Source organism: Dromiciops gliroides, chromosome 2, assembly GCF_019393635.1.
Source record: "Dromiciops gliroides isolate mDroGli1 chromosome 2, mDroGli1.pri, whole genome shotgun sequence".
Lineage (NCBI taxonomy): Eukaryota > Metazoa > Chordata > Mammalia > Microbiotheria > Microbiotheriidae > Dromiciops > Dromiciops gliroides.
Window position 1 is genome coordinate 555496108 of NC_057862.1, and position 72089 is coordinate 555568196.

At 37.4% G+C, this 72089-nt stretch overlaps 1 long non-coding RNA gene across 1 annotated transcript; it reads right to left on the bottom strand.

Annotated features, from left to right (window-relative positions):
* Positions 1-2840: 2840 nt before the first annotated feature.
* LOC122744316 lies at positions 2841-16119 on the bottom strand. Its single transcript, XR_006355066.1, has 3 exons — positions 16054-16119; positions 4013-4116; positions 2841-2926 (listed from the first exon to the last, which is right to left on the bottom strand). It is a non-coding gene; the product is annotated as an uncharacterized LOC122744316 (long non-coding RNA).
* Positions 16120-72089: the final 55970 nt, after the last annotated feature.

Below are 72089 nucleotides of genomic sequence, written 5' to 3' on the forward strand. Positions count from 1 at the left end.
TCTGATGCAATAAAATGGAACATCCAAGATGTGGATGGAGGATGCCTATTATTCAGTGCAGAACACAAGTTCTTTCCTAGAAAAAATATTAAATACAAAAATATTGAACTGTGACGGTAACATTTATAGATTTCCTACCTTCTTGTTACTTTGGTGGTAACATACAAGGTTAAGAATGAACTAAAGACTTCATGAAGTCACCTTCCCAGCACAAAATGCCATCTGACTTCCTTATTTCAGCTAAGTCTTTAATGTATGTGGTTTTAAGTGCAAACATTGGAGGTCACTTTTCGGGAAATTTAATTTCAGGCATACTTCCTACTGAAGAAATGAAATCTCTAATTTTTCTCTTTGGCATAGTAGAAAGAATACTAGTGTTTGAATCAAGAGAAACTTGGGTTTCAATCCCATCTCTGAAATTTGCTAGGTATGTAACTATAGGTAGATTAACTATAGGTATATGAACTATAAGTTTATTAACCTCAATTAATCTCAATTTCTCATTTGTAAAATGGGAATCATAACACCAATAGTATCTGCAATATAGAGTTATAAAGATCAAATGAGATAAGCCATGCTTTGTAAACCTTAAAATGCTATATAAATGTCAGCTGAGATTACACCTCACATCATTCATTCATTTAAAAAAAAGGGAAGGGGCAGCTAGGTGGTGCAGTGGATAGAGCACCGGCCCTGGAGTCAGGAGTACCTGAATTCAAATCCGGCCTCAGACACTTAACACTTACTGGCTGTGTGACCCTAGGCAAGTCACTTAACCCCAATTGCCTCACTAAAAAGAAAAAAAAAAAAGGGAAGAAGAGAGACTGAAAATACATGTATCGATTATATAAACATATGCAGATATACATTTTGTTGGTCAGTTATTTTCAATCATGTCTAACTCTTCATGATCACACTTGGAGGTTTTCTTGGCAAAATCACTGGAGGCTTCAGCTCATTTTACAGATGAAGAAGTGTGGCAAAGAGGGTTAAGTGATTTTGCCCAGGGCACACAGCTAGTAAAGTGTCTGAGGCCAAATTTGAAATCAGGAAGATGAGTCTTCCTGATTTCAAGCCCAGTGCTCTATCCATTGCACCACACCACCTAGCTGCCTGCATATGTATGTGTATATAGGCATAGATATACACAACCATATTTATATATGTATATAGGTATATGAGTGGATATACACATTTATGTATATATATATGTGCATATATTTATGTATGTGCATATATATATATATATATATATGTCTACTATAATAGATCCCATTCCTATACTGTGTGCTCACAGAGAAGAAGATTCAAATATAAAGCTCTATATGTCTAGGCTTGATAATGGATTGGTAACTTCTCTATGTTGGATGCTCCGGTTCAAGTGTACTCTGTTGTAGGGCCCTCAGGGACCTACTTCCATAACAAGAAATAACATAATTAGATCTCTATTCCTTTTAATGAAAGGGTTACTACAAAATAATGTTAAGAAAGTTGCTAAATGGGGTAAGCACTAGGGTATGGAATGATGAAACCAACGGAATGGGATGGAATTGGGTGACTTGGCTATCACTGTTATAAAAGGAAATTATCTCTGATGGCATTGTAGGAAACATTTTTCCTACTGCTCTCTTCCTAGCGTCTTTTCCCTGACCTCTGTGCTAATTAACTTGATGGAAGACTGCTGTTATAAACTCATTCTCAATTCCTGCTTAGACAATAAATTGGGGCTAGGCGATGGGCATTACCTTGACATCAACTAGCCATCTATTTGCCTTCTCAGATTACAATGTGAACCACACCCTCTCAGTCCAGGAAGGTTCTTTTCCTTAAAGGCTTTGAACTGCCCCTTGTCACAAAAACATGAACCTAGCATCCTAGGATAGACAGATCCAATAGTCATAATGAGGTTTTGAAGGCTGAATAATCAGATTTGTGGAAAAAGAAAAATATGACTCAAAGGTATAGTGTCATTGTTATCTTTCAAGATCATTATGTTAAATAAAGAAGCATTTATTAAACACTATGTACCAGGCACTGTGCTATGTACCTTTGCTACAAAGAAAAGCAAAAACCTGGTTCTTTCCCCAGAAGGAACTCATTCTAAGAAAAGAACTCACCTTTTAATGGCCTTAACTTTCATTCAGATACTTTTTTGGGAAGCTAGCGTTTTCTTGAATTATGCTATAATGGTCCATATTTGGTCATAATATAAGAAAGCAATTTAACCATTTCTTTACTTCTGGTATTTGTTTTGATTTCCTGACACATTTTTAAAGACATTTTTTATCTTTAATGGAGCTAAAATTATTTCAAATGCTAAGAATTCTTGTGTGCAGGACATTTCTGTTACTAAGAAGTATTGAATGAGAGAAAAAGAAATCCTGGGCATGTCCAATGTAAAGGCAGTTTTATTATAATGGCATTGTAGAGGTGGTGGGCTGCGTTGGCTCTTTTATTATTCTGTTGTTTCAGTCATGTCTGACTCTTGGTGACCCCAGTTGGAGTTTTCTTGGCAAAGATACTGGAGTGGTTTGCCATTATCTTCTCCAGTTCATTTTACATATGAGGAAACTGAGGTAAATAAAGTTAAGTGATTTGATCAGGGTCACATAGCTAATAAGTACTTGAGGGTCATATTTGAATTCAGGAAGATGGGTCTTCCTGACTCTAGGTCTGACACTCTATGCACTGCACTCTCTAGTTAGGGGGCCTCTAGACCCATGAAAAAGAACAGTCCCAGAAAACTGTGTTCACCTCTCATGGGAAAAAGGAGTGGCTAGTATATAATAGTTATGACTCTCCATACATTCACAAAACAAAAACAAAAACAAAAAACAAACCTGAGTTCCAATCTTAGGTGATCCTTTACTTGATGAATGTCTTTGGGGCATGGTACGTCATATATCAGTGCCTCAATTTCTTCCTCCTGAAAAAGACTTATAAATACTACTTAAAAGGGCCGTTGCAAAAAATAAATAAATTAATTAAAAAATGCATTCCTTTCAATGTGTCATAGAAATAAATGATGACAGTGATGACAAGGATATGTTTGGGGCTCGTTATTTCTTGCCGTAGTAACATAGCCAAACATGTGATTTGAACAAATCAAAAGAACAGTCTTGAGTTGGCTCTTGTGATCAACTGAAACCCTCACATTCTTTTGCCTGCTCTTTGAATGACATTCAAACCTGTTTCTCCTGCCCCACCTCTTAATCCTGAATTTCATTTTGAATCCCAACATAAACAATGTTGCTATGGCTTTTTATGATTATCTTAAGAATTCCTCTCAAGTGAGACTCAAGGACCTTCTCAAGAAGGTGCTGTGATCTTGATTTCTTTCCCTGTAGCTCAGCTTAGCTCACATCACATGCCTTCATTCTTTCCTCTCTGAATCTCAAACTCTTCCTTCTTTCAGCAGCAGCAGCAGCACCAGCAGCTTGGTCAAAACACAGCATGTATGCTTACAAGAATTCAGAGGTTTGATCGTATTACTCTGGTCCTTGGAGACCTTCACTCATTCCCTAGTAAACCGGGAGATTACAAAGTTCTTATCACCTAGAAAGCTTTCTTTGTTTACAGGAATTATTGACCCCCTTAAAGAACAGAACCTATTTTGCTATTTAGAGGGAGTTTCTGGCCTCCAGCAGGGCATATGAAGCCGTCCCACAGGTGGAAGATCTTTTCCTTTGGTTCTACTCATGGGTAGAGTTGATTATCTGTGAAGAAAGAGGTGCCATTGTCTGGTGCTTAAGATTCTGTTTACTATACTTATTTGGGACATCATAGGTAAAATACAGCTATCAATATTTGGTCAAGTAGTGAATTAAAGTTATAAATAGTTTGAGTGGTTGTGGTAAAGAAGCAGTGGTTGTTAGGGACAACTTTTTGTTTGGGTTGGTCCACAAGCTAGGTGAGTGCAGATGGGGGAAGGGAGGAGGTTCACTGTCTCAGGCTGATTTCCTGGAAGCAGGCTCCTACATGCCAACAGAAGTTGTCAGCTATTAACACTTACCACTACAATAGTATGTACAATTCCATTTTCAGATGGCTCCCCCAAGAGTGCCTCCATCTCTGCTCTCAGACTGCCCTCTTGGATTCTGGTCTCCTCATGCCATGCTTGGGAAATGAAAGAAGAAAGCTATTTCTGAAGAGAAATACTCCCCTTGCTTTCCTAATCATCAATTTTTAGTCATTTTTCAGTCATGTTTGACTCTTCGTGACTCCATTTGGGAGTTTTCTTGGCAGAAATACTGGCGTGGTCTCCAGCTCATTTTACAGATGAGGAAACTGAAACAAACAAGGTTAAGTAACTTGCCCAGAGTCATAAGGCTAATAATTACATGAGGCCGTATTTGAACTTAAAAAGATGTCTTTCTGACTCTGAGCCTGGTACTCTGTCCATTGGGCTATCTAGCTGCCCCAATCATCGATAATAACATAGAATCATAGAAAATTGGATAAAGGAGCTTAGAGATTTTAATTATGGATTCTACCTAAAAATGGTTACACACGCACCTCCAGCATGTTAATACTTATAAATTATATATGTTTATAATGTTTTTACTGCTATACTAATTGTTATATATATATATGTATATATATATATAGTTTTAATGCACAACCCAGAAATCTTAAAAAGAATGAGATAAAGGTGAAATAAAATTTGTTCCTAGAGTTCATAGGGAGCTACTATAGTTTACCATGTAGGAGAGTATGATGGTCAGGCATGCTCTTTAGCAAATCACTGTAGCTATATGGAGGATGGATTAGAGAGAAGAGAAACTATTGAGTGGTAGTGGCTGTGAATAGAAAGAAGAGGAGATATGAGAGAAATGTGATAGAAACAAGATCTAATAACTTATTGGATGTGTATGGTATGGGACAGTGAGATGAGGATCATACAGACTCTCATGTACTTGGGTAAGTGGAAGGACAGCGGTGCTCTTGACAACAGAGAAGTTTAGAAGATAGGTGGTTTGGGAATAAATGAGACCTGTCATTTGTTATAACACATTCATTCCCCTTTACCTTGTCCCACTGGAAACAAACGTAGGTGGACTCTTATTCACCTGTCATTACCTCAGATTGCAATGCAACACATGCTCTGAAGGGTGCTTGCCACAGCCTTGAAGTGATCTTTAGGTCAAGAATGTCTATGCTGGGGATGAGAGGGCATGCAGTTATTTCCAATGGCACATGCATAGCTGCTGTTGTGGGTACCTGGATATTGCCTATGTTAGAACTGTCTCAGGAGAGGGTGGAGTTGTGGGGAGGTTGGGAGCTTGCAAAGCAGAGGGAAGAGAATGTTGAGAGATAAAGGTGGGTTGGTTGTCACAGAAAAGGCAGCATGTGATGTATTTTTCCACTCTTTGATTAGTTGATGACACACCATTTGAGGCTCAGGCCCCATCCAGCATGGCTCTGGGCCTCACTTTGGGGAACCACTGATCCATTCTATTCATCTCATTTCATAGATGAAAAAAATTGAAACTAGAAGTACCTGCCAATGGTCAACAGGGGCGGAGCCAAGCCTGGAACCCAGGTCCTCAGACTTGTGTCCTTTCCACAGTCCCGTTACACACCATCAATATCAGCATTTGACCTTACTTGTAATTTTATTCTCTAGCATTTTTTCTTCATTCAGAGTTGTTATTTAGTCAAGTCGAGAGCCAAGAACTGGTTATTCAATCTGTCTGTTTTCCAGACAGGTCTATTATACTTGTTCTATCTGCCAATCCCTGTTTGGGGGCCATTTTTTTTCAGTTTGTTAGTACAAGTGCAAAGGTGAAGAAAGAGTGGATGAAAAGTAACTGTCTGCTTTGTACTTAATAATAACTGACATTTATCTAGTACTTTATATGCTTACCTGATTTTAACCTTACAACAATCTTGTGAGGCTCAGAAACTGCAAGTATCATTACCCTCATTTTAAAAGCTAAGGACACTGAGGCTCAGAGAGTGGGTATTAGAAATGGAATTAACCCTAGGTCTTCCTGACTATATTTGGAAAGAGTCATCAGTGAAAAAATTTGAAATTTATAATTTGTGTGACATTTTAGGATTAATAATAGCTAACCCATATATAACACCTATCATGTGCCAGACACCAAGCTTTACAATTATTATCTCATTTGATTCCCATAATTATGGGATGTAGGCTATTATTCCCATTTTATAGATAAGGAAACAAAAGCAAAGGTTAGGTGACTTGCCCCAGCAAAGTGTCTCGGGCTGAATTTGAACTCAGGTCTTCCTAACTCCAGGGCCAGAGACAGGACCAAAAAGCTCACTATTCCAACCACAGGTATTTTCTTTCAGTTTCCCATTATCCCTTCATTGTGACATAGCTGTACATTTTTCATTACGTATACTTGTTTTATATTGAATCAGGGTAGGGACTTAAAAGGCGATACTTTTTAAAAATGCATAGCTAGACAGTTCTGTACGTTGCCCTGTTTCTGTTTTTCTGTTCCCTAGAACTGCTGAGGAAACATGTGGAATTCAGCTGCCTTGGCCCACTACAAATGAAATGCTATTTAATTTTAAATGGGCCCTCCCTGGGCCAGAGCCATTCTTTATTCATCCCTTGTTGATTCCCTATCTCACTCTTGACAAAGCGTTCTCAGCCACATCCACTTATTTCAAGCACCTACTCCCACTCCTTGTTCCTTCACCCACAGCTGATGGCCTAGATTCCCACTGGGCTGAAATGATTGAGGTTGTGAGGTGTGAGGCCCCCCATTTCCTCCCTTTGCATCTCAAAATCTTCCTATTTCTACACCTACCTTCTCTTCCTTCTCTCTTGAATCAGAGAAAAGGAATCCTTCCTCTTTGCAAAACTTAGTTCTTCCCTTCAAACAGAGTTCAGGTTTCATCCTAAGAGAACCTTTTCCTACTTACTTACTAGTGATCTTCATTTTCTCAGTTTATATTGCCTTTACTTACAGCTCATATGTTGTATCCCACAGTAGAATGTAAGCTTTTTGAGGGCAGGTACCATTTGCTCTTTGAATCCCCAGGGTCTTGCACATAGTAGGTGCTTTATACATATAGTCACTGAATTCAATCAAATTGGATCCTACAATTTCACTTCTCCATGAGCATTTCTGATCAATTTGAGGGAATGGGAAAGGATAACAATAATAATTTAGGAGATGAAGAAAGCCCCCAAATGGCAAATGGCATGAAAACTGAAACTTGAAGGGAGTTAAGGATTCCAATAGATATAAGTGGAGAGCTAGCAAAGGGCTGGACACAACGAATTCCTGTTGGATACAGAGGGGAGTGTGTATTGGGGATGGAGAATGGGGTTGAAAGGGGAGATGAATCAATTTGTAAACATATATTGGACTAATTTTAAAAGTCTTTAAATACTAAACAGAAAATTAAGTGTTTTATCCTAGAAGCAATAGCAAGCCACTAAAGCCTCTTAAGGGAATGGCATCGATGGTGATGATGATAAGTATTGCAAAGTGATTTACAAATATTATCTCATTTTAAGGACAGCTAGGTAGTATAGTGGGTAGATCACTGGGTTTGGAATCAGGAAGACTACTCTTCATGAGTTCAAATCTGGCCTCAGACACTTACTAGCTGCTTGACCCTAGACAAGTAATCTGCTTGCCTCATCTTTAAAATTGAGCTGGAGAAGGAAATGGCAAACCACTCCAGTATCTTTGCCAAGAAAACCCCCAAAATGGGGTTACAAAGAGTTGGAAATGACTGAACACCTCTCTTGCAACAATCCTGGGAGGTAGGTACTATTATTATTCTTGTTTTATTAGAGGAGGAAGCTGGGGCAAACAGAGGTTAAATGACGTGTCTTGAGTGTGCACAGCTACTAAGTATCTGAGGTCAAATTTGAACTTAGGTGTTCCTGACTCCATTTCTGGCACTCTATCCACTATGCTTTATGGTCAGTCTATCTTCAAGGAATATTAATTTGACAGCTATGTGAAGGGTGTATTAAAGTGAAGGAGAGGCTGGAGTCAGAGAGACAAATTAGGAGTCCATTGCAATAGTCCAAATGAAAGATAATGAAGTTTGAACTAGGGAAGTGACTGTGTGAGTAGAGAAGGGAATGGATATGAGAGAAATGAGTGCATAGACTTTCATACAATAGCTCACTTTTATAGAGAACATTCATATTTACAAAACAAAGGCAAACAGGTGGTACAGTGGATAGAGTACTTGACTTGGAGTCAGCAAGACTTAACCTTTGTGAGTTCAAATCTGGCCTCAAGTGCTAATTGTATGACCCTAGGTAAGTCACCTAACCCTGTTTGCTTCAGTTTCCTCATCTGTAAAATGAACTGAAGGAGGAAATGGCAAACCACTCCATTATATCTGCCAAGAAAACCCCAAATGGGGCCATGTGATGGAAACAGCTCAACAACAACAAATTTGCAGAACATTTTCTTCAAAATATTTTTCTATTCAGGAGGTGTTACAAGTATTATTGAACTCGTTTTACAAATGAGGAAACAGGTTCTGGGAAGTCAAGGTGAGTTTTCTTTTTTGTGTGATACTATAAGAATAGCTAAAAGAATGTCTGAGAAGGGCAGTGGCACAGTGGATAAAACACCAGCCCTGGATTCAGAAAGATCTCAGTTCAAATCTGGCTTCAGATACTTGATGTTGACTAGCTGTGTGACCCTGGGCAAGTCATTTAACCCCTACTGCCCTGCACAAAAAAGAAAAATAAATACATTTTCTCATTTTGTATATATTTACATTTATTTATATGTGTACATGTTGTTTCTCCTGATAGAATTTAACATCTTTGAGGACAGAGAAAATTTCATTTTTTGTCTTTGTCTTTGTATTCCTAAAGCCTAGCACAATAAATAACAAATAGTAACTGCCTAATAAATGTTTGTTAAATAATCAATTGGGCAAGGTAGTTCACTTAAAAATGGACAACAAAGTTATCTCAGCAATGCTCCCCCCCTGCAATGCACACACACACACACACACACACACACACACACACACACTGCGTAAAGTCTCCTACAAGTTCCCATTCTATAGGGTCCAGTTCCCAGAAAAACTTATATGGTGAATGTTAAAAACTTAGAATTTCACATCATCATGAAAATCTACCATTTTTTTTTTTGTTGGGTACAGGGATTCTCCCTGGCTCTAGCACTGGGATGCCAACCCCCTCCACATGTCATTCTCCTGGGTTCTTCCTGTTTAACAAAGGACACTGCCACCCTCCTGCACTCTTCTTGCTGAACTCTTCTTCAACTGTGCCCACCCTTCTGAGTCCAGGTCCCCTAAAACACCTATATCCAGGAACAAGTATTATGTCTAGGAGAAACAATATCTTGAGATTCTTGCTATGTAGCATTGCCATGTACTTTTTCTTTAAAAACTGAAACAATGTTGTTGTTGTTTTTAAACACTGAGATATCCCTGAGACTTTATTGGTCCAAGGGCCTAAGGGTTTACAGGTTGACTCTGCTTCTCTGCTGCCTACAGTATAAAAATCCCAGTCTACAAGAACTGTAGTAACACCCAACACCCACCCTACCCTTCTTCACCTATTCCAAGACCTCTACTTAAGTTAGGCTAGTTTTTTCCTTAAAAGGTATTAAAACCATCCTTGAGACTTTATGGTCTCAGGGGACTAATAATGGCTCAAGTAATTGACATCACTTCCTGGTTGCCTCAGTAAAAAAGCAGCCATGAAGAGTAACAGTCTTGCTCTAATGCTTGGCTGACAGAATGTGAAAGATATCTCAGAGACAGGGGAGCTTTACTCTTTTGAATCAACTTGAAGCATTCTCTATGCCTATTCTTGTTAAATATCCTCCCTCTGCTTTGGCTAAGTAAATCTCTTTTTGTTAAGTGTTCAATGACCTACAATGGTCTCATTTCATTCCAATATCAAATATAAACCATCAAGGGAATGGCATGAGTCAAGTCCAGGCCAGAAAAAGGAGTTAGTGTCACTCATATTTAATGGATGTTCCACTGCCCTGTGAGTCAACATACTCTTCTGACTAAACATGTTTCCAAGTAGAGATTGTAAGCGGGGAAGAGGTGTACCTGAACCAGTTCAATATCCTTGCTGAATATCCTTTCCAGGCTACTGTTGAATAAACTTCCTTTTTTTGTTAAATGTTGGGTAGTTTATGAATGTTTAATTTCATTCCAATACTGAGTCTGAACCACCAAACCAGGCATGTATTAGACCTGACCCAGCATGTATGGGAGTATTAGGCTAGCTTCCCTGCTATAACCATTATAAGCAATGAGGTCAGGCTGAAATCAATCAAAATGGTCACTGAGATTGAATGGGATATGTAGTTCCAAGTCTTTTCTGTTGCATAAATGATAGGGGGTGTTTGAATTAAATGATCTGCAAATTCCCTGTAAGTTTTAAATTCAATAGTCACCAGATGCTCTATAATTGTTGGATATGTTGGGTGAGGGAGAGCCAGGGGTTAAAGATAACACTGAGACTGAGAATCTGGATGACTGGGACGATGGTGATACCCTCTACAGGAATAGGGAAATTCAGAAAAGAAAGAGGTGTGAACAATAATGAACTCTGTTTTAGGCAAGTTGAGTTTGAGATGTCTACAGTCAAGCCAGTTTGGAAAGTCCAGAAGGTAGCTGATGATGCATGTTTGTAGCTCAGGATAGAGAATGGGGGGTGTATATGTTTAAATCTCAAAATCATCTACATAGAGATAATTGAACCTATGGAAGCTGATAAGATCATCAAGTGAAATAGAGTGAAAAGAGAAGAGGGCAACAGATTTCTATTCTTGAGGAACATCCATGTTTAGGGGGTATGATATGGATTAAAGAACAAGCCATGAAGACAGAGATTGATTGGTTGGAAAGAAAGAGGGAAACTAGGAGGAAACAGTGTTATACAAGCCTAGAGAGCAAAGAGTAGTCAAAAGGAGAATTCCATCAATAATGTCAAAGGCAAAATAGAGATAAAGAATGATAGATTTGGCCAGTAAGAATACATTGATAACTTTGGAGAGGACTACATGATTTTTTTTTGCATTTAAAAAAAAACAGGAAACAAGTTTAGAGAGGTTAAATAACTCGTTCCATCACAACTCCATGTCAGAAGAGAAATTTGAACCCAAGTTTCTCTGACTGCAAGCCTAACAGGCTAGCCATTGTGAAAGGCTGCCTTCTTTTCGAAGGCCTCCCAGATTATTCCAGTCAATAGGAATGCCTCCCTTCCTAGGATTCATACAAAACTAATTGCTAGAAGCTCAGAAACTCAGTTGATTATGTACTGTGTTTTTTTAAATTGGTCTTCAATTATTCAGAGGGTAGTGACCTTGTCTCCCCCACCAGATATCAATCTCTTGAGAAAAACTATGTCTGAACCTGCTTTGTATCCTTCTCAATACTTAGCACAGAGTTGTGTATCTGTAGGTATTTAATACAATCTTTATAATTTTAATGAAATAATGACTCAGCATACCTAGAAATTATGCCAATGTTCTGGGAACTGTGTAATTGAGGCACAATACCCTAACCCCTACCTCACAGTTCCCCATACATACATACAACTCACTTGTAATTATGGGAATATATTCCAATTTGGTCAGACCTGAGTATTCCAAATTGTCATTAGCTTTCAAATATGCTCAGGATTTCTGCTAATGTTTATCTGAGAAGATATTTTATAGCTGGACATATAGATTGTATGCTCTATATCATCCAAGAAAGGATACAAAGTTGAGAAAAAAGTTGAAGTTTATAGCTGTTTGAGCCAGCACAAAGGAATAGATAGAAAGGAATATTCAGAAAGAATCTGATAGAATTAGCTCTGCCTTGGACTGGTTTTGGAAGGGAGGATGAATGAGAAAGTAGAATTGGAATTGGAAGAGACCAAATGAAATGAATCCCCTTAAACTCACCTTTGCACACAATGACCATCATTGTGTGGGGACTGCTCAACATAAGAGAGGGCCTTCCTCCAGAGCTCATGTAATTTCATGGCTACCAACTGAGCACATTCTTGCTGCATGCCCACACCATTTCCTTTTCCTGTCCTCCATATTGCTTTTGACGTCCTTTTTATGCTTCTTCTCCCCTCTAACTTCTTTAATTAGATAGTCATCCAGAAGTGGAAAAGTCGACATACACCTGCTTATTCTCAATGCCTAACATCAGAGACATTCCAAGGGCTCTCAGCTTCTGGGCCACCTATTGATAACACACCCAGGTGTTTCCCCCTTCCCTTCCCTCTAACAGTGTACTTTCAGTTTCCCCTGGTTAAAAAATGCTATATAAGGTGAAGGGAAAGGCTACCCAACTGGGTACCAATTAACACTTCAGTAGGAAGCCCTTTGAACTTCTAGTAGCAATTGTCATCTCCTTCCCTTCTATATAACATTACTTCCAGCTTTGTTTAAATGCCTGAGTATTCACCAAATAATGAAAATGGATTTTATATATGTACATGTATATACAGATAAAAAAATCCATTTTATCATACACATATATATACACATGTACACATAAAACCCATTTTCCTCATATATACATATATACATAAATAATCATTAAATATTTATCCTATTACATGCCAGGCACTATGCTCAGTTCTAGGGATATGAAAGGAGACAAAACAGCCCATTCCTTTGAGGAGCTCTCATCTAATAGGGAAACAACAAAAAAGCCAACTATATACAATATAAATAGGAAATAATTAACAAAGGATTCACTCTTTAAATCACAATCACCTCCTAGGACTCTAGAGGGAAATCAGCTAAAATGATAATAATTCAGGGGCAGCTAGGTGGCGCAGTGGATAAAGCACCAGGCCCTGGATTCAGGAGTACCTGAGTTCAAATCCGGACTCAGACACTTGACCCATACTAACTGTGTGACCCTGGGCAAGTCACTTAACCCCCATTGCCCCACCAAAAAAATTATAATAATTCAAAAAATAAGAAGGCAATACATGCACATGCACCAGTTTAGAAAAAAAGACACACATATTTCTACTCTAAGAATTTTCCTAGCTGGTATTTTTAAACTACCTCTTACCTATATTGTTCTAATATAGTCCTACCTGCTTTTTGGTTCATAGTGGTTTAGAGGGGAAAGAAACCTATGAGGTCATCTAGTTCCACCCTCTTATTTTTCTGATGAGGAAACTGAGGCCTTAGGGAAGTTGAGACTTGTCCAAGGTCACACACTGAAAAGAAAGGTAACATTAAAGTCCAGTTTGTGTATTTCAGCCAAGATAACTACCTGAATGGAAGATAAACCACCTAGCTCCAATATAGCTACTCCAACAAAGCCCTGAAATTCACACAATACTATGAAATTAAGAAATCCAATGAGAAATTATGATAAATGACTTTACCCACTCTACACCTGCACCTACACAAGATATCAGACAGAAGCCTGAAGATAACCACAAAGAATAGAGGCAAAGCAGAGTAGCCTCTTAGCTTGCTGAGAGACTGCTAGGGACATCTCTGTCCTGCAAGGCTCTCTGTCCAGAGGCAGAAAGAGAGGATTACCTCAAGAAAGCTCCCAATGTGTTCAGTGTGGGGACCTCAGGAATGTTGGGGAGTGGTAACAAATAACATCCAGCATCCAGTGCACAGATTGGAACTACTCAAGCCCAGGGACTCTGAGGTCCAAGGAATGGTATTTTGAGACCCCAGCAAAGGGCCTGATGATCCAGTGCTCTAAACGTCAAAGATACAGAGGTCCTACCCCTGGAAGTTAGATGTCAATGAAAGAACTCAGGGTAGAACCAAGTGGAGCCAACTACATCTCCCAAAGCAGCAAGGGGAGTATGGCTCTCACCCAAAGCTCCAATTCTGCAACGAATGTTGAAGAGATGAGGAAATCAAAGAAAACAGTGAGCAGTATCAAAAATATTGGTAATTGAAAGATTCTCCAAAAGAAACAAAATGTATCTCTATAACAACTGCAAGCAGAGAGTTAAATGAAAACAAAAATGACTTTCCACAAATACTACATCATGAAATGAGAGATTAAAAAAATCAAGTAAAAGTTTTTGAGGAAAGAATTAGTTGGAGAATAAATAAATTAGAAGGGAATGTGGTAAACCACCTAAATAATGAACTCCCTAAAAACTAGAATAGACCAAACAGAAATCAGTGGCTCCATGAGACAGAAAGAAATATTATAGCAAAATTAAAGAATTTTAAAAAATAAGTATAAGATACCTGATGTAAAAACATATCCGGAAAATATATTGAGGAGAGGCAATTTAAGAATTGTTAAATTAATTGAAAAACCATGATTAAAAAAATTGGATTCTATCTTTCAAGAAATAATAAATGAAAACAGCCTAGATCCTTTAAAACAAAAAAGGTAAAGATAGAGAATCCACCAATGACTCCCTGTAAGAACCTCCAGTTTCCATAGCAAAGAAATATATGTACTGAAAGAATAAGTTCAAGTATGAAGTGACCAGAGTTTGGAATCACAAAAGGCCTGACAACTTCTACCAAAAGCAAGAGTTCTTGAAATATAATATTTCAAAAGACAAAAGATAAAGACTTAATGAATATATTATCCTGCAAAAGTTGAGTATAATAATCCTATGGGGGTGGGGTGGGAATCTTTAATGGGATAGAGGATTTTTCTAACACTTTGGTTGAAAAGATCACAGTTGAGTAGCAACTTTGAAATCCAAACACAAGAGCCCAAAGAAAACTAGAAAAACCTGTGATCTCTTCAGCATGGGGTATTATTGGCAAAGGAAACTCATCCTACCAATAAGGGTCAGCATCTGTTCTGGATTTAGAGCCTTAGAGTTGCCTGGAAACACCACGTGATTAAGTGACTTGCCTAGAGTCACAGAGAAAGTGTGTGGGAAGTGGGACTTAAACACAAGTCTTCCCAATTCCAAGTTCAGCTCTTTCTGGAGTACTTGACACAATTCCTGGCACACAAAACTGATTGAATAAAAGAAAGAAAGGAAAGAAAAGAAAAGAAAGAGAAGGAAGGAAGAAAGAAAGGGTAAATGATGGTTGCACATCTTTCCTACTAGTTACCCGACAGTGTAGAATGGCCCTGAATAGAACAGGCTCTTCACAAAGGCCAAAGGATGCAGATCATACAACAAAAATGTGATGTAAGAGTTATGGGCCAAACAACTTTGGAAACTTACATGTAAGGAAGAAAGAAAACTGACAAGAAAATTACTGAAATCACTGGAGAATCATAGCAAATGGAAAGTAGGATCAAAATGTTAATAACTTAAAAAAATTCTCAAATTCATTTGCTTTTTCTTTTGTTATGGCAAAAGCATACTGAATTAATTGAGGAACAGCTAAACAAGTTTTGATACATGAGTGTAATAAAATACTACTGCACTATTAGAAATGATGAAAATGATGACCACAGAAAAGCATAGAAGAATAAGGAAAACAGTATACACAGTGACATCAACAGTGAAAATGGAAAGAACAACAAAATAATCAAATCTGAATGCTGCAAAAAGTGATAAAGCTTGGTCTCAAAAGAAAAAAATGCATACAATATCATACACATATACATATACACACATATGTATATGTGTACGTATATATATATGGGGGACTACAGGTATAAAACACTATGTAGCAATGTCAGACTTCTTAGATATATTGGTTAGTTTGCTGAACTTTTGGGTTTTTTTGTCTTTTAAAATCTTTATTATAATGGACAACTTTTGGGTTGATATACATTGGAAAACATAGATGATATAAAGACAAAAAATCAACAAATTTTTAAAAACTATTAAAATCCACGCCTAATACTTTAAAAAGCTAATACTTTGGGGCAGCTAGGTGGTACAGTGGATAGAGCACGAGCCCTGAATTCAGGAGGACCTGAGTTCAAATCCAGCCTCAAACACTTAACACTTACTAGCTGTGTGACCCTGGGCAAGTCACTTAATCCCAATTGCTTCACACACACACACACACACACACACACACACACACACACAAAAGCTAGTACTTTAAAAAGAAAATAATCATACAACACTACTTTGCCTTGTGATTAACCCATTCAATTAGTCCTTCTTTTCATTACCAGAAGAATCTTCCCAATCATATGATCATGTCATCCTTCTTTTCTAAAATCTGCAATAATTCTTCAATGCCTAAAAAATAAAGTACAAAATTCTTACCCTCACATTTTAAAGCCCCCTTTGTCTGGTTCCAACCCATATCTGCAACTTGATCTCACAACCACTATTTCCCTTCCTGTAAACAATGGTCCAATCCAACAGAGTGTAAGAATTATTGTGATTTGGGGGTCCCCATCTTTGGCTAAAGTTAGAAAGCCTTGGGCGTGTCCCACATGGCTTCCTCTGCCCAGCATGGAAAATCCAAGCCCTAGCTCCCTCCAGCCAAGCCAGGGTATGCAAGGAAACCCCATGCCCAGCCAGCCTTGAACACTGCCCCTAGGGGTGCCAGCAAATTAGCTTGGGGTGTGTGGGTGGTTGGCCCTGGTTTCCCATGAGAGAAGGGTTTTTTATTCTGGGAGGAGATGAGAAGAGATGGGAGGAGACAAGAGGAGAGTAAAGAGGAGGGGATGAGAGGAGACAAGGAGAAGAGAGAGAGGAGAGTTCACAGTGTCAGGCGAAAAAGCTAAATGCGGACATAGAGAGGCATAGGGGGCATAGAGAGAGTTAAACATGAGACAGCTGAGTCTGGTGGGCGAGTTACAGGTTTTATTTCCTGCTTGTCTTTGTTCTTATTTCTAAATAAGTTCCCATCAATAAACCTTGTTTTTTTGTTTCTTTGAAAGGAGGCTTTTTAATCTTGTTTCTTGTCATCTGGGAGGAACAATTGGGGAGGGGGCAGTGTGGAAGAGATCCCATATTAAATTTGTCCCATACAGATTGGTGGCATGTAGGTGGCTTAACGAACCTGGGGAATCTTTTAAAACCCCCTTTACAGGAGCAACTTACTCACTGTCCCCTGTTTTTGCTTACTTTCTGGTTTCCCTGACTTTTTTTACATTTCATGCTTCCTAGGCCTTGAGTAGGATTCTCTGTTCCCCTTCCCATGATATCAATCTGTTGAAATTAATTTCTTCAAGGGACAACTCAGTTGTTAATTTCTCCCAGAAAGCCCTCTCTGATTATCTTAGGTGGAAAATTGCTTCTTTTCCTCCTTCCTCTTTTCATAGGACCAATTCTAGATCCTTCCTTTTTGCATTTACATTTTGCTTCATATTTTTATGTACAAGTCTTAGCCCTCCTTTTTGACTGTAACTCCTTGAGAACAAGGGACTGTGTCTTTGATCACATTTTCATCCTTGATGTCTTTACACAGAAGTACTTGATATACATTTGTATAATTGAATTGAATTGTGGGTCATTTTTTTCCAAATTTAAGTTACCAAATTCACTCATCAAATCCCACATATGACTCAGGCAAACATATGTTGCTTGGTGCTATAAGGATGATAGTAATGTCTTCATGGCCTCTGACTCATGAACATATGGTACCCCTAAGCATCATGTTTATTTACTGTACCTTGATAGATTAGTTAACCCCAATTGCAGAATAGGCCTGTATGCCACCTGTCCCTTTACTACCTAGAGTTGGGATTTAAAGGTCAGCTGAACATACCATGATAGGAAGGGGAGGAGTGTGATTATTGATAGAGGATATTTCAAGTTGAAAGCAGATTGCCTGGAGACCATAGGCATGTTCTTTTACCTCTCCTCTTCCTACATACAATTAGATATGGATTTCTCATTTTTCAGCACAGTTAGAGTCAGAGGAGAATTGAACCTAGGATTCACACCTTATAATTCAGGATAATGTATAGAAAATGTTTCAAGGCCCAAATTCTCCCAGTTGACCTTCTTTACTATGGAAGATTAATAGATTAATATTAATATGTTTTATCCATCTTCTGTGCCAAGAAGTCTTGACTTGAGAGGTATAGATATGTGAGGTATTCTAGATTTATGTAAATAAGAAACCAACAGCAAGGCAAGGATTTTACATCATAATGGGAGAGAGAATATGTATGTTGCTGTTTAGTCATTTTTTTTCAGTTGCATCTGACTCATGACTCCATTTGGAGTTTTTTGGGCAAAGATTCTGGAATGTTTTGTCATTTCCTTCTCCAGCTCATTTTACAGATGAGGAAACTGAGGCAAACAGGGTTAAGTGATTTGCCCAGAGTAAAATAGCTAGTAAGTGTCTGGGTCCGGATTTGAACTCATGAAAATGAGTCTTCTTAATTCCAACTCCAATGCTCTATCCACTGGACCACCTAACTGCCCCATACATGTGTATTAATAAATATATACAGTTCTGGGAACAGTTGTAGTCTGCAGTGATTAAAATCTAATTGGGAAATCATCAAGATAATAAATAAATATAAACATAGATAATAATAATAATGTCCGTTTCAAGTCTCAAATTCTTACTTTTTGATACTTTACTACCCAAGATTACAAGATACAGGTTAATACCCTCTATTCATCCACTATGCTAAGGAGTCTTGGCCTCTGGTCTATACAATGTTGATTCTGGAAGAAACTAACCTCTAATGATCTAAGATTTAGCCTCAGACTCTTACTAGCTGTGTAACTCTAGGCATACACTACTTGCCTCAGTTTAATTCTTTGTAAAATGGGGATAATAATAAATAGCACTACCTCCCAGGGTTGTTGAGAATCTAATAAGAATAATTTTAAAGTGCTTAGCACATTTCCTGGCACATAGTAAGCTAGTAGGTGCTATATAAATGTATTATTACTATTATTATAAATGGGACTTGGCTCTTTTCTCATACTCTTCAATTCATTAAATTCCTAATCTCTTAACCTTACCGAGGCAGGCGATTGAAATATTGTGAACCGGTATGGGCCACCATAGCAAATCAATAAGGGCTGGAAATGCTGCATTTGTTTTTGTCTCTTTATACTCAAATGAATATTTTCAGGCTTAAAGACCTGGCTGTTCCAAAAATCAAACCCATTGATTTTTCTAAAGGGTAAGTGTATGCAGATGGTTACAGTAAACATGACAGTCCTGAGCTAGAATCTTTATACTTCACCTAGGAAAAACACTTACTCTGCCAGAGGCTAAATAAGACTTAAGAAATGATGTCTTAAGTTTGGCTACTATCTCACCCTGGGGTTGGTATTTCCTAGGGAAATGCACTATTTCAGGACATGAACCCTGGATTTGGAGGTGGCAGTAGGAAGCACAAAAGAGGTGGCAGAACCATGTCATGAGGGGAAACTGCCTAATGTCGGGTCTGCTTAGTTGTAGCTAGACATATCTCTGCTCATGACCTCTGCTTCTGGTTTTCATCTGAACCCATCATCCTGAGCTTTATACTACAGAATCAAACAAGGATTTCTACTTACTTTAGAAGGAAGGCAGGTTATGGGTAAAAGCACGGTGTGACAGATGTCAGTGCTGTACCTCAAAACTGAAAGATCATGGGTTTGAATCTTGCCTCTGACAATTAACAGCTGTGACAGCATGAGCAAATTATTTAAGCTCTCTGAGACTCAGTTTCCTCATCTGTAAAATAAGAATAGCGATGGTTACCTCACAGGGTTAAGCTCTTTGCAAACTTCAAAGTATGATATAATTGTATAAGCTCTGTCTCTTCTTTTTTTCTATAAGAATATGTATGTTTACCTAGGCCAGAGGCTTAGGGTTATGGTTATGAAAGAAGAAAATGAGCAAAGGAGTGGCTTGGACTAGTAGAGTTTATAAAGGATTTCCCTCTTCAAGGTCAAGCTGGGAGCCCTGGACCCTATAGTATCTGAAGCATGATTTCCCCAAAAGAAAAGTCCAAGTAAATAAATTAATGTTGATTTAATGAATGGCCAAATTAAAAGAGAGAATGCTGATGTTCTGATCTTGTTCACTGGTTCCTCTCTGGAAAGGGCCCCTGAGTTCTAAACATCAGTTCATCCTCATCTTCCTGGAGCTTTGTGGCTCTGAGGCCTTCAGCTTACGTCTGCTTTTCTGCCACAAAGTGCTGGGAAAGTCTTTGCAGGCAGAGGTTCTGCAGGCCTGTTACTGGGCAGCAAGCAATCTGGGAGAGTCTGGAGGTTCACTTAGCAGCTGTTGCAGTTGCCCTTTGTTTTTAGCCCCATATAACCAAACTAACACAACTTTTCACTTCCCTGTTGTAGCTTTCCTCCTACCTGTCCCAATAAGACCTACCTTCACAAACACACAAGGTGTGCTATGGTGGCTGTTTTCTCTATGATTCAACTCTACAGGTGGAATTAACACCAAAGATATTCTTCAGGGTGGAAAGAACAGTGTACCTGAAGTCGAAAAGGCCAGGGGTTAGTTTTTCATTCCGGCATTTACGACCGGGAGGCCATGGAAAAGTCATGTCAGTTCTCTGAGCCTCTGTTTCTTCATCTACAAAAAAAGCATAAGACTTTTTTCTGCTACCTTCCTTGTAGGGAGGGGCAGTTAGGTGGCACAGTACATAGAGAACTGGCTGTGAAGTTGGGAGGACCTGAGTTCAAAGTTCACCTCAGACACTTACTAGCTGTGTGACCCTGGGCAAGTCACTTAATCTCAATAGCCTCACCAAAAAAAAAAAAAAAAAAAAAGAAGCTGGGACCTAGAACACAGAGGAGACTTGCCAAGGGTTACACACCTAGTATAGGATACAGGAAGGATTTGAACTCAGGTTTTCCTAACACTTAGGTCAGAGACTTTTATTCCCTCTGCCATGCTGCCTTTTATTAACAATAATGAAAAGAATAAAATCCACAATCAGCTCATAGAGTCATGGAATGTTAGAACTAGAAGACAGTTTACAGCTATGATAATAATTCATGATAACTGAAGGTCACAGTCATAAGGTTTACAGATCACTTTCTTCCCACCAATCTGATGAGAGGGCAGTGAAAATTCCACCTTCTTTTCCCAGATAAGGAAAAAAAATTCATAGACGTTGAACATAATGAGTAAGTAGAAATGATGGTGGGAAGCAGGTCTTCTGATTCTGAATCCAGTGTTCTTTCTACTACATCAAGCTGCCTACAATGTCAGTTAAATTTAATTCAATATTTATGGAGTGCCTACTGTATACAGGGCACTGGGAAAACAAAGACAAATCAAAGTAGCCTTTGCCTTCAAGGAACTTGCTTCCTTAATTTACAAGTGAGGAATCTGACTTAGTTTCAGAATGGTTCCCTTCCCCTACTATGATACTACTGCACTATAAGGTAAGTTCGAAGAGTTAAGGAAGACATCAGTCAGCCCCTCTGGGAGTTGAGGTACTCCCTTAGAGGAGGTAGTATGTTGTTCTAGTAAAAAGACAACTCAATGGGAGTCCTGAGATCTGAATTCTAATTCTATCTAGCTCTGCCACAAACCAGCTGTAGAACAAGGATCAAGTTATCTCACCTCTGGCTGGACTTTGGTTTCCCCATTTTTGAAATGAGATTAATAATACCACCCTGCTCACTGCACAGGGTTTCTGAGAATCAACTGAGATAATAGATGTGATACCCTGACTTTGTAATGATAAAACCTAGATTCAAAATCACACTGCTATAATATAATATATATGTATAAAATATAATATGACCTCAAGCAATTCCCTTAAGCTCCCTAAGCCTCCATTTTAAAAGGAGTGGGGCTAGACAACATGGCTTTGGAAGTCTCTTCCAATTCTAGAGCCTGGGTGAAAACGCTTGAAAAATATGAAGCACTATCCAAACTGTAAGAAATAAGGGGGAACAGGAAGAAACGAGATTTGCCTCTCTTTTCTGATAGTACTTGACTTTGAATCCAGACTGACTTACCTGTGTAATTGGACAAGTAACTTTTCCTCTCTGGACCTCAGTTTCTTCATCTGCAAAATGGGGAGGTTGAGCTAGATAGTCTAAAACTGGTCCCTTCCAACTTGAAATCCCACGATTTTATGACTGTCAAAGATCTATTAGGCCCTGATTAAAAGCCACCTAGAGGCACGAAAGATCAATGTGGGTCATTTTCTTCCCCCAAGCCCTCAAATCGGAAACCTTTGGCAAGCACAAAATTACTTCAGAAGACTAATGACTTCAATTGTCAGATGTATTGTTTAGGTGCCCAAAGAGCAACAACTTTGTTCATAAGAGGTGCCAGGTTAAGGAGCTCCAGTTAAGTAGCCCCTGCTGGGGTGCAGTTAATACCCATTGTATTATCAACAGTAACCCCAGGGCCAGTCTCTATCACCTGGCTTTGAAGTGGGTTAGGCAGGGCTTTCTTCTATCCCCTGAACAGGAAGCTGAGCTGGAGCTGGGGGAGTGGGGGGTAGAGGCAAGTCAGTTGTACTGGGAACCACCCCCAAATGCTGAGGGCCACAAGGGACCTTAGGAACAATCAAGGAATCAAAGGATGATTTTTTTTTAGAACCTAGACAGCCCCCCCCCCCATTTTTGCAAGTGTTTTTTTAAACTGGGAAACTGGGCTTCCTCAGCCTTTAAAGAAACGACCTTTTCATTCCCTTTAAACAACTTCTCACAAAAGGGCCAAAATTGCACTTTGTTCTTAGGGCAGAAAAAGTCAGGGTCAAATCTTCCAGTGACCACATCTACAGCTCCTCATTTTTCAAATGATGAGGGAGTGGGGCGGGAGTGAATGGCAGGGATTTTATTTTTTTTAATTACAGGAAAGGCTGTTTTGTACTCTATAGTCTGCTAACCTGGGGCCTCAAAATACAGACATTGCCCCTGAAACTTTCCACTCTAAATTCCATAGGACACAGTGTTAGGCCTCAAACCTCAGCATAGACCTCTCAGTGTTTTACTAAAGACAGTACCCTGGCTTTCTTGTCCTGAGCCCCTCACCTTAGAGATTTAGCTCCCTAGTGAAGGGCAGAGACCATTTGAAATATTTTTCAACAGAATGACTGAGGGCTGGGGACAAATTCCTGTACCCATTTAAAAACCGTCTTTCCTCCTCTCTTCCCCCAACACTCGTACAGCCATTGTTGTGGCCATATTGGTCATATCCTTAGGAGAGTCCTGTCCTGCATTTATCCTGTATGTTAGCATGCTTTGCTTAATAAAGTTTGATTGCTAGAATGAAGTCTAATTAGTATTTCTGTTGCTCTAGTTAGCCTATGTAACAGTAAATTAGATTTGCATATGTACTATGCACTATAGGAGTTTAAAATAGAAAGTATGGGAAAGATGTCATTCATTGACTCTTTAATTCAGTAGACTTTTATTTAATATCTACCTGGTGAAGAGTTCGAACCTCACCAGGCACTGTGTCTATCTAAAAGGTCGAACTTTCCACTCTGGAGATTAGACAGAAGAGATGAGGAAATGTACCTTCATCCTTTGGTTTGAGAGGCAGGGGGATTATCACTGTGGCTGTTGCATATACTAACAGGTATAGTCACTGTGTTAAGGTGAATTCACTCATCTAGCTACTGGTATTCCAGTCTCTGAGAAATATGGTTTTGAGGTTACTTGAAGGGGGTAGGAAGGAGTGAGTTGGTGACCTGTGTCCCACATTCCCGGAACTATGAGAAAGTCCACAATCCCCTTAAAGCAGCAAGGGCAACACAACACTTCCTGAATGCACTCTGTGGTTTGCTAAGCAGGAAATTCTAAAATTCTAAAATTCTAAAAACCTGAAACCCCCACTTTAAATCCCAGAAGTTTTAGGACAGACCTTCAATCTGCAGTGAGGGGATAGACACTTTCTCATACTAGTTGCAATGTAAGGCAAAGGTCACCTGTTCCTCCCTGTCTTTCCATTTCCTTCTTGAGGTGTTTTGATGTTTTAAAGTAATTTGAATGGTTTTGATACCAACTATAAGGGGTACAACAACTACACTTTAAAAAAAATCATTCATCCTATCAAGGAGGCTAAGGGGATTTTTCCTTAAGGTTGGAGAATGAAATGGTACAAAAGGTTTTTACAGTCACCTGAGAGCCTGAGTTTCATTTGTACACTGCCAAGAGTGACTGTGCCCTGATTAACCAAATAACTAAAAATGTGTTGATTAGTCCCTGGGCATGTTGCCCAGACATTCTCTCTCTCTCTCTCTCTCTCTCTCTCTCTCTCTCTCTCTCTCTCTCTCTCTCTCTCTCTCTCTCTCTCTCTCTGTCTCCCCCACCCCTCTCTTTTTCTCTCTCTCTCTTTCTGTCTCTAGTGTCTCTATCTCTGTCTCTGAGGCTTTCTCTCTCTCTTTCTGTCTCTCAGCACTCTATCTCTCTCTCTCACACACACATATCCCCAAACACATAACACTCCATTTGAAGAAGAAGAAGCCTCAGTATTAGATGATAGTTCCAGGTAATGGGAGCAACTCCTTTACAGAGAATCAGCCAATGACATATATGGATCTGCAGGAGAGCAGCAGTGAAGTACAGGAGCTGCTAATGGAGCCTGGAGGATTGTTCAAACCAAGCCACGAAGCAAAAGCAAAGTGTGAGCTGTCTATGGGATGCACCCTCTTATATCAGCATGGGAATCTATCTGTCAGAGATTACATTCCTTTATTATGAAGAATAGGATATTATTCCATAAGATTTTCCTTCATTATTTAGTATAATGTCCTAATTAAAAGCACTGATATTTGATACATTGTTCCTGTCTAGTTTGTTAGAAAAGAATATAACAGATCAAGCCATATTTGACCAATTATGATTACATCAAATACTCTTGAAATAGCTTGGGATTCCAGAGTCATGACGGACCCATGCAACAAATAGATGCCTTTCATGCATTCTTTGCTTTTACATTAATCACACATTATGAGTGAGAGTTATAATAAGTGTGTTCCCTTGACATAACTGACTCCATTTTATATTAGGCTTCTGTTTTGTGATGAAGTATTTTGATGTTTGTTATTTATAACTTGTTTTTCAGTATTATGGCAAGCATTATGTTATATATGTTGGTAAAGAATATGTATATATTAATAAATATATGGGACCCCTAGATAGGACAGACCACCAATAAACAAATTTGGTAAACATCATCCCCTTATGTCCTTAGAAATCAATCAAATTAATGAATTAACTAATTAGGTTGTTGGTGACCAGTCAGAATTTTGGTGTAATCAGATAATACCCATAGCTATATCTGTAAGAAACCCACCAGAAGTCCCCATTCAACTTCCTCCTGGCTTTTGACTAGGACTCAATCCTGTCTTTCCCTTCCTCTGCCCCCTATCCTTACCTGAGACTGAAGTGATCCTTATTTACTTGAGGGCAATGTTGATCAAATGACAGGACTCAACTTGCCAAACAGTCAACTTGGAGGGGCATATGAGACACTGGATGGGCACAGAGGGAACTTTGTCTTTAAGTGCTGTAGGAGATACACTTACTAGGAAAACTTAGGGAAGTGGGTTGTTTGTTTATTCCTAGAGGGGCTGATGTTTGATTGTGTAATAGATGATTACAAACTAATATCAGTATGCTTTGATTAGTATAGTTTGACTGCTCTCAGTAAGAAGTGTAAGTCTAATGAGTGTTTCTGTTGCATGCATTAGCATATATAATAGTAAATTGAATTCACACATGAACCATGTATTATAGGAGTGTAATTTCTTCCCAAGCCTATTCTCCCACAAAGGCATTAGTTTCTTTGTCTCAAAAATATATAAAGGACTAAAGCTAAATGAGTTCAGATATTGTCTCCACCTCTATCAGAGAAAACCTTGTGCATAGATGGAAAGTGGTGCTGTCTATAGTGATTTGTCTATGCTACCATAACTTGTTAGTCAAAACTGTGTTTTCTGTTAGCCATCTATAGAGCTAACTACCCTCCTACTAGGCCTTTGATGTCTTACATGAAAGACAAAAGTGGGGGGATCAGGGTTTAAATTTCTTTATGACCAGTCAGTAAACATTTGTTATATACTTACTATGTGCCAGGTACTACATTAAGTGGTGGAGATATAGATATACAAAAGACAGACAGTCCTGACCTCAAAGAACTTATAATCTAATGGGGGAAGACAAACACAAAAGGAAGATGAAAGGGGGAAGCAGGAGTATCCAGATCACAATCCTGATAAGGGAGCCCAAATGGGGTGCAAGGTGTAGGGAATGAAGTGATGGCTGGCTTGGGCACCCTTCTTAAATAGAGGCTTTGGAAGCAGTTTTTTTTTTCTGTCCTCTAATCAGAGGGACAGAAGGTACTGATGAGTGCCAAGGCAGATGAAGTCTTGCACGATGATGAGGCTCCTGGGGTCATGATAAGGAAGTTTGAACGGGGGCAGCTGAATGAGAAAATGAAGGAATGTAATGCCTCGAAGGCAAGGATTTTTCCTTTCCAGAATGGGGAAATTTTGTTCAAGCACTCAGTGTAGAGGTAAGAAATGGTACTAGGCTCTTCATGCATTCTCCTATCATACAGTTTAGCTTCATTAATTATCTAGGTGAACAGACAGCTGGGAGAGACCCTGAAGGTAGGAAGAACAAGAAGATGATCATTATCTATCATCATTTTATTTGTTGTTCAATCATTTCAGTCATATCCAATTATTCATGAACCCATTTTGTGGTTTTATTGGCAGAATGTACTGGAGTGCTTTGTCATTCCCTTCTCCAATTCATTTTACAGATGAAGAAACAGAGGAAAATAGGGTTAAGTGACCTGCCCAGGATCACACAGCTAGGAAGCATCTGAGTCTTCATGATTCTAAGCCGTGTTCTATACAATGCACTACCTAGCTGCTCCATCTATCATCATTACTGATCTCCAATACCAAGTAATCTCCTATGAATAAGTAATAAATCACTTGCTTTGGTGTGTCTTAAAGGACTCTGAGTTTATAAGATCACTGTCTCCCAGGCAAATGGAGTGTTAACAAACATAAGGAGGGATGGAAGGCAGTTGGGGCCTGAGGTCAGCTCCCTATTACTCCTCCAGAGTCTGCTTCCTGATGTAGTATGAATCTCTGTGTGTACAATCCCCAGTTGTTCTACCAACACTTGTCTGAGCCCTCTGAATATTGGTGCTACTCCTCCCCTTTTCAGTTTATACTTACTCATAGGACCAGCTAGGTGGTGAAGTGAATAGAGCACTGGCCCTGAAGATAGGAGGACCTGAGTTCAAATTTGACTTTAGGCACTTACCAGCTGTGTGACTCTGGGCAAGTCACTTAACTCCAATCGCTTTAAAAATCCAGGGTCATCTCCAGTCATCCTGATAAGATAACTTGTCACGGGACCCAGATGGCTCAGGAGGATAAAGTGAGGCTGGTGATTGTTCACCCCTTCCTTACTTAAATACAATTTATTAAAAGTCATGACATCTGTCATGGTACTCTAAAGGAAGGAAGGACAAACCACCACTACCTCACTTCAGAACCTACTTTCTTCGTCCTAAAAATTAATTAGCTGTGGTCTCCACCCATGGGTTTGCCTAATCTTCACAAGTGTCAGACTTGCCTAGAAAAGGATATGACATGGGAAGCCCCCCCACCCCTGCCTCCAAAATATCACCTTTCACAAAGTTGCCAAAGAATCTGAAATTTCACCCTTAGAAATTGGAAATTGAGGGGATGCCCACCAATTGGGAAATGGCTTAACAAGCTGTGGAACATAAATGTAATGAAATACTATTGTGCTATAAGAAATGATGAGCCGGCAGATTTCATAAAAACCTTCAAAGACTTACATGAACTAATGCTGAGGTTAGTGAGCAGAACCAAGAAAACATTGTACACAGGAACACCAAAATTGTGTAATGATCAACTATGATAGACTCAGCTCTTCTCAGCAAGACAATTCCAAAGGACTCATGATTGAAAATGCCATCCACATGGGGCAGCTAGATGGCGCAGTGGTTAAAGCACCGGCCCTGGATTCAGGAGTACCTGAGTTCAAATCCGGCTCCAGACACTTGACACTTAGTAGCTGTGTGACCCTGGGCAAGTCACTTAACCCCCATTGCCTAAAAAAACAACAGAAAGTGCCATCCACATCCAGAGAAAGAACTATGGAAACTGATTGAAGATTGAAGCTATTTCCACTGATTTCACTATTTTCACTTATTTTTTGTTTTTGCTTTTATTCTTGTGGTTTTCCCTTTTTGTTCTGATTTTTCTTTCACAACATGACTAATGTAGAAATATGTTTCGTGAAATTGTGCTATATAAACAGTATCATATTGCTTACTGTCTTGGGGAGGAGAGATGGGAGGGAGGAAGGGAGAAAAGTTTAAACTCAAAATCTTACAAAAATGAATGTTGAAAATTATCTTTACATATAATTGGGAAAATGAAATACTATTAAATGGAAAAAAGAAATCAATTTCTTTGAGTTAAGCATGACTTTTCCCTAAGATCTTCCTTCAAAAGTCAAGTAACCTGAGTCTATAATACCTTAATCAGATAGTTAATCAAATCACCTTTCTGAAGATAAAATAGAACCTAAGAGAATATTGAGTTTTCCGGATGGTGAGTGGAAAAAAACAAAGGTCACAGAAATGGGAAAAAGGAGGATACCAAAGGTAAACCACCCACTTCAGTTTTGCCAAGAATATATCTCATCTACTAAAAAGAAGGATGATTCCCCTTATACTATAATCAGCCTTGGTAATCCTGAAGTTTGAATGCACAAATGCAAAGCATTCAGGGACTGCCATCTTCAAACTTTCTTCTATTACATAGTTGAGATTTTATGATTAGCTAATTGTCATCATACAAAACAACAGATCACTAGCTGGGGAGAGGCAGCAAGATGGAAGCAACAGGAAGACAAGGAAGAAACAAGGAAGAGGAATCATTCACATGGGAGTTAAATGTAGACAACTTCAGGGCAGAGTAGAAGCAATAGTCAAGAAGTGTTTAAAAGGTTTATGTAAACAACAATTCAAACCATCAAAACTTTTTAAATATCCACTATTTCTTACAAGATACTACACTGGGTGAGGGGGAAGACAGGGAAATAAATAATGTAAATCCTTGCCCCAATGAAACTGATACCCTATTAGGGATATGGATTATGGCATATATACAGACAAGTATGACATTATTTATAATATACAAGTAAGTATAATGTAACCCCCTATATGTTCATCAGTGAACATGTATTAATCACCCCATGTGCCAATCACTGTGCTAAAATACTGGGGATACAAAGAGAGCAGTCCTTGCTCTCAAAGAGCTCACAATCTAATGTTGGAAATGACATGCAAACAAATACATACAAACAAGATAAAGGATAAAATAGAGGGAACCAGCAGAGGAAAGGCATTGTTATTAAGAGAGACTGGATTCTATAAGAGGCTTCTTATAGAACGTGGGATTTTTTTTTTGGACTTGAAGGAAGCCAGGAGACAGGGATAAAGCAGAGGAGAATTCCAGAAATGAGGGGGCAGTCATTAAAAACCTCCAAAGTTGGTAGATGGAGTATTTTGTTTCAAGAACAGCAAGGAGGTTGATGTCAGTGGATTGCAAAGTATGGGGAAATGAGTAAAGTTTGAGTATTCTGGAAAGGTAGGAGGAGACCAGGTCATGAAAGACTTTGAATGTCAAAAGATGATTTGATATTTCCTTTTGTAGATTATAGGGAATCACTGGAGTTTATTGAGTATATGTGGAGTTTGAATATGGCTAGATCTGTGTTTTAGGAAGATCACTTAAGCACAGGAAGTGAGTAGAGATGGGTAGTGGGGGTATGTGGTGGGGAGAGACCTGTAGCAAGCCGACCAACAAATAGGGATTTATATTTAATCCTAGAGATAATAGGGAGCCATTGTGATTTATTGAATGGGTGGGGTTGTCAAATCAAAGGCTTTCACAACCTGTTTTAAGTTCATTGCTTTGCTTTATCAGTGTAGACCACCTCAGAGATGGTTATCACAATCACCCAAGTTAGCATGCACCCACCATGCTTGAGAATTTGAAAATACAGGAACCATAAAACTAATGGGATCTTAGGCTACAAAGAGACTTAATATTCATTACAGGAGAAGTGATGGTTCTAATGGATTCTACCCTGGTCATGTCACCTGAAGCAGTATGCTCCAGGAGGAAGGAAACTAATGTTAGAAGCTATCTATTCACTGGAGGATGGGGAGGACAATGAATGGCCTCAAGCATGAGTTGAAGGAACTGGGGGAAAAGATTTAGGAATGATTTGATAGTTGTCTTTTTAAAGATATTTGGCTAGCTGTCTTGACAGAGATTAGACTTGTCCTTGTTTGGTGCCAGAGGGCAGAGGTAGGAACAACTGGTAAAAGTAGTAAGGAATTAGAATTAGGCTTGATGCAAATAAAAATTTCTTAACCATTAGAATTGTCCAAAAATGTCTGTGCTGCCTCACAAGAACATGGGCTTCTCTTTGCTACAAGTCTGATAGTGAATGCTGAATAACCACTTGTTGAAAATGTCAAAGAAAGGATTCTAGGTCATTTTGGATGAGATTATATGGCCTCTGAGGTCTACTGAAACTCAAAAGATTCCCTGAAATTAGTTAAAATTTGAGATAAATCCATCTGGGAATGAAGTATCAGATTTGAGTAAAATTTGAATATCTTCTATTCTATACCACTAGGATTTCTGTGACATCACATGACCAAAGAACTAGGGAGGATAAAGAGTTCAATAGAAATGTTTGCTGATTGATCATTTTGTTTAGGTCCAGCCACAGAGTTAGTGCCCTACCATCCACACAGCTAGCTAATTTTGAAGATGTTGTTTGGGAAGTCACTGGTTCCAGACTAAACTTTCTTAACTTTGTGTGTGTGTGTGTGTGTGTGTGTGTGTGTGTGTGTGTGTGTGTGTGTGTGTGTGTGAGTGAGAGAGAGAGAGAGAAAGAGAGAGAGAGAGATAGAGAGAGATGAACAGTCTTTCTTAGTCTGGTAAATGCTATTAATCCTTTCTCAGAATAATATTTTTGTTAATATTCATTGTTGAAGGAAATTCTAAATTTCTGTTAGAATTCAGTGAAAATGAGGATGTATTTTTCCCATCCAAATTCACAGATCCTTTGAAATCTATCAGTCGACACCAGGTGAGGGATCTTTTTTCTAGACTCAGAGACTAGTTACCTTGAGAGGAAAAAATCTGTGGAAAAAATGTGGCATTTACTTGTCACAGAAAGGGAAAAAAGGGTAGAAGAATTTGAATGAGTGAATCCAGAAATAACTACTATTGGAAAAAGAAAAACAAAGTGATCATTTGTTGACCTTGGATGATAAGGCCTGGAAATTGTCATTGGAATCACAAAACTCTGTGTATATGATTCTAGTCGGGAGATGGGCTTAGGAAAGTCTGGAAAATACCACCACTACTTCCCCATCCCATATATACATATACCCTACCTCTCAATTATCAAACTTCATCGAATAAAGACTAAGTCCCAGGCCCCACACCAACTAGGATGTTGAGTGTTATGTCAATTGTTCTCCCTAACTTTGGGGCTTGCTAATTAACCTTTGAGCTAAAGTAGCTCTCTGAATTGACAAAGGAAGGGGCAAAAACAAAACCCTTTTCAACTACTTAAGGTCATTTTCTGGACTTTTCCATTTAAAAGACAGATTTGGGGGGGGGGACTTTCAAAAGGAGCCCTCACTGTTTGGAATTCCTGCTTTTTATGTACAGTCTTTCATCTAAAAGTTTCTTAAACCTTTGACTGAAGCAATTCTCCATAGCCTTTCTGGGGTAGGAGACTCCATACTCCTCCAAATAATTCCACAAATCCTCTCCAAACACCATGACCTTTCCTTATCTGAAAAATCAAGAAGTTGGTTGGAGTAGATGGTCTCCAAAGTCCCTTCCAGCTCTACTCTGACTTCCAGACTCAGTCAACATCCTGGTACCCGGCATCAGAATGAAAAGGAGTGAATGCCCACCCAATCTGTTTTTTAAGGACCTAGGAGGGTCTTAAAACTAAATTAATTTTAATCACATAGCTATTCATATACAAATGCATATATGTACATATATGCAAACATACATATTCACATGTGTATTACACACATGCACCATGAAGCAGGAATTTTTTTGAGGGATTGGACAGGGTCAAGTTTTGAAATCCAATATACTAACTACTGGAAATCTGAGAATCCCTTTCTTAAAATTCCTGTCCCTCTGCAATTCATCTGAAGGAACTCTCCAGAGCTGAAAAAGCTTGACTGAAAGAGAAAAAAAGCCTTCAATTCTTTCTTTTTTCCCCTAAAAGCAGCTCCCTATACCCATTTCTCAGAACTTCAATTATCAAGACATCTAGAACAAAATCCTTCAAGTTACTCTTGGTAACCCAGTCACATAAATGGAAGCTAAAAGAATGTGAAACATCCCTTTCCTCACTTCCTTCCTAGCATTCTTGATGATTAATTATGTCCAACTTGTCCTTGATTCCTGATTGAATGAGAGTAGGGTAACCTGTGAATTTATATCTGCCTTCCAAATTGGTCTGTCATATCATTTGGCTATACTTATTCATAAAAAGGAGTCTGAGAACCTTGTCCTTTAACATCATCTCCTGCATCAAACCTTCATTCCTTGACCCATAGCTCTGGATTTAGACTGTAATTTGGTTACCCTCTAGTTTACATTCTATGCTCTATGACTCTGAGTATATGCCTACTCTGCCCCACCCCCCACATTTGGTGTTCCGAACCTTTCCAACCCTTTGTACCTTCCTAAATCCTTCCTTCTGAAGGTCTCTAGGTTCCATTTCCTTTGTAATGTTGGTGCCATCACACATTCATGAATTATAGAGAACATATTTCCAGCTTTTCCTGTCAATGCAGGAATCCTTTAAATAATATTCCTAACATAAAGTCATCAAACTCTACTTATAAACAATGATAGAGGACTGAATAGATTAGCTGCTCTATTACCGGATGGCTCTAATTGTTAGAAAGTTCTTACATACATTGAAACAAAAGGTATCTCTTTTAATTTGGGTGGGTCTCAATTCTATATATTCTCTCTTCTACTCAAAAGCCCTTCACATATTTGAAGACAGTTTTAATTTCATCTCTTCCTCACCCAAATCTTCTCTTTTCCTGAATTAACATCTCTAGTTCCTTCCATAGTTCCTCCTATGATATGGTATTCAGACTCTTCAATGTCATTCGTATATCCCCCAACTTATAAGTGTCCCTCTCACATCTGAGTATATGTGTCCAGACTGGCATAGAAGGCAAGTGAAATTTTCCTTTTCCTGGAGACTACACTTTTTTTTTTATCAATGAACTAAAAGATTACATTGATTCTTTCCCTTTTTTATTTAAGCAGCTTCACCAATAGTATTAGTTTGAATTATGCATATGGTCAATTAGTGCCACACGAGCTTTTTTCCATGAAAGACTGCCAAACCATGTGCCCCTTATCCAAGCCATGATCAAAAAAGTGAAGAGGTTGGGGTCAAGGACAGAAACCTGTCACATAAAAGTATAAACCTTACTCTAGTTGGTCAGCACTTTGAACCAGCTATGAATGCATATAAATGCCCTAATGCCTGGTTCACATTTTTCTGCTTTACTACAAAGATCTCCTTTCATTCAATTCAACTAAAAATAAGTTATTAAGGGTGTAAAGTTGCTATGTGTAAGGTGGCTAAAATTCTAACTAAAACTGTCTAAAATTCTATTGAGTGGTCACCACAAATTAGAAGCTTTAGCAAGAGTTTAGACTTTTAAGTATTTATTAAGGAGCATAAGAATTTGGTGAGGAGAGAGAAAGAGGCCAAGATGCCTTCATCTATCTATCTAAGGGAGCCAGAGTCTCTGCTCCACTCCTCACGAGGTCCCTGCAAAAGAGAGAGACCCTCCCCCCTTCTTCTTACCAGAAGCCTACTCTCCAACAGGAAAAAGGGCGATACACACACATAGCACCAAGTTAATTGGCTGGTAGCTCTGATTGACAAGTCTAACAAGCGGCTCTAAAGAGACAAGTTCCTGGGTGCTGGACAGCCAGCTTCCAGACCCTAAATTCACATGTCTCCCTCGCAAAATGTTCCTCCCAGCAGGGGGCATTATTCCAACTCTCACAAGGGCCTACTATGTACAAGGCACAGTGCTAAGTTCTGGGAAGTTGAAGAAATTATTACTACCCAGAAAGGGAGGCTACCATATGTGTGTGTGTGTGTGTGTGTGTGTGTGTGTGTGTGTGTATACACATACATACATACATATATATGTAAAAATATATTAACTATAACTAATCTGTAAAATTATAACTTGGATGTCCGAAAATGTATAACTGTAAGCTATTTGAAAAATTCTATAACTAGCTGAAAAATTATAACTGGCCTGTAAGTCCTGCTGCAGTCCCCATTCAATGTAAAAAATTATATTATTAACTGGGCCCTTATCTGTGAACTCCTAGCTAGCTATCTGACTGCTTTTAGCTGGTAAAGCTATAGCTGGCTATTAGCTGCCTACCTGCCTGGGGGTTTAAAAATTCCCCCAGGTTCGTTAAGCACTGTATGGGACCCAACCTGCAAGGGCCTGCCCCTTCCCTCACTGCCTCTCAGACTGATAAGTAAAAGCAGGGTTTATTTATATGAAACAAACTTAGAATTAAATACAAAGAGGAATGCAACCTGACTGCGTTTTACTTTCTTTCCTGTAGTTGCCGCTGTTTACAACCCCCAGAGCTGCATCTCCTTTCTCTGTCTAGCCCTTTCACTGTAAGCTGTTCCCCTTTTAGCCAAAAGCTGCCCTGCGTCTCCTTTCTCTCTAGCTGTCCTCCCTACGTCTTCTCCAACGTCCCCCTCTGTAGCGTCTCTGTAGCCTCTCCCCAGCATCTCTACCTTCTCGCTAGCTCTCCTCCCACTGTCTCTGTAGCATCCCTGTAGCATCCCCCTCACCGTCTAACTTCCTGGTATAAAAAAGGCCTCTTTCATTGGGAACCCTGGGGCCAAGCCCCCCCACACACCAAGCTCATTGGTTGGTCATGCTAGGGCCAAATATCATTAAGTAAGAAGAGGGAAATGGTCAATTCTATTCAACTCTGGTAAATTGGATTTAATTTTAAAATTATTAAGTACCTGCTCTATGCTCAGCACTAAGCTAGATGAAGAAGATGAAAAGTGTTGTTAATAGAGTATTTATTTGTGTACTTATGGGACTCTTCATCTAGTCAGGGATGAGATGTGTAAATAAAGAGACAAAACCAAAGCCAAACATGATCAACAGGTATTTATTAAACATGCTTCAGATATTTTTCTAGGTGCTGGAGATAAAAGATAAAAAGGAAATACTTCCTGCCCTCAAGGATCTTACATTCTATAGAAGGAGACAACTTATACATAAGTAAATATATCCAGAATATATGCAAAATAAATATAAGGTAGTTTTCAAGGTCAGATCTGTAGTAAGTGTTGGAGAATCAGGAAAGGTTTTAGGTAGAGAGATGCTTGGCCTGAATCTTAAAGGAAAAAAGGATTCTAGGTGATAGAGGTGCGAAAGATTTCAAACATTTCAAGCATGAAAAATAGATAATTAAAATGTTAGTGATAGGACAAGTAAAGTTATATAGGAGCAAGAGTAAAAAGGCCAAGTGAGAAAGTTAAGGGAGACTAATTAGGAAGTTATTGCAATAGTTTGAATAAAAGGTGATCAGAACTATGTGAGTGGAGATAAGGAGTTCTAAGAGAGAGATGATCTAGAGGCAGAAAAGACCAATTTTGGCAAATGAATTGATAAGTGGGGTGAAAGAAAATGAAGAATCAAGGATAAGATTTGGAAGATGGTGCCCTAGGAAAAAAATGGCAAAAATTGGTAGAAGGATCAATTTGGGAGAAAGGAAGATAAGGTTTTGTTTTGTTTTGTTTTTGTTTTTGTTTTGTTGAGGCAATTGGGGTTAAGTGACTTGCCCAGGGTCACACAGCCAGTAAGTGTTGTAAAGAATTAATTGTTATTTGAGGCTTTTATGCCTAGTGCACTGGCCTGGGGCAACGCAAACCTCATGATGCTCCACCTACTGGTTGTAGCCATTGCCATGGCACTGGCACCTCACATCATCACCACTTGCTGATGCCTACATGGGCCTGGCAAAATTATAATGATTGGAAGCCTAGTGAGGGCAGTAATGTGACTGTCAGAGCAGCCATGCAATTGGCTGGGAGATGTGTGGGGTTTTCTGGGATTGGGGAGGAGAATTGGGCATTGTAGGTGGAAGCTGGAAGGCGACAGGAGCTCTGCTGTGTATTCTCAGCTGATTCCTGGGTGGTGGTATTTTTTCAGGTTGTATAATTTCCCTTTCTCCATTTTATTTCCTTTCTCTTGATCCTACTGATCCTGTTTGTGTTTTTTTGTTTTTTTTTAAGTTCGTTCTTGTTAAAATAAAGCCTGTTCTGTTTTGAGGGAGGCTGCTTGTCTCCTTCCTTGCCCCAATATTGCAGTGAGCTGCTTAGCTAACACTCCCCAATTAAAAATTGGTCCCCACAGTGTTAAGTGTCTGATGCCGGATTTGAACTCAGGTCCTCCTGACTCCAGGGCTGGTGCTCTATCCACTGCTCCACCTAGCTTCCCCGGAAGATAAGTTTTGATGTAGACATGTTACTTTTAAGATATCTCTGTGTCTTCCGGTTTTAAATGTTCAATTAAGCAGTTATTGTTGTGGGATTAGAGCTCAGGAAAGAGACTAGTAGGGCTATATGTAGATTCAAGACTCATGAATAGAAAATAAAATAATGCATAATACATACATATGAACTCTGAAGGCAAAGAGCTATGTGACTTCTGGGGATGAAAAAACTGTTATAGTGGTAAGCTTTCTGGAGTCAAGAAGATTTTAATTCAAATCTTTCCTTGGACTAGTTGTGTGACCCTGAGAAAGTCACTCAGCCTCAGTTTCCTCCTCTATGAAATGTATGTAATGAAATTGCATCTATCTCCCACTGTTGTGGCCAAGATCAAATGAGAAAACATAGAGAAAATACTTTTCAAGACTTAAAAGTGATATATAAATGCAAGGCGTTACTACTACTCCTACTCCTGCTACCACCACCACCACTATTAAATGTCAGTCATCATTATTATTAGAAACTTGAGCTATTACACCTGAATTATTCAGGTAAGAGGTGTGCTCAAACTTAAGAGTCAGTTAGGTATGGGGGGCAGTGGTGAAGTGGATAAAGCACTGGCCCTGGATTCACGAGGACCTGAGTTCAAATCTGGCCTCAGACACTTGACACCAGCTATGTGACCCTGGGCAAGTCACTTAACCCCCATTGCCTCGCGAAAAAAAAAAAAGAGTCAGTTAGGTGAATGACATAAATATTTTTCGAGGAAATATGAAGCTTTTCAGAAGAGAACTACTAAATAAGAGAGAATAAAATGAAATGAAATAAATAACAAATTAATGAATAGCTAGGTAGGTATTATATTTGTTCAGTTAGCCAAGTAAAAAGTCTTACTTAGAAACACATTCTGGGACTGGGTCTATACAAATAGATTGGGTGTCTGCCAGTGGTAGGAAATTCACAGTTAAAAATACATCTTCCGGAGCAGCTAGGTGGCACAGTGGATAGAGCACCGGCCCTGGAGTCAGGAGTACCTGAGTTCAAATCCGACCTCAGACACTTAACACTTACTAGCTGTGTGACCCTGGGCAAGTCACTTAACCCCAATTACCTCACTAAAAAAACAAAACAAAACAAAAAACATCTTCCTAGGTAGTGGATTCCTTGGAAGCAAGAGCAATCAACCTAGTCACAGGTCCTCCTTCCTTCCATAGAGATTGACACACAGGGGATTCTCAAGAAATATTTGTTAAATAAATAAATGAACCAATAAATTAAAAAATGAATTAGGGAATAAATGATTGAACAGATCCATTGAAGCAGACTTTAGAATCAAAGAATTTTAGAGTTTGAAGGGAACTTAGAGAAGATCTCAGCCAATGTTCTTGATGTACAGATGAAGAAATAAAAATAGCTTCCCTTTATATAAAACTTTATAGCTACAAAGACCTTTAGAAATAGAATTCCTATGAACATTCACAACAACCTCATAAGGTAAGTTATTGAACTCTCAACCCTGTTTTTCCGGTCAGGAACCTGAAGCTCAGAAAGTAAACAACTTGTCCCCGTCACACAGCTGTGAAGGGACTGAAATGGGATCTGAATCCAAATTTTTTAATGCTTGACACTTTATATTGCTCTAACAAATCTGGCAAGTATCTTGGGATCTCTATCACAATAATTATGTTCCATAAATCTAAACAGTCTTAGGGAATAAACCTTAAAGCTAAATCAGCATTAAGTTATTTCCCCAATCTACTGGATGAACTCCACAAGGGACTGCCATTGAAGTTTTGAATATCATTCTAGGTCAGTCACTAGTATATCTAGAATATTTCATTGTGTTTAATATAAATATGTGTTTACAATGGAAATTTAGATAGTCGTTCAATAAATATTTATTAAGCACCTACTGTGTGCTAGGCATTATGCTAAATATTGGAAATACAAAGAAAGATAAAAGACAGTTCCTACTTAAATAGGTCACTTTCACATAATAACATTGTATTATTATGTAATAAGCTAGGTGTTGCAATGGATACAGCACTGGGCTTGGAATCAGGAAGGCTCATCTTCCTGAGTTCAAATCTAGCTTCAGACACTTGTTAGCTTGGGCAGGTCACTTAACTATATTTGCTTCAGTTTCCTCATCTGTAAAATGAGCTGGAGAAGGAAATGGTAAACCACTCCATTATCGTTACCAAGAAAACCCCAAATGGGCTCATGAAAAGTCAGATATTGCTGAAAGTGACTGAACAACAACATTATTATATGACATTTTGTATTTTTTCAAAATATCTTCATTTATATTTCTCATTTAATCCCCAGAAAAACACTCTGGGGAACTAAAAGCAGGTATAAGTGACTAGTCCAAATTTATACAACTTATGTTTACTGTATTTTTGACAAATATTCTTTCTATTATACCACAGGGCCTGTGAAAATGTTCATTTAGATATTTCCCTGAGAATGTCATGAATTGAAGGATTGAGCTGAAGAATAATGATGTCTTTTGGATATTAAAACAGTTACACAATAATTGAACTAATTGCTGATTGAATTTTTATTTTCAAGTATATAAAAAATGGGTTTATGAGAAGGGCAGGATGATGGAGTAGAGGCATGTTATGGCATGCTGGAGCCAGCTCTTACTGATGACCCAATTCTTAAATTTTCAATGTTAGCATTTACACATCAGAAACCATCAAATGCTACAAATTAGGGCTGAATTATTGTTCTGCTGATGGTCTAGACATTAGAAAGTGATGGAGCAAAGAGTAACAATTCATATTAAATTTAAAGTCTGTCCTATACATTTCTGGGGAGCTGGTTGTTAAACATTTACCAGTATACCCCTGTGAGTAGGAGAGAGAGAGAGATGGGGAAAATAAAGTAAAGCACTGAGGGTAAGTCTGTCAAATGGATCTTAGTATTCCATTTCTATTTCCTTGGGAGCCCCCAGTATTATTGAGCCTCTATTGATGAGATTGTATTGACCAATAGAGGATAGGCTGTTCTTGATCATTCCCATTTTAGTTTCCATAATCAAATCTCTGAAGCATCCATTCAACAGATAAATTCTTGTTCAAAATCAGGAGAGATATTAACATTGTCAGAGTAGAGTTTCTTATCTCCCGCAAAATGGAAGGTTCAAATTGGGATACCCATCCATTTTATAATATTTTAAAACTTCAATATTTTAAGGATCTGTAGTTTTTTCAGCTAAACACTTCCCCTACCAACTCAGAGCACAGCCAATTGTAGCTTAGTATATCACCCTAGAGAATTTCTATGACCAAAAAACTTCACCATCCTGTGGTTAAACCATAACTAGCTTTTTATATATTCAGGCAAGTGGAAGCAATGGAGAAATTGAGGATGGTAGGAGGAAGGAAGGAGAGGTACAGAAATGTAGGGCTCACATGGAGTAAAGCAACAGTATTCTAGGATAGCATGAGATTTCTAAACTTTTGAACTAGGAGAAAGTACCTTAGAATGAGCCTGGTATTGCCCTCTGCTGCCATAAGGGAATGTCAGGCAAGTGAGAAATCTGCTGACTACCCCATCCTACTTATAGCTCTGATCTATGGCCAGCCAAGTGAAGAGTGTCATCTAACTATGATTATTCCTTGGATAGTAGACACACAATCCATCTTCAGGTCCATAATTGAATTCTTTACTTTTCCAAAATAAGGGAAAATCAAAATGAGCAAAATAATTATAACCAAGGAATGAGAAATGAATTTCTGGGGGCAGCTAGGTGGTACAGTGAATAAAGGACCGGCCCTGGATTCAGGAAGATCTGAGTTCAAATCTGGCCCCAGACACTTGACAATTACTAGCTGTATGATCTCCAGCAAGTCACTTAACCCTCATTGTACTGAGGTTGGGCGGGGGGGATGAAAATGAATTCCTGTGGTATGATATCATGTCAGGGTGATTTTATAACTGGTGTAAGAGAAACTTGATGTTGAAAATCACCAACTCTTTTTTCTTTCTTTCTTTCTTTTTTTTTAGTGAGGCAATTGGGGTTAAGTGACTTGCCCAGGGTCACACAGCTAGTAAGTGTTAAGTGTCTGAGGCCGGATTTGAACTCAGGTACTCCTGAATGCAGGGCTGGTGCTTTATCCACTGTGCTATCTAGCTGCCCCTCACCAACTCTTTTAATGTAAGAGATCTATTTTGAACTTGATTATTTGTTCTTAGGTAGAGTTTCTATTTATTTTTAAGGTATGGAAGAATCTTTAAAGTATATGTAATCAACTTTAAGTCTGCATTTGTCAATGAAAAAATTCAGACAGTAATGTCTGCATAGAAGGTCATCTAAGCCCTCCTAATAGAACCATCTTCACTGAAAGAGATCCTCTGAAGTAAACTATTTTGAAAATGCTTATGCTATCTAGCAATCAAATATATATTGAGCTCTATTTCCATGAATGCTGATTAATGGATTCATCTAGGCTATAGGACTATAAAAAGAATTATATTATTCATTGTTGAATTAAATAACAAATTCATTTCTTTTCTGCATTTGCCCAACCAACATAGATCTGAGAAGCTAACATGTGAGTAGATGTGTGCCTATTTGTTTTTTTAATTAAAATTTTTTTTTTGCCTATTTGTATCATAAGAAGGGTCATTATTTGTAATAACTCGAACCATAACAGAATCTTATATCTGGAAAGGACCTTAGATTTACCCCAGATAGTTGGGTTTGTAGTCTGAGGTCATGGATTTAAATTCCAGTTCCTACTAACTACTTGTATGATCTTGGATAAATTAATCAATCAGCAAACATTTATTGTTAGACTCTGTGCTAGGCACTTCGAGATACAAATAGACTATACAAAAATAGGAGCGACTGCTCTTAAGGAAGTGACATTTGAATGGAGTCATTTGGCCTCTGGGTCTCGGTTTCTTCATTTGTAAAATGAGAGGATAAGAGAAGATGATCCTTGAGGTCTAAATATATGGTTTTATACAGATGCCAAATTTTACCATTTCTACCTGTACAATATCTCCCATGTCTGACTCCTTTTTATTCACATGGTCACCCTCTTAGTTCAGGGTCTCATCATAGTTAGATCAGTGCAGTGGCCTCCTAATAGTCTCTATTTATTCCAACCCATTCTTACTCTTGTTGCCAAAGTGATTTTCCTGAAGTGTATGTCAGACCATGTCATTCACCTACCTTATTGCTCGCTATTGTCTCTAAAATCAAATTCATATGCCATTGATTAATTTTTTTTTTTTGTGGGGCAATGAGGGTTAAGTGACTTGCCCAGGGTCACACCGCTAGTAAGTGTCAAGTGGCTGAGTCTGAATTTGAACTCAGATCCTCCCGAATCCAGGGCCGGTACTTTATCCACTGTGCCACCTAGCTGCCTTCCATTGATGAACTTTTAGGGCTCTTCACTACCTAGGCCTAATCGGTCCTTCCACCCTCATTGTATATAATCCCCCTCCCACTCTCTTCAGTGGAGACAAATTGATCTTTTCTCTGTTCTTCACAAATGGGACTGTATCTCCAGTCTTTATACCTTTGCATTGGCCCTCCTACATTCCTGGGCCATATTCTTCCTTCTCACTCTCCTCTCAAAGAATCATTTTCTTCCTTCAAGATAGTTTAAGTAATACCTCCCACATGAAGTCTTTATTAATCCCCTCTGACTGCTCAGTATCTTTCTTCCCAAATTACCTTGTATTTTAATAAATCAGTAACTAGAATTTATATAGCATTTACAAATTTTCAAAGCACTTTATACATAAAGTATCATTTCAACAATCCTGTGAGGTAGATGCTATTATTATACCCATTTGACAGAGAAAGAGTCTAATAAGTATCTCTAAAGGAGGCTTTGAATTCAAGTCTTCCTCATTCCAAATCCTGGGATAGTCACTGCTTCACCCCATAATAGTAGCTGCCTTTATTTTGCATTGTCCGGATCTCTATTCACCAGGCCACAGGAAGGATTTTTGCAAAGAGGTGGGGGTAGATCAATGGGGAGTGATCTTGAATATCAGAGAAGAATCAAATAGTGTTACTGCTCAGAAGAGACCTTGGGGATCATGTACTCTAATTCCCTAATTTTATTTAATTAAAATTTTTTTTTCAGTTGCCAAACATTTTCCCCATCTCACCTTTTCCCATACCCTCCAACTATCCCCCTTCAGTTTCTTTCTTTTTTTTTTTTTTGCTGGGCAATGAGGGTTAAGTGACTTGCCCAGGGTCACACAGCTATTAAGTGTCAATGTCTGAGACTGGATTTGAATTCAGCTTCTCCTGAATCCAAGGCCGGTGCTTTATCCACTTTGCCACCTAGCTGCCCCACCCCCCTTCAGTTCCTTAATTTTGTAGATGAAGAAGTCAAGGCCTAGAGAGGTAAAGGTGAATAATTAATATTTCCCAAAGGCCTACGGTTAGTTAGTTGGTATTTCCTCACCACTCTATTTACTTTGTACTATAGACAGCCTTAAAGACTGGTAAATCCCCGTGGGGTACTGCTCAATTTTTTTAGAAAAAAATTCCTCAAACATCAGATATGTAAGGGCCTTTCAGAAGTCATTAGGTCTAACCCTTACTTGGTCAGGAACCTTCCCCACAGAAACTCCAAGAATGGGCCATCACTAGTCTTTGCTTGAGACCTCCAGAGCTGGGAGCCTGCCACCTCACAGGCGCCTCCCCCACCATTGGACTGACTCACATTCTCTTATGTGATTAAATCTGGAAAAGTTCACATTTAGGTGAAAGGAACTCTGACTTAAGTAAACAAAATGCTTGTTGACTGAGCCTGCATCCCCACAAACAAAGCAAAGTGGGGCATTGACACAACAGTCTCGGTAATTCAGTTTAAGAGAATTTCACCCGAAATATGTGGCTTCTTAAAGCATTGTTTTCCTTGTGAAATACCTGGACAATTGCTTCCCTTCTCAGCTTACTTGGGCTCGGGAGGTATAGCCAATGGGTCAGGTTCCTGCTCGCTCAGCATAAGCCACAACACCCTCTCCATTTCCAAGTAAACAAACAAGCAAGAGGGGGCTAGCATTGGAAACAGGTCTGGTATAGACAGTCTAAGCAACTGACAAAAGCAGAGGCTTTCCCATTGGCCGAAAGGGACAACAGAACAGGCCTCAGCTCCATTTTTCTTCTGTACATAAAGATAAGAAGCAGATGGCCCCCTTCCAAGAACAAACACCTTTAATTTGAAGCACATCTTCATCATGATCCACTGGACAGAATTTACAATTGTGTTTATCTGTCTGGGCCATGGTAGCAGGTGACTCGGGAGGAGTCCTAATAACAGGTATAAATCTGCAGCCAAATTAGACTACGCTTAGGCTGCAGGGAAGTGGCAAGTTTCATTGAGGAGCCCACTGTGACTTGGCCATTTTGAGCACACGATTAAAAGCAGAGCTGATACCAACTTTCAGAAGCCAGGGAGGCATTACAAGTCATTGCATGTGGAGTTTTGCTCTATAGTTTGCTGTGTGCACATCGGGAGACCCTCAGGAATGCATAGCAGGGCAGCTTCAGTGCATTCAAAACAGAGAGACTGCCTTAATCTTTGCAAAACTAACAAAGATAAGCAGCCATAGCTTTGAGTTGGCTGAAATTAGCAAATGGGGCTGCTACACAATGCCCTTGTTACCATTAGCCAGGCAGTGACCGCTGAATGGCACTGCTGAAGTATGCTGGCAATGTTTAACAAACCATCTGTCTTTTTTACCTGTACTTACTAAACAGGAACCTTTGTTTGAACCGAGGGACCCATCCAGCAGGGCTGCTATCTGCTTATCAGCAAGATTAATCTGCTACCCATCATCCTATTAATTTTAGAGCTGCCTTTATTATGGAATGAGATCTTACAGGATGGCTCATGTTGGGCACAAGTTTGCAAAGAGAATGGAGGTGTTTTGCTTTCCTAATTGCAGCTTCTATATCTACTTCTGCCTTACAAAGGATAAAAAAAGGGAAAATCCAATCAAAATTTTCATGCCCCCAAGTGGTATTTTAATATCCACTTGACGATTGACTTTAATGACATTTTCCCTAATTTGCAACTTTCTTTCCTTCTTTTCCTTAACCTTGCTTCTCTGCTTCCTTGCTTGCTTTTTCCCTCCCTCCCTCCCCCACCCCACTTCTTATTTTCTTTCTTTCTTTCTCTCTCTTTTCTTTCTTTCTCTTTCTTTCTTTCTTTCTCTTTCTTTCTTTCTTTCTTTCTTTCTTTCTTTCTTTCTTTCTTTCTTTCTTTCTTTCTTTCTTTCTTTCTTTCTTTCTTTCTTTCTTTCTTTCTTTCTTTCTTTCTTTCCTTCCTTCCCCCCTCTCCAAATGTTCAAAACCTGAAGGAAATTAAATGTTTGTATCCAGGTAGCAGATTTCCCACTTAAAAAAACAAAACAAAACACCAAATACCCTCTAGAGATTAATTTTCATGCTTATGTGCTACTTTCCAGGTAATCAAAACAAATTGTTTAAATTATTTTATTTGTTTCTTTTGTTTTTTTTTTGTGGGGCAATGGGGGTTAAGTGACTTGCCCAGGTTCACACAGCTAGTAAGTGTCAAGATTCTGAGTCAGGATTTGAACTCAGGTCCTCCTGAATCCAGGGTCAGTGCTTTATCCACTGCGCCACCTAGCTGCCCCTGTTTAAATTATTTTAAAGAAGGATTTTGAGAAGGGAACTGTGATAATCCAGAAACATTATTTATGAGGGACACTGCTTTTGATGGGAGGAAAAATCTACCAAAATTCCTTCAGTAAGAACTTATTCTTCCTAGTTTCTCCACCACTGATTGTTTTCTTTCCATAGAATGAAAAAAAAATACTCACCATCTCCTTCTTTTGATGTTAATGAAGAAAAAAATTTATATTACACAATCTTGCCTTTGCCATCACAATAGCAGAACTAGGCTTTGAATTCAGAAGTCTTCATAGTTGTTGCAAATGCCCAGATTGAATTTTGGTTTTAACAGCAGCACCCTGTGGGCAGCTAGGTGTTGTAGTGGATGGAGTGCTGGGTGTACAGTCAGGAAGACCTGAGTTCAAATCCAACCTCACTTACTAGTTGTCACTTAACCCTGTTTACTTCAGTTTCCTCATCTATAAAATGATCTGTAGAAGAAAATGGTAAACCACTCTTGTATCTTTGCCAAGAAAATCTCAAATTGGGTCAGAAAATGACTGAACAAAAACAATCTCGTGGAAAGAACATTTGACGAGGTATTAGGAGAACTGCTTTTTAGTTCTAGTTCTACTGCCTACTGCCTACTAGTTGAGGAAAGTGGGTCCCAGAGACCTTCCTGGGCCTCAAGGTTTCCTCATCTGTAATGTGAGAATTTTGAATGACAGTTTCCCGTCTCTCCCAGGAAAATAGGTGGCATATTCCCCAACTCTTCCCCAGGGCCAAGATTAAACTCAGTATTTTTATCTTTTAAAAAATTATTATAAATATTATGTATATTGTTTTCTGGGTTTTGCTTACTTGACTGTTTTCCTTCATACATATCTCCCCATGTTTCTCCAAATACCTTCTATTCACAATTTTTTTAACTGTAAAAGAATATTTCATCCTATTCCTAAGCCATAATTTACTTAACCATTCTTCATTTATTGGGTATCCAATGTTTTTTTCCAGTTATTTGCTACTCCTAAAAGTGCTACTATGAATATTTTGTTATATGAAGGACAATCTTTTTTTTCTAATAGCACATTTCTCAGCCATCAATGGAAATTCCAGTAAACAGAGGGTGACATCCATTAGAACTGTTATTGTTACCAAAGTATGGGCTTTGTTGACCACATTCCCAGTGTAGGTAGATAATCCTTTAAATTCCCTATTTGTATAGGCTTTTAATGAAACACCATATGTTATAGGGTTTTTTTTGAGCATTTACTACATATAAAGCAATATCCTAGGTTCTAGGAAGATACTATTAAATATAATATTTGATCTCTGCCCTCAAGAAAGATGAATTGCTATTTCAAGATTAGGCAGTCTGTCTCTATGTTAGAGTGCTCACTGACCCTTTCTGAATATAATTTTGCCTTTACAAAATGTACAACTAAATAGGAAGTATTCAAGTATACAAGCTTTCAATTCAATTAAAAAAATAACCTGAAAAATTGGATGCACTCTTCAATAAAAACTAATGGCAATAAATTTTTCCAACTTCTTTCAAGAGAAAACTCCTTAGTAACAAAAAGGAGAAACCTTTTCAGATGTTAGCTGTGCTTGGTAACCCCAAATATGAGGTTAGATGTATTTCCTTGGACAAGTCATTTGCTTTCTCTCTCAGCTTCAGTTTCCTTATCAATAAAAATAAAGGTAGGGCTGGCTAGATAATGCCTAAGATCTTTTACAGGTGTAATAATCTATGAGTTGATAGTAAGAGATTTGGTAACATATAAAAGGCAATTACTCTAGATTTTTAGGGAGTGAGGTTCTTTCTTAGATTAGCTATTTATTGACCTTGGATGAGTCACTTAATTCCATATTCTGACCTGGGAAATGGAAATAGCAGCCAGTGTCATTAGTATTCTGGGGGCTAATGTAGTAAGAATAATATCTGAGGAGACTGGATAGGAGATATCAGATAAGCATATTTGTAGGACTATGCACAAAAAATTTTTTTAAAAGAGGAAAAAATGATGATTGAGTAATAAATATAATGTGTGTTTTTTTTTTTAAGAAAGGCCTCAGACACTTGGCACTTAATAGCTGTGTGACCCTGGGAAAGTCACTTAACCCTCATTGCCCCTCCCCCCAAAACACCAAATAGGCAGATCTGTTGACCTCCCAGCCTCAGTTTCCTTATATGTAAAATGAGAGGGTTGGACCAGAAGACCTCTAAGGTACTTTCTACCTCTGAAACTATGAAACCTATGAAATAAGGGAACTATTTCCCAGAGTGGGGAAATGACTATCCCATAGTCACAAAGTTATTTAGTGAAAGAACTGTGACCAGAACTCATGTCCCTTGAATTACACTTCTGGTCCAGCCTCCCTTCTGCCATACCCTCTTACATTTTATTCTCCATCTGCCCTCAGAAAATCAGAAAGTAATGGATTAGAACCTTGTCATACTTACAACTTTCAAAAGATAGCTAATCCTCCCTATTGAGCAATGAGTTATCTTTGAGTAACATTCTATTGTTTCAGTAGTTTATGTATTGGATCTCTTTCAAGAGAGAGAAAACTTTTGGCCCTTGGTTTAACAGTGAGCATGAGCACACCATCAGGTCAAATCAACAAGTATTTATTAAGCCCCTTTCCTGTGTCCAACATGGTTCAAGGTGCTTTGTGTGTGTGTGTGTGTTGGGGGGGGGGCGGGAAGTGTGCTGCATGGTGTCTGCCTTTGAAAAGCTAACAATGTTCAAGATGAATCTGTATTACAATAACAAGTTCATGGTGATGACAGTGCCTTGTTGGTCTCTTGTGTGCCTGTACATATATGCATGCATGCCTTTGCATGCACACACATGTACACACATACAGCGCTAAATGAACCCAGGAAAATTCAGAGTCTTTCTGTGTCTGGCCGCCAGGGTGGCTCTTATTTTTATTAATAGTGTAGAATGTAACTGTCATATTGTTGCTCCCTTAATAAAAACATCTAAAAGGAATAATCAGAAAGTAAATAAGGCAGGTTGCTAGTGGTGCCCAGACTCTACAGGGTGATCAAAAAGGAAAGCAGGGAATGAACAGCCTCTCTGCTGTGTACTCAGTCAGTTTACAAAAACCCTCCATGCTCAGGAGCCTGAGGGGAGATTGAAACTACTTAATCTCTAAGGTGAAGTGGAAAGAGCAGAGATCTTGGCTTCTAAAGGATTAGAGTTGTCCCTTGCTAGTTCTGTGACTTTGAGCAACCTCTCATAATCTTAGTTTCTTCTTTTGTAAAATGGGAATAATAATGCACTCACCCATAAGATTGTTGGATCAAGTGAGGCAATTTATCAAATGCAAATAAAAATACCAATAATAATTATTACTATATCCATTATCAACACTGATTGTTGCTAGCTATTTTCCTTTGTTTAGAGCTTTGAAAGCATTGATGCATAATGCAAAAAGTACTTTATATTTTACATGTCATTACACATCAAGACAGTAGGAAGGTAATTTGGTTTCTTTTTTGGGGGGGGCAGGGCAATGAGGGTTAAGTGACTTGCCCAGGGTTACACAGCTAGTAAATAATCTGGTTTCTTGACTAGGATCTAAGACTGAACTCCTCTGTGACCTTCAGCAAATCACTTGATCTATTTGTCTTTTACTATTTATAAAATGGAGCTAATAATACTTTTCCTGCCTAATACCTTATGTTGTTATGAGGATGAAATTAGGCAAGGTGTGGTAATTAGCATTATAAATTTTTTTTAAATCTCCCAATGTTGAGTTGGGCTTAGAATTGAAAAGGAAGAGGAGGGTAGGGGGGATTGCTTTTGGAAAACTGCATATAATATTTTCAATGATCTTAAGCTGCTCCCTGACACAAAAGCCCTTATTTTTAGCACCAATCATCATCCAATGATAAGTAACTTTAAAACTCAGAACACCACAATCTCCAAAGAAACAAAATTTCAGGTCACTCACAGTGCAATTGAAAGAGGCCCATGTAAGGATGTGGCTGCATGTTAGGAGCAATGACTCCCCGGAAAGATGTGGCAAATAAAGATTAAGTTCGTGTATGGAAAAAACAATGTGGTCTAGCCATATAATGACATACTCTAGGGGGATAACAGATGGATAGCCCAAATGTTGTTATTTTATCTAAAAATATGAAAAGCCCCAGAAGGAGACCCCCAGGCCAATGATTAGATGCTTTAAAGGTATGATTTATGGAAGGAATGAAACAAGCATTTATTAAGTACCTACTATGTTCCAGTCACTTTATAAATATTATCTCATTTGATCCTCAAAACAACCCTACAAGGTAGGTGCTGTCATTATCCCCATTTTATAAATGAGAAAATAGAGGATAAGTAGTTTGCCCAAGGAAACACAGCTAGAAAGTGTCTGAGGCTGGACTTGCACTCAGATCTTTCTGACCTCAGGCCTTGTGCTCTATCCACTGTACCACCTCTCTGTCTCTGATGGGAATGGTAAAAGATGAAAGGGAATGGCTTGGTTGTAATCTGCAAGATTGAAAGGTGTGAGTGTTCACATTGATTAGGTCTAAATTCGTCAAAGGATTGAAGTATTGTTCCAAAGGAACATCAAATTATCTTTTTCTGTTACTGGGATTGAAACTCCTCCTCTCCCACTTCTCTTTTGTCTTTTGTGCTCTTCTTTGTGCTGGTCTAAAATATCCTTTTCTCCATTTCTCTCTGAGTGCTTACACTGTCTTCTCTCTTTGAGTTCTTGGGCAAAGTTCACTTTGGATTACCCAAGTTTGCACAATTAGTCAATGATGGAACTGGGACAAGGCTAGGGTCCCTTGACTCAGCCCTGCTCTCGTTCCATTAGATTACACTACCTGCCTGTGACAGGCTGTTGACTTTGAATTCACTGAATCATTGGCAACCCTTCAGTTTCCTTTGTACTTGATAGGCACAGAATTCGGCACAGAGAGGTCAAAGGGGTGTGGCCAGGGTGACACAGCATTAGAGTTGCAGAATTGTGGTAGCTAGGATCTCAATTTCCCATTTCTTGTCAATTGCTAAGCTCTTTATAGTCATTTTGCATTTAGTGCCGTTACCATGCATATAATGGCTACACAAGAAATATTGAGTTATTGATCTTTAGGTTTTAAACAATTGAATCTGTTTAAAAATACTCTGAACATCAGAGCCCATCTTAAACTCTTGGGATATTAAATTGCTAGAATAAATGACATGTGACATATTGGGCAGAAAAACAACAGATGGGCATTAAAAATTACTACTTTGATTTTAGTCTTAATTAGCTGTGCATGTTACAAGACTCTCCAAATGTTTAGATGTGTTACTGTATATGTGATCCAGGATGAGTCAGGTGCCACTGTCTATGAATTCTTCCTTGATTCTACCTTTCATTAGTGTTCTCTATTCAATTTTTTTTGTATCCCACAAGGAAGAGTTTATACAATGAAGGGGGAAGTGATGGGGGAGGGAAGTGAGAACACTTGAACCTCACTCCCATTTGAACTGGATAGAGGAGGGAAGACTTTACCTGCACACACATTTAGGTACAGACTATCATCTTACCCAAGAGGTAGGAGGGAAAGGGGCTAACAGAAAAGTGGGGAATAAGAAGAAAGGTAGATTAAGGTTGATGCTCAAAAACAAAATAGATTTTTGAGGATGGTATAGGGCAATATAAGGTAGGAGCAAGGGAAATATACAGTTAACAGTCATGTTAATGTGAATGGGATGAACTATCACATAAAATATAAACATAAAAAAGAAGATAGCAAAACATATTAGAAACCAGGATTGTACAATATTATCTAATAAGACATACACATGAAACAAAAAGCAAATGAAGGTGAAATAACGGTCTCGTTCAGAATCTATCATGCTTCAGCTGAGGAAAAAAAAAAGGCAGGGGTAGCCATCATGACTTCAGACAAGACAGGAGCAAAAGTAGACCTAATTAAGAGATAATCAGGAAAACTACATTTTGCTGAAAGTTACATTAGATAATGAATTACTTTTAGAATTGAACATATATGCACCAGTGGTATAGCATTTGAATTCCTGAAGGAAAAGTTCAATGAGTTATAGGAAAAGGTAAACAGTAAAACTATAAAAGGAAGAGTCTCAATTTACACCTCTTAGATCTAGATAAATCTAACCATAAAATAAACAAGAAAGTAAGAATATGAATGGAATTTTAGAAAAGTTAGATATCATATACCTATGGAGAATACTGAATGGAGATAGAAAGGAATATACCTAATATCTGTTGTGTATTGCACACAAAAGTTGACCAAGTATTAGGGCATAAAAAATTTATAAACAAATACAGAAAGAATAAATGTTAAGTGTATCTTTTTCTGATAGAAATGTAATAAAAATTATATCCCATAAAGGACCTCCAAAGTACAGATTGAAATTAACTGGAATAATTTAATAATAATTTAATCCTAAAAATGATCAAAGAAAAATCAATCAATAATTTCATTTAAGATAAGTACAATGAGATAACATACCAAAATTTGTGGGATACAGCCAAAGCAATACAAAATTTACATCTCCAAACCTACATGTCAGTCCAGGAGAGAAAGAGCAGATCAATGAATTGGGTGTGAAACAACAACAACAAACATTAACCTAGAAAAGTGACAAATTAAACCTTCCAACTAAAAGATCACAATAAAAATCATGAAAAGCAAAAAAAGAGTAGTAAAATAGAAAATGTTAAGAAATTATTAATAAACAAAATTAGTAGCTAGTTTTATTTAAAAAAACACAAACAATAAGATAGGCAAACCATCAGCTAATATGATTAAAAAAAGAAGAGGAGAAAATCAAATGACCAGTATCAAAAATGAAAAGGTCAAATGCAAAGCAAATGAAGTTGAAATAAAAGCAATTATTAGGAGCTACTTTGGCCAATTATGTCTATAAAACCGATAATGTAAATCAAATGAACGAATATTTCCAAAGATATAAATTGCCCAGATGAACAGAAAGGGAAACGGAATACTTAAATAACCTTTTCTTAATACTTAAATGGTTCTAGCAAGCCAAATAGGAGCTTCTTGAGGGAAAACAAAACAAAACAAAACAAAAACCTAGGAACAGATGGATTTACAAGTGAATTCTATAAACACGGAGCAATTAATTCTAATATTATAAGTATTAGAAAAAGTAGGTAAAGAAGGAGTCCAACCAAATTCCTTCTGCCACAATTATGGTTTTTATACCTAAATAAGGGAGAACAAAAACTGAGGAAGAAAATTCTAGACTGATTTCTCTAATGAATTTTGATGCAAAAATTTTAATAAAATATTAGCAAAGGGATTACAACAATATATCACATGCAAAAACATACACTATGGCTACACTGGATTTATACCAGTAATATAGGGCTGGTTCATTATTTAAAAAACTATAAGCACAATTGACCATATCCATAACCAAAAAGAATCACGTAATAATTTTAATAGATGCAGAAAAGGCTTTTGATAAAATACAGGACCCATTTCTCTTAGAACATTAGAATTCGGGGCAGCTAGGTGGCGCAGTGGATAGAACACCGGCCCTGGATTCAGAAGTACCTGAGTTCAAATCCGGCCTCAGACACTTAACACTTACTAGCTGTATGACCCTGGGCAAGTCACTTAACCCCAATTGCCCCGCAAAAAAAAAAAAAAGAACATTAGAATTCATAGAAATAAACTATGTTTTTCTTTAAATGATAAGTAGTACCTATGTAAACCCAAAAGCAAGCATCATCTCTGTTGAGAATAAACTAGGAATCTTTCCAATAATATTAGAGTGAAGCAAGGATGTCCATTATCACCATTATTAATTCAATATAATACTAGAAATATTAACTATAACAATAAGACAAAAAAAGAACTTGAATGAAATGAACGAAAATGGAATGAAATGAAAAAATGGCAATACAAAACAAAAGTATCATTTTTTTCAGATTATATGATGGTACAGAGACCTTAGGGAACACTAAGAAGTCAAACAAAAATAAAAAAAAATTAAAAAAACTAGTCAAAACAATGAACAAATTCATCAGCATTTTCATTTTATCAATAAAACCCAGCAGGAAGAGATAGAAAGAGAAATTTCATTTAAAATAACTGCAGATAGAATAAAATACATGGGAGTATACCTGCCAACACACACACACAGAAGAACTATATGAACATGATTACAAAATATGCTTCACATAAATAAAGGCAGATCTAAATAATTGTAGAAATGTTAATTGCTCATGAAAAAGACAAGTTGATTAAATAAAGTGACACCTAAATTAATTTGCTTTACTTCCATACCTATTTAACTGCCAAAGAATTAATTTATAGAGCTAGAAAAAAATAACAAAATTAATCTGGAAGAACAAAATATCAAGAATATCATGGGAATTAATGAAAAAAATGTGAAGGAAGGTACTATATTTTATATTATGCTACAAAGGTGTAATCATTAAAACAACTTGGTATTGGATAAGAAATAGAAATGGTTGCTCAATGAAACAAGTTAGGAACAGAATATATACAAAAACAAATGATCATTGTAATTTAGTGTTTGATAAGACAAAGATCCCCAACTATTGGAATAAGAAGTCATTATTTGACAAACATTGCTAGGAAAACTGGAAACTTGTCTGGCAGAAACTAGACATAGACCAATATCTTATACAACATACTAAGATAAGTTCAAAATGAGTACGTGAATTAGACTTAAAGAGTAATATCATAAGTAAATTAAGGAAACATACATGAAATGACATGTCAGATCTACTTCTCCAGAAGAGTTCATGACCGAACAAGAGACAGGTTCACAGGAAGTAAAAAGGAAAATTTTGATTACATAAAATTAATGAATTTTTGCACAAACTAAACCAAATCAGTTAAAATTAGAAGAAAAGCAGGAACCTGGGGCAAATTGAAGCAGGTTTCACTGATCAAAGTTATTTTTCTTAATTATCTAAGGAATTGAGCCAGTTTTATAAGAGCCATTCACCAATTGATAGTCAAGGGATATAGACATTTTTCAGCAGATGAAATAAAAACTCTCGATAATTTTATATAAGTGTATATATAATATATACACATATAATCAGTAATAATTAGAAAAATGAAAATTTAAAAAAAATCAGGTACCATCTCATACCCATAAAATTAGCTAACAGAAAAGGAAAATGACAAATGCTGGAGAGGATGTGGGAAAATAGGTATACCAATGAATTGTTAGTGGAGCTCTGAAGTGGTACAGTCATTCTGGAAAGCAATTTGGAAGTATGCAAAGCAGCTATCAAATTGTGCACACTTTTTGACCTAGAGATTTCACATCTAGGTCCATGGATCAAAGAAAGAGGAAAAGGAACTAAATGGATGACAATATTCATAGCAGCTCTTTTCAGAGAGGCAAAGGATTGAAAACTGAGTGGTTACTCATCAATTGGGGAATGGCTAAACAAATTATATGAATATGAGGGGATACAATTGTATTATAAGAAATAATGGGGGGGCAGCTAGGTGGTGCAGTGGATAAAGCACCAGTCCTGGATTCAGGAGGACCTGAGTTCAAATCTGGCCTCAGACCCTTGACACTTACTAGCTGTGTGACCCTGGGCAAGTCACCAAAGGAAAAAAAAAAAAAAAGAAATAATGAAAGGGATGCTTTTAGGAAATCCTGGGAGGCCCCGTATAAAATGATCCAGACTGAGATGAGAAGATGGAGAACAATTTACACAGTCATAGCAAAACTGTAAAGATAATTAACTATGAAAGACTTGGTAACTCTGATCAATACAATGATGTACCATAACTCATGATAAAAAAAATGCTACCCACCTCCAGATAGAGTGTTAATGGACTCAGAGTATAGATTGAACCATGTCTTTTTTTTCCCCTCAGAACAAGACTAATGTGGAAATAGGCTTTGTATAACTTTAACTTTATACGTATAATGGATATTGCAATTCTCTTCTCTATGGGTATGTGAGGGAGGAGGGGGAGGTAGATTATTTGGAACTGAAAACAAAAGTAAAATTAAATAAAGAAAAAAACTCATAAATTTCTCTGTATTTATTCATCTAAGTACATTTGTATTCTCATGGCTTGCCTCCGTCCTCACTCCTCTCAAAACCCTTATGGAGTGCTGGCAATGAAGGGCAAATAACGGTAAGGAGTTAACATTCCTTAGCCCTTTGAAATCTACAGTTACTAAAGGGCTACTACTATTCCCATTTCATAGATAAGAATACTTAGGGAGATGATTAAATGATTTGACCATGTCACACATCAAGCAAACCTCCAATGTCACATTTGAACCCAGGTCTCTCTCAACTTCAAGTCCAGCAGTTTATCCCTCCCTCATACTGCCAGAAAAGAAAGGTGTGGTCTTAGTCATGATTAAACAATTATCTATTTATAGATTTAACATTGTTAGGGACCTTAGAGGCCATTTAGTCCAAACTCCTTATTTTATAGATAAGGTAATGTGGGCCTAAGAAAGTTAAATGACCATAAGGTGGTAAGTGGAAGAACCAGAATTTACAATTAAGCACTCTGATTACAAATAAGCACCTTTTGCACTATAATGCTTTGGAGGATGTAAACTAAAGTCCCTAAAGTAGAGTCTCTGCTGGGTGGATCCAAGGGAAATGGTCAGCCTGGGTGACCTTCAAGTTGCCTATGTATCTAATTATCTAAATCAAAACTGAAAAAAAAAAGAGAGCTCATGTTTTATGTTTTTTTTCTAAACATTCATTTAAAAGTTTACTCTCCTTCCCTCTCAATAGAAGATACCTATTGAGAAAGTAAGCAATATAATAACAATTATGTGATGTCATATAAAACAAATTTCCATATAAGTCATGTTGCAAAAAACAAAAACAAAAACAAAAACCAATAAAAACAAGAACATAAAATGACAAAAAGTATCCTTACATCTTAACTCTGTTCATTTCTCTCTTTGGAGGGATATAGCATTTTTCATTATGGTTCCTTTAGAATTGTCTTGGGTCATTGTCTTGATTAGAATATCTAGGTCTTTTGCAGTTGATCATCCTTACAATATTGCTATTACTGTGTGAAATGTTCTTTTTTTTCTGCGCTGTTCACTTCGCGTCACTTCTTATAAGTCTTCCCTGGTTATTCTGAAAACTTCTTATTTATCATTTCTTATAGCACAGCAATATACCATCATAACCATACATCACAACTTGTTCAGCCATTTCCTAATTGATGGATATTCTCTCATTTTCCAATTCTTTGTCACTACAAAAAAAAAAAGCCGTTATACATGTTTTTGTACATATGGTACTTTTTTTCCCTTTTCTTTAATCATTCTGGGATATAGACTTAGTAATGGTATTGCTAGGCCAAAGAGTATAGAGACAATTTTGTACTCCTTTGGGCATAATTCCAAATTGTTCTCCAGAATGATTGGACCAGTTCACAACTCTGCCAGTAGGGCATTGGTGTACCCATTTTTCCATATCACCACCAGTATTTATAATTTTCCTTTTCTAGAATGTTAGCCAATTTGATGGGTATTAGTTGGTACCACAGGGTTATTTTAATTTGTATTTTCTAATTAATCGTGATTAAGAGGATTTTTTCACATGACATTTGATAATTTTGATTGGCACTTCTGAAAACTGCCTGTATATACTTTGATTATTTATCAATTGGGGAATAGCTCTTATTTTTATAAATTTGGCTAAGTTACCCATATATTTGAGAAGTGAGCCCTTTATCAGAGATACTTGCTATATTTTTCCACAGTTTCCTGCTTTCTTTCTAATTTTGACTACATTGGTTTTGTCTGTGCAAAAATATTTTAATTTAATATAAACAAAATTATCTATTTTACTTCCTGTGATCATCTCTATTGTTTGGTTATAAATTCTTTTTTTTTAAAATCCACGTATCTGACAGGCAAAAATTTCTATTCTCCCATAATTTGCTTATGATATCACTCTTTATCTTGAAATCATTTCCCCATTTTGACTTTATCTTAGTATATAGTGTGAGATGTAGGTCTATACCTAGTTTCTGACAAACTGATCACCAGTTTTCCCAGCAATTTTTGTCAACTAGTAAGTTATGGTTCCAAAAGCTTGGATCTTTGGCTTTGGCAAACATTAGATTAGTATGACCATTTAGTACAATACATTGTGTACCTAATCTATTACACTGATCCACTGCTCTATTTCCTAGACAGTACCTGATTGCTTTTATGATCATCACTTTGTAACATAGCTTGAAATCTATTACTGCTAGGCCACATTGCTTCACATGATTTTCATTTTTCATTATTTAACTTTTGTTTTTCCAGATGAATATTTTTTTCAAGCTCCATAAAATAATTCTTTGGTAGTATGTCCATGAATAAGTAAATTAATGTAGGTAGAATGGCAATTTTTGTTATATTGGCCCAGCCTACCCATGAGCAATGGATATTTCTCTAATTGTTTAGATCTGTCTTTATTTGCATAAAAAGTACTTTGTAATTGTATTTAGGTATTCCATAGGATTCTATGAGCAGGTAGAAACCTAAGTATTTTATATTGTCTGCAGTTATTTTCCTATTGGATTTTGTTGGAGATATGTAGAAATGCTGATGACTTATGTGTTTATTTTATATCCTTCAACTTTGCTTAAATTGTTAATTGTTTCAACTAGGTTTTTCAGTTGATTCTCTAGAGTTCTCTGTGAATACCATTATATCAGTAACAGTTTGGTTTCCTTATTGACTATTTTTTTCCCTCTGATTTCCTTTGTCATCATGTTGCAATAGATAGCATTTTTAATATAATATTTAATAACAGTGGTGATAATAGATATCTTTATTTCACCTCTGAATTTAATGGGAAGGTCTCTACCCTAATCCCATTACATATAATGCTTGTTCTTGGTTTTAGATAAATACTACTTATTTTTAAAATGCCTCCATTTATTTCTATGTTTCTTAGTATTTTAGGAGTAAGTGTTGTATTTTATCAAAAGCCTTTTTTTGCTTCTTGATATAATAATATTATTGTTGTTCTTTATGTTATTGATATGCTCAATTATGTTTATAACTTTTCTAATATTGAACCTATATTCCTGGTATAAACCCCACCTGATTATAGTATATGATCTTTGTGATATATTGCTGTAATCTCATTGCTAGTATTTTATTTAAAAGTTAGCATCAATATTCCTTAAGGAAACTATACAATCCATCTAGTCCTGGGATTTTTTTTCTTAGGGAACCCTTTTATGGCTTGTTCAATTACTTTTTCTAAGATAGGGTGATTTACGTATTCTATTTCCTCTTCTAATTAGGGCAAATTATATCTTTGTAAATATTTACCCATTTTACTTAGACTGTCAGCTTTACTGGCATATAACCAGACAAAATAACTCCTAATAATTAATTTTATCTTCATTGATAGTATATACACCCTTTTAATTTTTAATACTGGTAATTTTGTTTTCATCATACTTCTTTAATCAACTTAATCAATAGTTTATCTATTTTATTATTTTCTTTTTCATAAACCCCTCTCCTAGATTTGTTTATTAATTCAACAACTTTTTATTCTCAATTTTATAAATCTTTCCTTTGATTTTTCAGGATTTTCATTGTGTTATTTAATGAAGATTTAAAATTTCTTCTTTTTCTAGTTTTTTTTTAAGTTCATGCCTAATACATTAATCTGCTATTTCTCTCTCTCTATCTCTCTCTCTTTTTTATTGTTGTATGCATTTAGAGACATAAAATTTCCCCTAAATATTACTTTGGCTGCATTCCACAAATTTTGGTATATTGCTTCATTGTTGCCATTCTCTTCAATGAAATTATTGGTTATTTTTATGACTTATTCTTTGACTCATTCATTCTTTAGGATTAGATTATTTAATTTTCAATTAATTTTAAATATGTGCTTCCATGGGCCTTTATTAAAGGCCACTTTTATTGTATTATGCTCTGAAAAGGGGTGCATTTAATATTTATATTTTTATGCATTTGATTGTGGGGGTTTTTATGCCCTAATACATGTTCAGTTTTTGTGAAGGTGCCATGTACAGCCTTAGGCATAGTCCTTTCTATTCCTATTCATTTCTTTTCAGAGTTCTGTCATTTATAAAATTTTTTAAAAATCTATTTATCGGGGGGCAGCTAGATGGTGCAGTGGATAGAGCACCGGCCCTAGAGTCAGGAGTACCTAAGTTCAAATCCAACCTCAGACACTTAACACTTACTAGCTGTGTGACCCTGAGCAAGTCACTTAACCCCAATTGCCTCACTTAAAAAAAAAAAAAGAATAAAAAAAAATCTATTTATCGGGGCAGCTAGGTGGCACAGTGGATAGAGCACCGGCCCTGGAGTCAGGAGGACCTGAGTTCAAATCCGGCCTCAGACACTTAACACTTACTAGCTATGTTACCCTAGGCAAATCACTTAACCCCAATTGCCTAACCAAAAAAAAAAATCTATTTATCTCTTTAACTTCTTATCTAGTTCTGAGAGGGGAAAGTTGAGGTCCACCATTAGTATAGTTTTACTGTCTACTTTCTTCTATAACTCAATTAAATTTTACTTTAAATAATTTGCATGTTATACTCTTCGGTAGATATTAATTTTGCTTGATTGTCTAGTGTTCCTTTTTTTTTTTTTGTGGGGCAATGGGGGTTAAGTGACTTGCCCAGGGTCACACAGCCAGCAAGTGTCAAGTGTCTGAGGCTGGATTTGAACTCAGGAACTCCTGAATCCAGGGCCGGTGCTTTATTCACTGCGCCACCTAGCCACCCCCTAGTGTTCCTTTTTAAAAAAATTTTTCCACCACCATTCTAAATAATTTATTTCTACATTATGCATAAACCTTAGCTTTATAAGACTTATTTTTTAAATAAAATTTTATTTTAAGATTTGAACTCTTGCTATCTTTCTTCTTCCTACTCTTAGTGAAAAAGCAAGAAAAACAAAACCACTGTTTATAAAATTGTATAGTCAAGCAAACAAAATCCCACATTGTCCATGCCCCAAAAAAGTTGATATGCCTTGATGCTGTACTTTTTTTTTTTTTTTTGGTGGGGTGAGGAGGGTTAAATGACTTGCCCAGGGTTACACAGTTAGTAAGTGTCAAGTGTTTGAGGCCAGATTTCAACTCAGGTCCTCCTGAATCAAGGGCTAGTGCTTTATCCACTGTGCCAACTAGATGCCCCCAATGCTGTACTTTTGAGTCTATCTTCTCTACCAAGGGGTAGGTAACATGTTCCATCTTAAGTCCTCTGGGATTTCTGGTTGGTCATAGTACTGATCAGAGTTTAGGGTTTATTTTAACAAGATGTAGTTTCCCTGCTTTTCTCTTTTAATTAGGTATATTTTTGCTTTTGCTTTGTCTGAGATCATTATTGTTATTCCTGTCTTTTTTACTTCACCAGGAACATAATAGTTTCTACCCAGCCCCTTATTTAGACTGTTTGTGTGTCTTTCTTTCAAGCATGTTTCTAGTAATCAACATAGTGTTGGTTTCTGTTTTTGAATTTATTTTGCTATCTGTTTCCATTTTATGGGTGAATTAATCCCATTCACATCCACAGTTATTACTGTTTATTTTCTTCCATCATAGTTTCTTCTGTTTTATCCTTTTCTCTCTCTTTTTCCTAAATCTGTTTTGCCTCTGACCACTCCCTCCCTTAATCTGCCTTCCCTTTTTGTCACTCCCTCTTTCTCTTATCTCCATCCCCTCCTACTTCCCTGTGGGCAAGGTAGATATATATTACCCTATTGAGTGTGAACTAATTCAAATGACAGCACTCATGGATTGTCCCCCTGCCCCCCCCCCTCCCAGCTTTCCTTCCAATGTCAGAGCTCCTCCCTGAGTGGCTCTTTTATTTGAGATAATTTTCCCCATTCTTCCTCTCCTTTTCCTCTTTTTCAGTGTATCCCTCTTCAAGATCATCCCAATAAAACTGACTCACTCCTATGCCCTCTGTCTATGCAGAGTCCTTCTAACTACCATAATAATGATAAAATTCTTAGGAGTTAAATGCATCATCTTCCCACATAGAAATGTAAACAGTGTAACCTTATTGAGTCCCTTATGATTTCTCTTTCATATTTTCTTTTTTATGTTTCTTGAGTCTTGTTTTTGAAAGCCAAATTTTCTATTAATCTCTAGGCTTTTTAGCAGAAATTCTTGAATGTCCCCTCATTAAATATCCATCCTTCCCCCTCCCTCTGAAATAATTATTATCAGTTTTGATTGGTAAGTTATTTTTGGTTGTAATTCTAACTCCTTTGCCTTCTGGAATAATAGATTCTAAGCCCTTCACACCTTTAAAACGGTCGCTGCTAAATTTTGTATGATCTTGACTGTGACTCCATCAAATTTGAATATTTTTTTTCTGACTACTTGAAGTATTTTTTCTTGGGTCTGGAATTTGGTTATAGTATTCCTGGATGGTTTTTATTTTGGGATCTCTTTCAAGAGATGATCAAGGGGTTCTTTTGATTTCTGTTTTCCCTCCTGGTCTAGGGTATCAGAGATGTTTTCCTTTTATAATTTATTGAAATATAATGTCTAGGATCTTTCCTTGATCATGGCTTTCAGGTAGACTAATACTTCTTAAATCATTTCTCCTCAATCTATTTTCCAGGTCAGTTGTTTCAATGAGATATTTCACATTTTCTTATTTTTAAAAATTCATTTGACTTTGTTTTATTGTTTCTTGATGTCTCATGTAGTCGTTAGTTTCCACTTGCCCAATTATAATTTTTAAGGAATTATTTTCTCCAGTGAGCAAAAAAACCCAAAACCAAACCCTTCTTTTTAAGGAGTTATTTTCATTGGTGAAGTTTTATACTTCTTTTCCCATTTAACCAATTCTGTTTTTTAAGGTGTTATTTTATTCAGCATTTTTTTGCATCTTTTTTGCCAAGCTGTAAATTGTCTTTTCATAATTTTCTTGCATCGTTATCATTTCATTTCCCCTTTTCCCTCTACCAATCTTATTTATTTTTAAAAATAATTTTTAGCTCTTCTAGGAATTCTTGTTGGACCTGTGTTGAGTACACAATTTTCTTTGAGGCTTTGTTTGTACCTGTTTTGACAGTATTGTCTTCTTCGGAATTTGGAATTCCCAATCACCATAGTAGCTTTTTATGGTCAGGTTCTTTGTTGCTATTGCTGTTGTTGTTGTTGTTGACTCATTTTCCCAGCTTATGTCTTGACTTTGAACTTCATGTTAAAGTTGGTTTCTTTTCACATGGATTATTTGTGCCAACCTGTGTTAGAGCATTCCGAACTTGTATTGGTCTGATCAGCCACAGTTGGACACACTGTAACTTAACTTTAACAGTGATGTCATTTTGATCCTTTTTTGGGAACTAAGGGCAACAACCAATGGTTTTGTTCATAGGGTAGAATTTCAGAGGGCACTGTCCCAAGCTTCAGGCTTTTTTGCACTCTTGTTTTCAGAATGTTTTCTGGGGGTTTGGCAGTTTTTGGTGCTTCCAAGTATGATCTGGGAAAAGGTATGGTTACTACTTTCTTGTGACCAGAACCTGCACCACTCCTCAGGGTCTCTGGTCCCTTATGCCTGAAAATTATACTGTCCCTCAGGACTTTTCCTCCTTTGGGATAGCAAGTGCTCCTATCTGCCCTGGAACTATGACCCAACAATGGATATAGACAATGAAATTGCCAAACAGCACCCGGCTTTGCAACCAGTGGTAGCTCAACAGTCCCCTGTAGTTTCTTTTTGACCAATCCTATCACCATCTTTCATTTGAAACAACCCAAAGCTGTTGCTTTTGCCACTTCCAAGCTGGAGTTTCTGCCCCATGGGTCAGGCCCTACCTCAGTGTTGCATACCTCTCCTTCCAACCTCCTAAATAGTCATGTGCTTGAAAAATATCTCATCCTGACTTTTTGTTGGCTCTGCTATTCCAGAATTTTACTTTAGGTGTTATTTTAAATTTGATTTAAAGGGAACACTGTGAAAGCTAAGTTGCTTTCTCTCCTCCACCATCTGGCTTTGCCCCCAGAAGCATGTTATATCAGCCTCATGTTATATCAACACCTCATGTCATATCAACACAAAGATAAATGGCTGATCATTCAGAGACATCCAGATAATGAACTCATTTTATGGAGTCTTGTCCAGGTCTTATTGTCCTGTAGTTAGAGTTTTCATGACACTGATTTTGATAAGATGACTCCCCAAAGTACAATGTCTAAAGACAGAAGACATCATCATAACCCCTGCCCCCTTCTTTTGCTTGTCTCCATTGAAGGATAGGAGGGAAACTATATTGTGCAACAATGAAAGGCATTTATTTTAGCTATGCCCAAATAATCTTAGAGCATCATATAGAATCTGCTAAAACACGCAGCAATGCCTGCCATTCGTGATTTTTTTCCTTGCTTCCTGTTAATATTCTTCTTCTTTTTTTTTTTTTTAGTGAGGCAGTTGGGGTTAAGTGACTTGCCCGGGGTCACACAGCTAGTAAGTGTTAAGTGTCTAAGGCCGGATTTGAACTCAGGTACTCCTGAGTCCAGGGCCAGTGCTCTATCCACTGCGCCATGTAGCTGCCCCCTTTTTTTTTTCTTTCTTTTTTTTTGGGGGGGGGGGAGAGGCAATAAGGGTTAAGTGACTTGCCCAGGGCCACACAGCTAGTTAAGTGACAAGTGTCTGAGGCAGGATTTGAACTCAAGTCCTCCTGAATCCAGGGCCAGTGTTTTATCCACTGCACCACCTAGCTGCCCTCCCTGTTAATATTCAATTGTTGGTACTTTTATTCCCATCCTCTTGGAACAAAGGGCATCATGTCAGTCATTGGCCTATCTTCTCAAGATGGGTAGGATAAATTCTCTCTCTTTGTGTTTCAGTGGGTCTCCCAGGTAGGGAATCATTTACCACTCTGTTTAGATTCCACCTGCAGTTTATCTTTTTCCATGGTTAGATGACAAATAATGGGAGTATTTTTAGCTCTCTGGGAAGTCATCAGAAAGGTAGATGAAATTACGAAGTTGTACACAAGTGTGGGCAGCGGAAGAAAATGAATTGTCTGGTAGACTCCAGTTTTCAAAACACTCTTGGATTGGGTCAGTGTTGTTATTATTTTGCACTTAACAAATGGAAATATCTCAGTGGCCTCGGCTCCCAAGTATGGCCTGGTTCAATGAAATTGATATGGTATTTTAATGGTCTCAACAAATGGGCAACCCTATGTTTTTCATAATAATCTCAAGTTTACTATGGAAAATATCATCTGGCCCTGGTATTTATGCAATAGAGGGATTTCCCACATTCCTTTGCAAATAGAAATACTGATACCTGCCCTTACCAGCTTCACAAAGATTCTGTAAAGAGAAATGTGATAATATGTGCTATCATGCTCACATGCACTGCTCAGGAGAAAAGGTTGCTGTTTAAATGCAATGAAAGGGTAGGAGATTTCATAATATATGCAATGGATTTATCATAATGAGCAGAAGATATAGATATTTGAAAATGTATTAGTTCTTTTATTTTTCTCAAATATATTTAGTCTTAACCTAACTCATTTTTTTTTTACTCCCCCCTCCCACCTTTATCACTTAAGGAGAAAGAGGAAAGAATAATCTCTTTGTCTTTGCTAGAGATCCTTAAACTTTTTTTTTTTGAAGTCTTGCCCAGCCTGCCCCCCATAAATTGCTTATCTCCATTGTGGCTGGTAGGAGACATTTTACTTCCTTCCTGTTTGCTGCCTGTCACTCACCTACAACTCCCTAGTAGATTGAGTAACTATTGCCTTGTCCAATCCTATCAGGCATCTGGTTTATTATCTTTATAGCCTTAACTGGTCAGACTAGCCACTGAGACAGAAGTCTGTCTCCTTGTTTGAGGCATATCTGACTCCAGTTCCTTAACGTGGCACAGTGAAAAAGCATTCAATTTCAATTTTTAAAGATCCCTTCTTTGCTATTTACTTACTGCAAGATATTAGGCCTTTTTCTGGGTCTCATGCTCTTCACTGACAAAATGAAAAGGTTGGCCTATGTGACCTCCAAGGTCTCTTTGAGCTTCTACATATTAGTATATCTTTAAGGTTTGTAAAGCAGTGATGACCTATGTGACTATCAGGAAGTCATATCACTTTTTTCAGCCTCCATTTTCTTGTCTATAAAATTATTCCCATCCTCTTAGAACAAAGGGCATCATGTCATTTTGTTGTCTACTTTCTCAAGATGGGTAGGATAAATCTGCTCTCTTCTTTGCCTGGAGTGGGACTCCCAGAGAGAGGGAGTCATTTACCACTCTGGTTAGACTCCACCTGTAGTTTATCTTTATAGCTCTAAATATATTGCCTTAGTAAATGGTTTTATTATCATTATTACCACCATTATAAAGGTGGGGAAACTGAGGCACTAGGAGGCAAAGTACCTTGCAGTAAGTTACATATGGATTATAAATCTGAAGTGAGGATTGAATACTAATATCCTGACTCCAGATCAAATGCACTTTCCACTAAGTCACATTGACTCAAATCCTGTGGGGTTTTTTTGTTTTGTTTTTTTTTGTGGGTCAATTGGGGTTAAGTGACTTGCCCAAGAGTCACACAGCTAATGTCAAGTGTCTGAGGCCAGATTTGAATTCAGGTCCTCCTGAATCCAGGACTGGTGCTTTATCCACTGTGCCACATAGCTGCCCCCTGTGATCTTTTTGCTATTCAACTTCCTTAGCATTCAGATGATCAGTTCAAATTCCTTTGAGGTTGAGGCGTCTTTTGGGTTTTTAGAGCAGGGATTCTTAAACTTTTTTCACTCATGACCCCTTTTGGCCCAAGAAATTTTTATGTGACCCCTAGGTCTAATATAGATATACCTACGTTTACAACCTTTTACTATTGCCAAATTTTTGTGAACCCCACATTCAGTTACATGAATCCAGAAGGGATTGTGACCTACAGTTTAAGAAGCTAGGTTTTAGAAGATATAACTCATGATTCCTCTTCTCCAATCCTGATATTTGGAGTGCTATAGTATACATTATATACCTGTCTATTGTGTGTGTGTGTATATATATATATATATATATATATATATATATATATATATATATATATATATACACATACATATATATATACACAAGCATACACACACATACAAATGTAAACAAACACATTAAGACATGTGATATGTACATATATACATTTATGTATACAACTATATAACATATATGTATGTTTATGTGTATATATGTATGTATGTGTGTATATATATATATATATAGTGTATATGTGTGTGTGTATGGGTACACAGAAAAACAAGTATAAAATTAAAACAAGTGCAAGTCAATCAAGTTTTGAGAATTTTGAAATATCCCTTGAGATTACTGCATCCCCTCAACATGTTAGGACCATGGGTGAGAATTGCCACTTTAGGCATTGACCAACCTCGGCCTCTTTCCTGTATATTGATGACTTCCTAAAGTCTCTTAGAAACTCTCTGAAAAGAAACTGCACACTTTAAAAAATGGCTCATTTTAATTTTAATTATTTTAATATTTTATTATTAATTAGATTAATTTTAATTATTAAGTTCAATTAATTAACATTAATTTTAATGTTTTGTTTTTATCTTTTAAAAATTGCTTTTTAATTCTAATATTTTATTTTTTACATAATTTTAATTCTAGAACATATCCTTACCCCTACTCTACCCAGCAAGCCATCTTTTTAATATGACAGAATAAAAAGAGAAAAGGATAAATATAGATACTAATAAGCAAAATAACACAATTTAAAAGCATATGCAATGTTCCAAATCCATAGTTCCCATATGTGCAAAGAAGGGAGAAAGGTGCATTTTCCCTGGAAAATTTTAAGCTTTATTCTCTTAAAATAGTTAGCCTTAGTTCTGGTTTTCTAATAGATTTGCTTTATTAATATATTTTTATATCTTGTACATGTATTGCTTTAGTGTGGATGTCCCTTAATAAAGCCTGGCACCAGTGTCAGTCAAACATATGATACTATATGGGTAGGTTTACTGAATAAATGTTTGTTATAATTCATCTCTCCTTGGGGGAGGCCAGGCTAGTTGAATATCACAGTGAATACTAAAGGCTTTGACTCTGCAAGTATGTCTTGGATTAAAAATGTCAATCATAGTGGATACAAAGAGTATTGAAAGAGTGAGTTGTTGACTGGGCACGAAGGTTAAGGATTTCATTTTGGATTAGTAAAGTGGTTGGCTATTTTGCTTGGCTTCTCAGTGTTGATGGAGATGGATAGGAACATAGCACCAGAGTAGATTGAATGGAAATAGTATCATAGACTAATGGTTCTGACCATGAAGTCCCTACTCTGGCTTCAAATGCTGACATCTTCCTCCTACATAGATTGATTTGTTGCCCCACATCAATAGGTGTCTTTATCATGTGAATATTTTAACTTCTTTCTTTTATATCCCTTCCTGTTCTATGTTCAGTGCTGTGGGCTACTTTTTACAAAAGACAACAAAGGCCTGGGTAGAATTCTGAGAACAGTGACCAGGATGGGGAAAGGCATCAATATTATTCCATATGAATATCATTTGAAGGAAGTGGATGTATTTAGTCTATAGAAGAGAAGGCATAATAGCTGCCTACAACTATCTAAGGAGTTTTTATTTGAAAGAGGATGAAACTTTATTCTTCTTGACCTTAGATATTAGCAAATGGTACTAGAAAGCCATTAGTATTCAAAAGAAAGTTGCAAGAGAGGGATATTTAGACTTTATGTACAGAAAACATTCCTGGCCAAGATGGCAGCTAAATTATCCCAAGATTCCCGCCCCCCCCCAAAAAAAGGATCCATGTGTACAGAAATATCTATAGCAGTTATTTTTGTAGTGTCAAAGAATTGGAAATTGAAGATATGTTTATCAACTGGGAAATGGCTGAATAAATTGTGGCACATGATTGTGGAGTGTTTTCATGCTATAAGAAATTATGAGGCAGTGGTTTCAGAAAACAAACAAACATGGCAATACCTATATGAATAGATGCAAAGTGAAATGAGAAGAACCGGGACATCACTATGCACAGTAACAGCAATGTTGTAATGATGATCAACTAAGAAAGACTTCACTTTTTTTATCCATGCAGTGACCCAAGACAATTCCAGAGGACTCATGATGAAAAAATTCTATTCACCTCCAGAGAGAGAATTAATGAAACCTGAGTGCATTTTTTTTTGGTGGGGACAATGAGAGTTAAGTGACTTGCCCAGGGTCACACAGCTAGTAAGTGTCAAGTGTCTCAGGCCAGATTTGAACTCAGGTCCTCCTGATTCCAGGACTGGTGCTGATATCCACTGTGCTACCTAGCTGCCCCCTGAGTGCAAATTGAAGTACAATTTTCTTTCTTTTTTCTGATATACGGGTAATATGGAAATATATTTTCCATTATTTCACATGTATAATTTACATATATATATATATATATATATACACACACACATATATATTTTTTTCTTAGTGAGTAGGACAGGTACAGAAGGGAGAAATTCTAGAAATTACAAATTTTAAGTACAGAAATTAAAAAAATAAGTAACAAATAAAACAAATACCAAAAAACTTTACAATGACCAAAAAAAAATTCCCAACAATTAAAGTTATCTCAAAGAGGAATTGACTGCTTCTGGGAGTAGGAGGTTCTTCTTTACTGAAGGTACTTAATTTGAGGCTGGATCTTAGCCTGTTGGCAGAGATGAAATTCTTTTTTTTTTTTTTTTTTGGTACTTGTTAGACTCACTGGTCTCTGAGGTTCTTTCCACCCATGAGATCTTGCAATTCTGTAGCTGAATTGATTAATCAACTTGGCAAAAAAATAATGTTGAAATATATATATGTTTTTTTACTTTTCAACACATTATGTTGATGTTGTGTTGGCACAGTCTTAGAAATGTACCATTTAAAAGACATTACTTTTCACTGATTCCTGACCTGACTTTTAGACCTTTTAGGAGATGAAAAATCAATGGTATGCTTTTTTTCTGTTAAAACAAAAGTAGTCACATGCTTTCTGCCCACCTTTTAGTAGACTATAAGAATTGAGCTATTTATTTTCTTCAGTGAAGATATATTTCCTTGGATTCACTCAGTTTCATCTGGACTCTTGTGCAAGATTACCACAATGGGTGATATTATCTGTGGCCACTAATCAATCAATCAATATCAATGACAAGCCTTTATTAAGAGCCTACTATGTGGCAGACACTTGACTAGGCACTGGGGAGACAAATACAAAGATTGATAAGATTCTTACTTGTAGGGAGCTTACAAGCAAATGTGACAGATAATACTGACACAGGTAAATATATACAGAACAAACAAAGGGAATAAACATAATCAATAGAAAGAATTTTGAGGGGGAATTTAGACACTAGCAATTGTGGGGAGGCAGATCAGGAAAAAACTTCATGCTCAAACAAGTAATACATTCCAGGCATAAGGATAGCCAGCATAAAGCCTTGGAGATACATATTGTGATGGAGTTGGAGATGGAAATGGAAATGAATTGATATTTATGAGGAACAGAATGAAGGCCAGGTTGGTTAGATTGAAAAGTATTGGAGGGAGAATAATGTACAATGGGGATGGAAAGATGGGTTAAATCCAGATAATGGAGAACTTTAAAAGTGTGTGTGTGTGTGAGAGAGAGAGAGAGAGAGAGAGAGAGAGAGAGAGAGAGAGAGAGAGAGAGAGAGAGAGAGAGAGAATTGACTAAAGAATGTAGTGACATAGTCAAATCTGTACTAAAGGTAAATCACTCTGGCATCAATATGTAGGATGGACCAGAATGGTGGGACACTTATGGCTTGTAAGACAATAAAAGAAGATTGTTGTAAGACCAGAGGTGATAAGAACCTGAACAAAGGTGGTAGCTGTATAAATAAAAAAAAAGAGGTATTGGATGTTTGACATGTTGTGGAGATAGAAATATCAAGAGTTGACAATTGATTGGATATTTTGGGGGTGAGGGAAAGTAAGGCATTAAGTATATCACCGAGGTTATAAAACTAAGAGATTGGAAAGATAGTTGTACCTTCAACAAAAATAGTGAAGTGTGGAAGAGAAGAGGATCTGGAGAAGGAAAGATAATGAGTTCTGTTTTGGACATGTTAAACTTGAAATGTCTTTGGGATACCCAATATAAAATGCCAAATAGCTAATTAGTGACATGGAACTATATTTCAGGTGAGAGACTGGGCCTGTATGTAATATATTTATGGATCACATGCTTAGAGATGATGGTTAAGCCAATGGGAAATGATTAGGTTACCAAGAGATAAAGTGAAAAGGCAGAAGACTACATGATCTAGGACAGAACCTTATGTAACACCCAAAATCAAGGCTTGGGATACACATTATGAGTCAGAAAAGGAGACAAGAGGAATGGTCAATCAGGTAGGGGAAAAATGCTGAGAGAGCAAGGTCAGTGAAGACAGAATATCTAGGTGGTAATCAATTTTCATACTGCAGATAGATTGAAAGAACGAAGCTCAAAAGTTCTTTTCTGAGTAAACCTAACTAAAAATGAAAATGGTAAATATAGATGATGTAAAATACATGAACATCCTTAGCAATTATTGACCATTAGCATTTAATATATTCCCACTGTCTTTTTATCCAGATCAGATCATATCTGTAGAAGAGATTGGAATAGCTCTTTAAAAAAAGAGAGTCATTTATTCAATTCAATGAAACAGAAGATTTGATGCATTGATTCCATTGGTTTTGGAACGAGAACAATAGCCACCTATTGCTGTAGATAAACTGCTGGATTTGTAGTCAGGAAGACTCGAGATCAGAATTCATGACCTTACATAAGTCATCCAACCTCTCAGCCTCAGTTTCCTCCCTTGTAAAATGGGGACAATAATAGCACCTTCTTTATAGGATTCTTATAAGTATCAGTTAAGATAATACTTGAAAGCACTTTGTAAACCTTAAAACACTATATAAATCCCAGATGTTATTATTATTACCATCATTCTTTTATTTTGGGAAAATAAGTTACTGTGGATCCAATGCTATTTTCATTCTAATACTTATTGGTTTTTTTTTAAACATCTCCCTTTTTTTTGGCAGGGCAATGAAGGTTAAGTGACTTGCCCAAGGTCACACAGCTAGTAAGTGTCAAGTGTCTAAGGCTGGATTTGAACTCAGGACCTCCTGAATCTGGGGCCAGTGCTTTATCCATCGGGCCACTTAGCTGCCCCTAAAACATCTCTCATTTGTAATGGAACACTATATGTTCTTTTACAGAGCTAGCTGAATATTTTAGTTATAATCTATTGGGCTTTCTGCTGTAAAACAATAAATAAACAACATTCTATTGATCTGGAATATCATGGAAAGAACTTTGGATTTGAAGATAGGATTTGGGTTCAAATCCTAATCTCCTACTAATGATCTCTGTGACCTTGGTCAAGTCACCTCTCTGAGTCTCATACTATATAATCTGGAAGGTTGTTCGAAGCTTTAAAATATTGCAGTCTTTGAGAATGGGACTCAGTCTCACTGAAAGCTATCCCATGAATGACTGCTGAAGGTAATATATTATACTCTCAGAAGAGGTTTGGATATAGTACTATGATTCTTCCAAAGGTGTTATGAGGAAAACATGCAAATCAATTTAATCTAATTAGCTTTTATTAACTGCCTACAAAAATGAAAAAAAAAAGTAATTTTATTCAAGGAGTTTACATTCTACTGTGTGGATGGGTGGAGTAAACCACTACTCTGACAAGTAAATACAAATATATGCAAAAACACAAAATAACTGACTGAAAGTGTAGGTATTAAAAACTACGATCATGAGGAAAGGCCTACTGTAGAAGGTGGCAATTAAGCTGAGTCTTGAAGAAAGCTAGGGAAGCCAAGAGGAGAAGCTGATGACGGGAAACATTCTAAGTGAGAATAATTTGTTTAAAGGCATATAGGAAGGAGATGAAATGTAGTTTACGGGGAACAGAAATCTGATCATCTGGCAGGAACATAGAATATGTGAAGTAGAATAATATAAAA